At 34.0% G+C, this 72089-nt stretch overlaps 1 protein-coding gene and 3 long non-coding RNA genes across 4 annotated transcripts; all 4 read right to left on the reverse strand.

The window, feature by feature from the left end:
* Positions 1-21153: 21153 nt before the first annotated feature.
* On the reverse strand, positions 21154-29603 carry LOC143045175 (uncharacterized). Its single transcript, XR_012968896.1, has 4 exons — positions 29471-29603; positions 27069-27344; positions 26477-26537; positions 21154-22710 (listed from the first exon to the last, which is right to left on the reverse strand). It is a non-coding gene; the product is annotated as an uncharacterized LOC143045175 (long non-coding RNA).
* Positions 29604-31978: 2375 nt separating this feature from the next.
* LOC143046931 (uncharacterized) lies at positions 31979-38269 on the reverse strand. The gene is made up of 6 exons (XM_076219975.1): positions 38136-38269; positions 36425-36538; positions 35080-35316; positions 34214-34705; positions 33211-33283; positions 31979-32396 (listed from the first exon to the last, which is right to left on the reverse strand). The coding sequence occupies exons 1-6, from the start codon at positions 38206-38208 to the stop codon at positions 32012-32014; spliced, it is 1374 nt and encodes a 457-aa protein (XP_076076090.1). The 5' UTR covers positions 38209-38269; the 3' UTR covers positions 31979-32011.
* Positions 38270-42912: 4643 nt separating this feature from the next.
* LOC143046932 (uncharacterized) lies at positions 42913-52457 on the reverse strand. The gene is made up of 3 exons (XR_012969314.1): positions 52190-52457; positions 47613-47673; positions 42913-43887 (listed from the first exon to the last, which is right to left on the reverse strand). It is a non-coding gene; the product is annotated as an uncharacterized LOC143046932 (long non-coding RNA).
* A 15279-nt stretch (positions 52458-67736) lies between these two features.
* LOC143046933 (uncharacterized) lies at positions 67737-70237 on the reverse strand. The gene is made up of 3 exons (XR_012969316.1): positions 69802-70237; positions 68912-68984; positions 67737-68095 (listed from the first exon to the last, which is right to left on the reverse strand). It is a non-coding gene; the product is annotated as an uncharacterized LOC143046933 (long non-coding RNA).
* Between the last annotated feature and the right edge of the window lie 1852 nt (positions 70238-72089).

Genomic DNA, 72089 nt, shown 5'->3' on the forward strand with positions numbered 1-72089 from the left:
GTTTTCTTAAATTTTTCGGAGAAATCACGCTTGGTGACAAATGACCTAACGACAGCATATTCAGCTGCATTTGTAGGTGAGAAATATAAAATTGAGCCTGCGTTACAAGACGCGATAACCCTTCAGTTATCGAATTTATCATTACATGTCTCTCAATTTGAAAAATTCTTTCTTTCACAGCTCTAGTGAAATTTTTAAAATCAACATATAAGTCGTTAAACGCAATAAACAAGTCCTTTATTGAATTTCTATTTTCCGCGATATCCGAACGAGATATATTTAGAATAGTTAAACTTTCTCGTAAAACATGTACCATCTTCTGTTGGTTCTTAGCCAACATATTCACATTACTGCGTATAGAATCCAAATCTTGTTCGGATACGGTTCCGAAGAGAAAACCTAAAATTTTTCCTACTACTGGAATGATTGATCGTTTCGACTTTCTCAATAACGATCGGCATTCTTGAAACATATCGGTAATTATATTATGCGTAACATTTAACTTAACCAACTCTTGTTTGAGGTTGGTCAACGACTTGACCCAACGTTTAGGTGCATTTACACGTACAATTTGCGCCAGACTTATTGCCGATCGAATATCACACGAAAGAACCGTTAAAAATGTCTGATATATGTCCAGATCGATAACAAAAGTGACGAGCCATTTTGAACGCGTCGTTGTAATTTCCCCTATTTTATCAAATATCACGTTATGTTGACCATAAACAATACTGGTTAAGCACAAAACTAACAATAGTCGACAATTCATCTTTGTTACGTTTTATATCTACAAAACAAAATATCCTAATATTATTTATATACAATTTATAATCCCGTGCAATCAATATCAACATATTGTGAAGCCTTACAACATGTTAGAAATTGACGCCAACAATTCTTTTACTTTAACATTTTTATCTTTACATATATTTGACGGCAACGTTCGCCTAACTTTTTTCGTTTTCAGATTTGTCTCGATAATCTCGTTGACAGACATTGATTCCTCTGAATCACTGTCATAATTTTCCTCTCTTTCTTTTTCTTTTAAGAGTTTACTTAACTCCATAAGAGGAATTGATTCTTCATCAGAACTATTCGTTCGTTCTTTTCGATATTTCTTTGCAAGAGTAGCAAGAGGTTTATTAAAATCAGAATCCGAGTCAGTGTCAACCTCCATGTCTGAACTACTTACATCCGGAGATGCAACATACGCAGCTTTTCTTAACTGTTTACCCTTATTTTTAGGAATATCCCATTCATCGATTTTAGCTATTCGCAGATGTTCGGCATGTGCTTTCCGTACCACTCCAGTCAACTGATCCTTGATCATGAATGACACTGGCGAGGTTTGATCAACAATACGGAAAAACGGTGTCCATCGATTATCTAATTTATTTTTCTTCAAATGATTTTTACAATAAACAGGATCCCCTATCTTAAAACCTTCATCTACACAGTTTTTATTTTTATATTTTAACTGTCGTTTTTGAGCTTGTTTCATGGACCTGTGTACCAGCACGAATGCTTTATGTTGTTGATTTAGCATTATTTGATGCAGGTCTTCGCCCATATATTTCCTATGAGGTTTCATTATATTATCAACGGGAAGAACGGCATCTCGAGTGTATAACAAATAGAACGGTGAAAATTTAGAAGACTCACTGATGTTAAACCTAATAGCGGCCAAAGCTTGATTTAAAAACAAATCCCACGTTGATGTGTCGTCTTTCATTAGTTTAGATAAAACATCATGAAGAGTACGATGGAATCTTTCAATTCGTCCGTTACTTTGCGGATGGTAAAATGAAGTTGTAATATGATTTATATTCAGCGTTTCGCATGTTTCCTTCATAATTTTATTTACATTTTCAGATCCGTTGTCACTTAAAATTTGTAATGGGACTGAATGTCTTGGAATTATTTCCTCAATAAGCAAATGTGCAATTGTTTCAGCTTTTTTATCTTTTACTGCAAAAGCTTCAGGAAATCCCGAATAAAGATCAATGAACCCAATTATGTATTTGTTCCCCGACAATGTTTCTGGATAGGGTCCCGATAAATCTAATGCTATTTTAGCAAACGGATAAGGTGGTATATCCACTTCTTGAACAGGAGGATTTACTTTTCTTAAATTTCTAGTTTGACACGTAACACACATGGTAACATAAGCATATATTTTCTTGTATAACCCTGGCCAATAATACCGTAACTTAATACTGTCATACGTTTTATCAATACCTAAATGACCATTATCATCATGATATTGAACGACAATATCTTCCCTTAAATGTTCTGGGACGTATAATCGGATTAGAGGATCAATATCAGGCTGTGACAGAAAATAAACAACATCTTCAATAATCATGAATTGACTTTGTGTAGAGCTACTCGCTGTACCTGTTTCAATTTCCTTCTTAACCTTAACAATGTTCAAATCTTTTGCCTGTTCTAATTTCATATCTAAATCTTCATTTTGAAAAGTCTCCTTACTAGGTAAATCTGGTTGTTCTACAGTGCAAGTAGCAAAATTTCTTGTGTTTAATTTATTTGAATTAATTGTATTAATTTCATAGGTATTATCATTTATGTCGGGATCGACAGTTTCATTACTTATTCCCTTATCTTCATCACTTTGTGGGGTTCTTGATAAAAGATCTGCACAATAGTTTGTTTCTCCTGCTATGTACTCAATCTTACAATTGTACCCAGATATCCCTAAAGACCACATTTGTAGCTTTTTGTTTTTCATCGGAGAATCTAATAAATATTTCAGAGGTTTATGATCCGTCTTGATGATAAAGTTTGCTCCGTGCAAATAAAAATCTAATTTCTGTAGTGCATAATGAATCGCAAACGCTTCTTTTTCAACAGTTGACCACCGAGTTTGAGTGTCGCTTAATTTATGCGATAGAAAGTAAATAGGTTTCTCAACTGCATTTTGTTCTTCAGTTATCTGTGTCAAGCATGCACCAACACATGTATCACTTGCATCAGTGTACAAGACATAAGGCAAATTAGGGTTTGGATATGCAAGTAGAGGTACTACTGTTAAACTATCCTTTAAGTAATTAAAGCCGACGTCACAACCCTCTGACCAATGATATTTCGCATATTTTCTCGTTAAATTGACGAGAGGTTCCGCTATTTTAGAAAAATTCGGAATGAATCTTCTGTAGTAACTACACATACCAATAAATCCTCTAACTTCTTTCACAGTTTTTGGTATCGGAATTGTTTGAATAGCTTTTACTTTATCTTGATCTGGTCTAACACCTTCACGCGTTATAACAAAACCCAAATACTTAGTTTCTTCTTTAATAAAACTACATTTTTTTAATTTTAACTTCAAATTATGTTGTCTCAACCTATCAAACACTGTCTGAATGTGACGTAAATGGTCTTCAAATGTTTCAGAAAAGATTAAAATATCATCCAAATAGGCGACCGAAAATTTGTCCAATCCTTGCATTGCAATAGATATGAGTTGGCTAAAAATACTAGGCGCGTTAACAAGTCCAAAAGGCATAACATTGAATTCAAAAAGACCCCTATGACAAGTGAATGCAGTCTTTTCCTTGTCACTTTCTTTCATGTTTATTTGCCAGTACCCACTTTTTAAGTCCAAGCTTGTAAAATACCTTGCTTTATCTAATTGTGCCAAAATATCGTCTATCAAGGGTAAAGGATAAGAGATAACTTTCGTTATACGGTTCAATAAACGAAAATCGATACAAAATCTTTTAGATCCATCTTTTTTATCAACAACAACAATTGGAAATGACCATGGTGATCTAGACCTTCTTATAATATTTGCGTCCAGCATTTCATCAATTGCTTTATCAACTATTGGCCTTTTATGTATAGGAGTTCTATATGGTTTTAATTTAATAGGGTGATGATTTCCCGTGTCAATAAACATTTTAACGGTGTCAGTTCCCCCTAAATCTTTGTCACTATCAGCGAATATGTCCTCATTTGCGTTTACAAGAGATCGTACTACTTCTAGATAATCTTGAGGAACATCAATTTTCTGCTTTGATATATCTATTGACTCAATTGTTTGACCATCTTTTGTTACACATGAAACGTCATTGGTTTTGATGTCACGGACTGTACCTACTACACATCCCCTATTTAAACAAATAGTTTTATTGGTGTTGTTTAACATTAAAACAGGAATCTTGTTCACTTTATGTATTTTAGTAACTGAGTTACTTACTAATAATCCTGCTTCCGAATTTATATAGCCCGAATCCACGGCAGATACTTGTAACAATTCAGAGTTTAAAAAACATGAATGTTTCTTGATCTTTCCTATACAAATGTTTACACTTTGAGGTTTTAACAGTGTCCTCTTAGCAACTCTGACTATCGAGGAAATATGGATGTCATTTTCAAGAGGCACGTAAACTTTTCCAATTCTTATACAGTTTAAGTCAAAATAGACACGTACACCTTGCTGTTGTAGAAAATCTCTTCCTATAATTATATTTCTATTCATATCCGACACTACATGAAAAACATGATTTATTTTTGATCCCCCAATATCAAATGTGAAACTCGCGCTACCTTCAACTAATAAGGACTCACCGTTTACCGCTTGAAGAGAGACTTTACTTTTAATTAATTTAGGTGGACTTTTCATAGCTTGATAAACTCTTTTATGTAATAAAGAGCAACTTGCCCCGGAATCAATTAGAGCTCTATATTTATTTTTTTCAATTTTGATTAAACATGAATTTGGAGAATTTATTGAATTTATTTCGAATGCTTTATTTAAATAAATTGTTTTAGTTTTGTTACCATAATTTTTACTTTTATGTTTAAATATTTTATTTTTACTATTTCTCCCTTCATTGGCTTCGTTATGAAGAGAGCGTTTTAGTTTCCCTGTCGATTTCGTTGTGGACAATATCTTTGGAAGTGTCCCTTCCCGCGACAGAAGTAGCATTCCACCTCTGCCATACTTCGCTGTTGTACCAAATTAACTCGGTGCGTCTCGTATTTACGTGGAGGATTACTCCTACAATCTTTTGCAAAGTGGCCTATCTTACCGCATTTATGGCCTCGTCTAGCCGCACGATAGTGGTCAACCTCCATAGGTTGATGATTCGCGCCTACTTGATCATCCCTATTTAAACGAACGTTGGACCCTTTCGTTCTTAGCCCAAAACGCGTGATCAAATTTTGCTCTGTCATTGCCAAAGTAATTGCGGCCTCGAGAGTAGCCGGATTATCCCGCATAATCTTCATTTTCAATTTGTCAAGTAACAAACCATCTACGAAAAAACCAATGATTTGTCTTTCCACGGGTTCGACGTCCCGTGGCTGGCCTATATATGCTTCTGCAACTAAAGCCATCAGGCGTTCGGCGAATACCTGAACCGTTTCATTCGTCTTTTGTTTAACCTGACGCAGCAGAGAGAAAGCATGTTGCGGGTCAGTTACCTCTGAAAATCTTGCCGTTAATTGAGTTTTGCATTCTTCCCAGGTTGCTTGATCATTTGCGGTCAAGTACCTCTTAAGATAATCGCTCACAGCCCCTTTACTGGACTGGTACGCAATTAATTTAACGCGATCCGCGTTTCCTATCGCGTGCGTTAAAACAGCATATTTTTCGACGGCCTTCATCCATTCCTGAAACTCTTTTGGATTCCCCCCAAAAGATGGAATTACCTGTGAAACACTTTGCGTGCCCACGGTATTTGATAAAAGCTCGACTTGAGCAGAGAGAGCCTGCTGGTTACGCCCTTGACTCCCAATAGAATCTGACAACTGCCCCAAGGTGTGTGCCAAAGCCTGAAAAATTTCCCCTACTTGCTGGTCAGCCATTTTTTTCACCAAAACAATTCAAAATAAAAACATACCTTGAAAATCAGTGGCAGACGTCGTTGACGAATCCTGGTCACGCGGCACCAAAAATTACTAGTGTAACACTAACACTAGATAATTTGACAAACAAACTTTTATTACATTATTTTACAATGTATGTGAGAGACACCGTGCGTATAGTGGCATCGGAGAAGTCGCTCCTCGTTAGAGAAACGACACAGTTTATATATCTTAACATTCGGCTGACCTCAGCAACATGTGTTGCGCTTTATTGTTTCTCAACACAAATCCTCGATGTAAGTTCATAAGTATAAGTCCATATTAACGGACATCAATCACTGGACGTGCGTTCTACTGTTTCTTAATGTAAATCCTAGATGTAAGTCTATATGAGTAGATATTAATTACTGGTCGTATTATAATTTGATGACTCATAATGTTGACCCAAGTAACTTTGTTACATGGACAAGTACAATAAATCGGACGTTATGCTCCCGCGATAGGTTAACCAATAATGGCTAACGTGGAGAATCTCTTAGTATGGCCAGTCAACAATAGTTAATTTCCATTTTTAACCCTCTTCTGAAAAATCTTACGGGTCTAAGGCATCAGTGCTTTTATCCATTTTAAAGGTAATAACTACCTTTGTCCCTGTTATCGTGGCCCTAGTGGAGAATCTTTTAGTTTTGCTAGTCGGCAACAGTTCAATAAACCACTTTCCCTTTGCTGACTGACTCGTACGGGTCTCTGGCATAAGTGTTATGGGTCATTTTAGAGTCAATATCAACTTCTACCTCTGGTATAATTGTCGATGTGGAGAATCTCTTAGCTTGGCCAGCCGGCAATAGTTCAGTTCGAATTTGTTGTAAACCGGTATCCCATATCCCCACTTTTAACCCTCTACTTACTTACTCATACGGGTCTAGGGTATAAGTGCTATGGGTCATTTTAAAGTCAATAAGTACCTCTTCCTCTGGTATCATTGCCTACGGGGACAATCTCTTCGTTTGGCCTGCCGGCAATAATTCATTTCGAATTTGTGATATACTTGGGTACCCCCTCCTTATCCTTTCCTGACTAACTCGTACGGGTCTAGGGCATAAGTGCTATCGGCCATTTTAGAGGCAGTACCAACCTCTACCTCTGGTATAATGGTCGATGTGGAGAATCTCTTAGTTTGGCCAGCCGGCAATTTTTATTTAACCGGCAGTGAGACATTTTTTTCAAATGCCTTCTTATCTAAAATAAAAGAGTAATATTTCAGGAAGGTCTATGCCAATGTTCATGCTTATATCAGGATTTTCACAACTCGTCTGAAATATACTTGTGGCCGCCGGACTAAATGTGATATTCCAATACTAGACATTGTAACAAAAAGTGAGATTTTGAAAATTCTTCGAAAAAATACGATCCACTTAGAATACTTAGCCCGGTCACAAATACGAACAAAGAAGCTCATACAGGATCTATGGAAAAGTGGATTGAATTGGGATAAACACGTTTCGGAAAACTCTAAGGATTACTGTAGCAAGCGACTTTGAGAAAGCGACACACAACGTATTTCCGAGATATTATTTCTCCGGTAATTCTATTTCGGAATAGTCTGATAACAGCGCTTCTGTCTTCTGTTCTCCGTTCTGACTGATTTCATTTTTTCGAGATCCGGGTCACGGTATCATAAATAAAGATGATAGTTAAGGCAATATGTACTACAACAACTGTTCAGCCAGTACATTAAATATACATATTCGTATTCCAAGGCGAAGTCACTTGAGAGTACGACGTCGACAATGGACAAGTACAATAAATCGGACGTTATGCTCCCGCGATAGGTTAACCAATAATGGCTAACGTGGAGAATCTCTTAGTATGGCCAGTCAACAATAGTTAATTTCCATTTTTAACCCTCTTCTGAAAAATCTTACGGGTCTAAGGCATCAGTGCTTTTATCCATTTTAAAGGTAATAACTACCTTTGTCCCTGTTATCGTGGCCCTAGTGGAGAATCTTTTAGTTTTGCTAGTCGGCAACAGTTCAATAAACCACTTTCCCTTTGCTGACTGACTCGTACGGGTCTCTGGCATAAGTGTTATGGGTCATTTTAGAGTCAATATCAACTTCTACCTCTGGTATAATTGTCGATGTGGAGAATCTCTTAGCTTGGCCAGCCGGCAATAGTTCAGTTCGAATTTGTTGTAAACCGGTATCCCATATCCCCACTTTTAACCCTCTACTTACTTACTCATACGGGTCTAGGGTATAAGTGCTATGGGTCATTTTAAAGTCAATAAGTACCTCTTCCTCTGGTATCATTGCCTACGGGGACAATCTCTTCGTTTGGCCTGCCGGCAATAATTCATTTCGAATTTGTGATATACTTGGGTACCCCCTCCTTATCCTTTCCTGACTAACTCGTACGGGTCTAGGGCATAAGTGCTATCGGCCATTTTAGAGGCAGTACCAACCTCTACCTCTGGTATAATGGTCGATGTGGAGAATCTTATAGTTTGGCCAGCCGTCAATAGTTCAGTTCGAATTCGTTGTTAACCGGAATACCATATCCCCCCTTTTAACCTTCTACTAACAAACTCGTACGGGTCTAAGGTACAAGTGCTATGGGCCATTTTAAAGGCAATAAGTACCTCTTCATCTGGTATCATTGCCCACGTGGAGAATCTCTTCGTTTGGCCAACCGGCAATAGTTCATTTTCGAATTTGTGATATACCAGGGTACCCCCCTTATCCTTTCAAGACTAACTCGTACGGGTCTAGGGCATAAGTGCTATGGGCCATTTTATAGGCCATACCAACCTCTACTTCTGGTATGATGGTCGATGTGGAGAATCTCTTAGTTTGGCCAGCCGGAAATAGTTCAGTTCGAATTCGTTGTAAACCGGAATACCATATCCCCCCTTTTAACCCTCTACTACCAAACTCGTACGGGTCTAGGGTACAAGTGCTATAGGCCGTTTTAAAGGCAATAAGTACCTCTTCCTCTGGTATCATTGCCCACGAAGAGAATCTCTTCGTTTGGCCAGCCGGCAATAGTTCATTTTAGAATTTGTGATATACCAGGGTACCCCCCTTATCCTTTCCAGACTAACTCGTACGGGTCTAGGGCATAAGTGTTCTGGGCCATTTTATAGGCAATACCAACCTCTACCTCTAGTATGATGGTTGATGTGGAGAATCTCTTAGTTTGGCCAGCCGGCAATAGTTCAGTTCGTATTCGTTGTAAACCGGAATACCATATACCTCCTTTTAACCCTCTACTGACAAACTCGTACGGGTCTAGGGTACAAGTGCTATGGGCCATTTTAAAGGCAATAAGTACCTCTTCCTCTGGTATCATTGCCCACGTGGATAATCTCTTCGTTTGGCCAGCCAGCAATAGTTCATTTTAGCATTTGTGATATACCAGGGTACCCCCTTATCCTTTCCAGACTAACTCATACGGGTCTAGGGCATAAGTGCTCTGGGCGATTTTATAGGCAATACCAACCTCTACCTCTGGTATGATGGTCGATGTGGAGAATCTCTTAGTTTGGCCAGCCGGCAATAGTTAAGTTCGAATTCGTTGTAAACCGGAATACCATATCCCCCCTTTTAACCCTTTACTGACAAACTCGTACGGGTCTAGGGTACAAGTGCTATGGGCCATTTTAAAGGCAATAACTACCTCTTCCTCTGGTATCATTGCCCACGTGGAGAATCTCTTCGTTTGGCCAACCGGCAATAGTTCATTTTCGAATTTGTGATATACCAGGGTACCCCCCTTATCCTTTCCTGACTAACTCGTACGGGTCTAGGGCATAAGTGCTATGAGCCATTTTATAGGCCATACCAACCTCTACCTCTGGTATGTTGGTCGATGTGGTGAATCTCTTATTTTGGCCAGCCGACAATAGTTCAGTTCGAATTCGTTGTAAACCGGAATACTATATCCCCCTTTTTAACCCTCTACTGACAAACTCGTACGGGTCTAGGGTACCAGTGCTATGGGCAATAAAGGCAATAAGTACCTCTTCCTCTGCTATCATTGCCCACGTGGAGATTCTCTTCGTTTGGCCAGCCGGCAATAGTTCATTTTCGAATTTGTGATAAACCAGGGTATCCCCTTATCCTTTCCTGACTAACTCGTACGGGTCTAGGGCATAAGTGCTATGAGACATTTTATAGGCAATACCAACCTCTACCTCTGGTATGATTGTTGATGTGGAGAATCTCTTAGTTTGGCCAGCCGGCAATAGTTCAGTTCGAATTCGTTGTAAACCGGAATACCATATACCCCCTTTTAACCCTCTACTGACAAACTCGTACGGGTCTAGGGTACAAGTGCTATGGGCCATTTTAAAGGCAATAAGTACCTCTTCCTCTGGTATCATTGCCCACGTGGAGAATCTCTTCGTTTGGCCATCCGGCAATAGTTCATTTTAGAATTTGTGATATACCAGGGTACCCCTCATTATTTTTTCAAAACTAACTCGTAAGGGTCTAGGGCATAAGTGTTCTGGGCCATTTTATAGGCAATACTAACCTCTACCTCTGGTATGATGGTCGATGTGGAGAATCTCTTCGTTTGGCCAGCCGGCAATAGTTCATTTTAGAATTTGTGATATACCAGGGTACCCCCCTTATCCTTTCCAGACTAACTCGTACGGGTCTAGGGCATAAGTGCTCTGGGCCATTTTATAGGCAATACCAACCTCTACCTCTAGTATGATGGTTGATGTGGAGAATCTCTTAGTTTGGCCAGCCGGCAATAGTTCAGTTCGTATTCGTTGTAAACCTGAATACCATATACCCCCTTTTAACCCTCTACTGACAAACTCGTACGGGTCTAGGGTACAAGTGCTATGGGCCATTTTAAAGGCAATAAGTACCTCTTCCTCTGGTATCATTGCCCACGTGGAGAATCTCTTCGTTTGGCCAGCCGGCAGTAATTCATTTCGAATTTGTGATATACTTGGGTACCCCCTCCTTATCCTTTCCTGACTAACTCGTACGGGTCTAGGGCATAAGTGCTATCGGCCATTTTAGAGGCAGTACCAACCTCTACCTCTGGTATAATGGTCGATGTGGAGAATCTTATAGTTTGGCCAGCCGTCAATAGTTCAGTTCGAATTCGTTGTTAACCGGAATACCATATCCCCCCTTTTAACCTTCTACTAACAAACTCGTACGGGTCTAAGGTACAAGTGCTATGGGCCATTTTAAAGGCAATAAGTACCTCTTCATCTGGTATCATTGCCCACGTGGAGAATCTCTTCGTTTGGCCAACCGGCAATAGTTCATTTTCGAATTTGTGATATACCAGGGTACCCCCCTTATCCTTTCAAGACTAACTCGTACGGGTCTAGGGCATAAGTGCTATGGGCCATTTTATAGGCCATACCAACCTCTACCTCTGGTATGATGGTCGATGTGGAGAATCTCTTAGTTTGGCCAGCCGGAAATAGTTCAGTTCGAATTCGTTGTAAACCGGAATACCATATCCCCCCTTTTAACCCTCTACTACCAAACTCGTACGGGTCTAGGGTACAAGTGCTATAGGCCGTTTTAAAGGCAATAAGTACCTCTTCCTCTGGTATCATTGCCCACGAAGAGAATCTCTTCGTTTGGCCAGCCGGCAATAGTTCATTTTAGAATTTGTGATATACCAGGGTACCCCCCTTATCCTTTCCAGACTAACTCGTACGGGTCTAGGGCATAAGTGTTCTGGGCCATTTTATAGGCAATACCAACCTCTACCTCTAGTATGATGGTTGATGTGGAGAATCTCTTAGTTTGGCCAGCCGGCAATAGTTCAGTTCGTATTCGTTGTAAACCGGAATACCATATACCTCCTTTTAACCCTCTACTGACAAACTCGTACGGGTCTAGGGTACAAGTGCTATGGGCCATTTTAAAGGCAATAAGTACCTCTTCCTCTGGTATCATTGCCCACGTGGATAATCTCTTCGTTTGGCCAGCCAGCAATAGTTCATTTTAGCATTTGTGATATACCAGGGTACCCCCTTATCCTTTCCAGACTAACTCATACGGGTCTAGGGCATAAGTGCTCTGGGCGATTTTATAGGCAATACCAACCTCTACCTCTGGTATGATGGTCGATGTGGAGAATCTCTTAGTTTGGCCAGCCGGCAATAGTTCAGTTCGAATTCGTTGTAAACCGGAATACCATATCCCCCCTTTTAACCCTTTACTGACAAACTCGTACGGGTCTAGGGTACAAGTGCTATGGGCCATTTTAAAGGCAATAACTACCTCTTCCTCTGGTATCATTGCCCACGTGGAGAATCTCTTCGTTTGGCCAACCGGCAATAGTTCATTTTCGAATTTGTGATATACCAGGGTACCCCCCTTATCCTTTCCTGACTAACTCGTACGGGTCTAGGGCATAAGTGCTATGAGCCATTTTATAGGCCATACCAACCTCTACCTCTGGTATGTTGGTCGATGTGGTGAATCTCTTATTTTGGCCAGCCGACAATAGTTCAGTTCGAATTCGTTGTAAACCGGAATACTATATCCCCCTTTTTAACCCTCTACTGACAAACTCGTACGGGTCTAGGGTACCAGTGCTATGGGCAATAAAGGCAATAAGTACCTCTTCCTCTGCTATCATTGCCCACGTGGAGATTCTCTTCGTTTGGCCAGCCGGCAATAGTTCATTTTCGAATTTGTGATAAACCAGGGTATCCCCTTATCCTTTCCTGACTAACTCGTACGGGTCTAGGGCATAAGTGCTATGAGACATTTTATAGGCAATACCAACCTCTACCTCTGGTATGATTGTTGATGTGGAGAATCTCTTAGTTTGGCCAGCCGGCAATAGTTCAGTTCGAATTCGTTGTAAACCGGAATACCATATACCCCCTTTTAACCCTCTACTGACAAACTCGTACGGGTCTAGGGTACAAGTGCTATGGGCCATTTTAAAGGCAATAAGTACCTCTTCCTCTGGTATCATTGCCCACGTGGAGAATCTCTTCGTTTGGCCATCCGGCAATAGTTCATTTTAGAATTTGTGATATACCAGGGTACCCCTCATTATTTTTTCAAAACTAACTCGTAAGGGTCTAGGGCATAAGTGTTCTGGGCCATTTTATAGGCAATACTAACCTCTACCTCTGGTATGATGGTCGATGTGGAGAATCTCTTCGTTTGGCCAGCCGGCAATAGTTCATTTTAGAATTTGTGATATACCAGGGTACCCCCCTTATCCTTTCCAGACTAACTCGTACGGGTCTAGGGCATAAGTGCTCTGGGCCATTTTATAGGCAATACCAACCTCTACCTCTAGTATGATGGTTGATGTGGAGAATCTCTTAGTTTGGCCAGCCGGCAATAGTTCAGTTCGTATTCGTTGTAAACCTGAATACCATATACCCCCTTTTAACCCTCTACTGACAAACTCGTACGGGTCTAGGGTACAAGTGCTATGGGCCATTTTAAAGGCAATAAGTACCTCTTCCTCTGGTATCATTGCCCACGTGGAGAATCTCTTCGTTTGGCCAGCCGGCAATAGTTCATTTTAGCATTTGTGATATACCAGGGTACCCCCTTATCCTTTCCAGACTAACTCATACAGGTCTAGGGCATAAGTGCTCTGGGCGATTTTATAGGCAATGCCAACCTCTTCCTCTGGTATGATGGTCGATGTGGAGAATCTCTTAGTTTGGCCAGCCGGCAATAGTTCAGTTCGAATTCGTTGTAAACCGGAATACCATATCCCCCTTTTAACCCTTTACTGACAAACTCGTACGGGTCTAGGGTACAAGTGCTATGGGCCATTTTAAAAGCAATAAGTACCTCTTCCTCTGGTATCATTGCCCACGTGGAGAATCTCTTCGTTTGGCCAACCGGCAATAGTTCATTTTCGAATTTGTGATATACCAGGGTACCCACCTTATCCTTTCAAGACTAACTCGTACGGGTCTAGAGCATAAGTGCTATGGGCCATTTTATAGGCCATACCAACCTCTACCTCTGGTATGATGGTCGATGTGGAGAATCTCTTAGTTTGGCCAGCCGGAAATAGTTCAGTTCGAATTCGTTGTAAACCGGAATACCATATCCCCCCTTTTAACCCTCTACTGACAAACTCGTACGGGTCTAGGGTACAAGTGCTAAGAGCCATTTTTAAGGCAATAAGTACCTCTTCCTCTGGTATCATTGCCCACGTGGAGAATCTCTTCGTTTGGCCAGCCGGCAATAGTTCATTTTAGAATTTGTGATATACCAGGGTACCCCCTTATCCTTTCCTGACTAACTCGAACGGGTCTAGGGCATAAGTGCTATGAGCCATTTTATAGGCAATACCAACTTCTACCTCTGGTATGATGGTTGATGTGGAGAATCTCTTAGTTTGACCAGCCGGCAATAGTTCAGTTCGAATTCGTTGTAAACCGGAATACCATATCCCCCCTTCTAACCCTCTACTGACAAACTCGTACGGGTCTAGGGTACAAGTGCTATGGGCCATTTTAAAAGCAATAAGTACCTCTTCCTCTGGTATCATTGCCCACGTGGAGAATCTCTTTATTTGGCCAGCCGGCAATAGTTTATTTTAGAATTTGTGATATACCAGGGTACCCCCCTTATCCTTTCCAGACTAACTCGTACGGGTCTAGGGCATAAGTGCTCTGGGCCATTTTATAGGCAATACCAACCTCTACCTCTGGTATGATGGTCGATGTGGAGAATCTCTTAGTTTGGCCAGCCGGCAATAGTTCAGTTCGAATTCGTTGTAAACCGAAATACCATATATTCCTTTTAGCCTTCTACTGACAAACTCGTACGGGTCTAGGGTACAAGTGCTATGAGCCATTTTAAAGGCAATAAGTACCTCTTCCTCTGGTATCATTGCCCACGTGGAGAATCTCTTCTTTTGGCCAGTCGACAATAGTTCATTTTAGAATTTGTGATATACCAGGGTACCCCCCTTATCCTTTCCTGACTAACTCGTACGGGTCTAGGGCATAAGTGCTATGAGCAATTTTATAGGCAATACCAACCTCTACCTCTGGTATGATGGTTGATGTGGAGAATCTCTTAGTTTGGCCAGCCGGCAATAGTTCAGTTCGAATTCGTTGTAAACCGGAATACCATATCCCCCCTTCTAACCCTCTACTGACAAACTCGTACGGGTCTAGGGTACAAGTGCTAAGAGCCATTTTTAAGGCAATAAGTACCTCTTCCTCTGGTATCATTGCCCACGTGGAGAATATCTTCATTTGGCCAGCCGGCAATAGTTCATTTTCGAATTTGTGATATACCAGGGTACCCCCCTTATTCTTTCCAGACTAACTCGTACGGGTCTAGGGCATAAGTGTTCTGGGCCATTTTATAGGCAATACCAACCTCTACCTTTGGTATGATGGTCGATGTGGAGAATCTCTTAGTTTGGCCAGCCGGCAATAGTTCAGTTCGAATTCGTTGTAAACCGGAATACTATATCCCCCCTTTTAACCTTCTACTTACAAACTCGTACGGGTCTAGGGTACAAGTGCTATGGGCCATTTTAAAGGCAATAAGTACATCTTCCTCTGGTATCATTGCCCACGTGGAGAATCTCTTCGTTTGGCCAGCCGGCAATAGTTCATTTTAGAATTTGTGATATACCAGGGTACCCCCCTTATCCTTTCCTGACTAACTCGTACGGGTCTAGGGCATAAGTGCTATGAGCCATTTTATAGGCAATACCAACTTCTACCTCTGGTATGATGGTTGATGTGGAGAATCTCTTAGTTTGACCAGCCGGCAATAGTTCAGTTCGAATTCGTTGTAAACCGGAATACCATACCCCCCCTTCTAACCCTCTACTGACAAACTCGTACGGGTCTAGGGTACAAGTGCTATGGGCCATTTTAAAAGCAATAAGTACCTCTTCCTCTGGTATCATTGCCCACGTGGAGAATCTCTTTATTTGGCCAGCCGGCAATAGTTTATTTTAGAATTTGTGATATACCAGGGTACCCCCCTTATCCTTTCCAGACTAACTCGTACGGGTCTAGGGCATAAGTGCTCTGGGCCATTTTATAGGCAATACCAACCTCTACCTCTGGTATGATGGTCGATGTGGAGAATCTCTTAGTTTGGCCAGCCGGAAATAGTTCAGTTTGAATTCGTTGTAAACCGGAATACCATATCCCCCCTTTTAACCCTCTACTGACAAACTCGTACGGGTCTAGGGTACAAGTGCTAAGAGCCATTTTAAAGGCAATAAGTACCTCTTCCTCTGGTATTATTGCCCACGTGGAGAATCTCTTCGTTTGGCCAGCCGGCAATAGTTCATTTTCGAATTTGTGATATACCAGGGTACACCCCCCCCCCCCTTATCCTTTCCTGACTAACTCGTACGGGTTTAGGGCATAAGTGCTAATGGCCATTTTAAAGGCAATGATATAAATTGTTAATGTTAAGATTAATGACTGAGATTGGTCTCCGTAATTTTGAAGAATTATATGTCATTGAAATAGTACTTGACAGTTTTTATTTTTCTGTTGTTTTTATTTCTGCAATTAACTATGTTTCTATTTTTTCTGATCTGTTTAAATAGAAAATACTGTCTGTATTGTATGTTTTAGTTTCATGATTGGACTTTATTTGTAGACAACGAACAACGAACAAATTATGCCCATATGACCATCAATTCTCTGTAATTCCTAAATTTCTATACTAGTATTCAATCATTTTTTTTTTATTTATTGTAGCTTACATTTATTTAATTCAATAATCACAAAATTTTAATAAAAACTGTTCTTTACTTTATTTGTTTGTTGTAATGTCCCATTAAATTTCTATATTTAATTATATTTATTTCAATTTGTTATTGCTTCAGTTTACATTATTTCTCTTATCACAGAATGTTAAAAGACCATTACTTTGTTTTATATTTATGGAAGCATTTGCATTGTTTTTATTACATTTACAATGTTATTTAAAGACGCAGACCTAGAAGTCCTTGAAGAAGACCAAAAGTTAATTTAGTAAACGCGGACCTCGAAGAAGACACCCATTGACATGCCTGTTTGAAGTAATATCACATAGAAATAGGAACGTTATTTAATCATAGTTATCGTTCATAGTTTCTAACAACACTTCTTCGAACGCAAGTCATCTCATGAATATTATTGCCGGCTCATGAATATTATTGAAGGCTGGCCTCATGAATATTAACGCCGGCTGCTATCGACGGCTAGATCCACACTAGTCTTTTCACGGGTTAGATTTTAGCAATAAGAAAAAAATATGTATGAAAGACCATCTTGTTGAACTGATGTACAATGTAACTGTAAAAATAATTACCTATAATTATATGCTTTTGCGAATCGATTACGAGGACGAATAAACAAAAAAATAGAGGAAAGGGGGGTTTGTGTAAAACAGCTATTACCATGTCTTTAACCGATTTCTTAATCTCGTGACCTCGAATGTTTGGCCTTAAAAAAATATAAAAAATAACCTTTTCTGCCTGTTTATACGATCTGATCTTAGGGCAGTATTTCAGGAACATGTACGTAGGTCTATCTTATAAACTCAAACAAAGGGAGGGTGTTGCAGGAGGATTTCAGGTGACCAGGTTATTCATTTCCACCTGCTGTTAGTCTTACTAATTGGTTTTGCATGGAAAAGACACAGAATCATGTATTTCAATTTTGAAACCAGTTATATCCTGCATATAGTTCATCAAAATATTATTTTCTTAGGCAAGAAGGCGAAATGTTATAATACATATATAATACATATCTCAGATAAAATTGAAATAGAAACGGGGAATGTGGTGTCAAAGAGACAACAACCCGACTAAAGTGCAGAGAACAGCCGACGATACATGATATAGTATTGCAATGCTATTAAATCAATTTTAAAACCTTAGTCAATTAATCGTTTATAAACTTCATCAACACTATTGATCACTATTGTGACTTTTACTGACATGATTTCTATAATTGTCTGTTGCGAAATTTTGAAATTACCAAGAAAGTAAGGTTTCAACTCTCCCTCAGGCAAAGTTGACCTTAGATCGATTTGGCATTTTTCAGGTATTTTTTGTATAATAGCTTTTTAACTGTTTCGGTACTTGTACATCCTCGGTTTTCACATATTTGGTTTTGAACGTTCCTGATGAATTAAGGTAAATCCAGAAAAGCGTTTCGGCCGCAATAATTTATTAAACGTGCAGTTTTCATTTTTTACAGCACTGGGTCGATACCTCTGCTGGTGGACTTTAAGCCCCACAGGTATCATAAGCTCAGTACGTAGTCAGTACCGAGATACTGAGTACATACTGAGCTGCTGATACCTTCCGGTACTGACATGATTTCTAACAAAAAGATATTGGAAGATGTGGTGTGACCATATGAGTGCCAATGAGACAACTCTCCATCCAAGTAACAATTTATAAAAAGTAAACTATTCAACTTTCTACTTGTTTGGCTTTATAATTATTTAGATCTGAGCGTCACTAATGAGTCATGTGTAGACGAAACGTGCGTCTGGCGTATTAGATTATAAGCATTGTACCTTTGATAACTATTTACACCACTGGGTCGATGTTATTGCTGGTCGACGTTTCGTCCCCGAGGGTATCACCAGCCCAGTAGTCAGCACTTCGGTGTTGACATGAATATAAGTTATATGGTAATTTGTAAAAAATTATCTGTTTATTAAAATATGATTTTTTTCGAAAATATTAAGAATTTTCTTTTCCCATACATAGATTACTTCAGCTGTATTTTGCTCAACCTTTTGGAATTTTGGATCCTCAATGCTTTTCAACTTTGTACTTGTTTGGCTTTATAACTTTTGATCTGGGCGTCACTGATGAGTCTTATGTGGACGAAATGTGCGTCTGGCGTATTAAATTATAAGCATGGTACCTTTGATAACTATCAGCATACACTAGACAGTCTTGATGCCGTTACATACATTTTTGTCTGATTTTTAAAATCTTTGTTTGTTATCTTAAACTTTAATTTAATTTCATTATTTTTAATTATTTTTTCTTAAAGACGAAGGGAAAAGGGCAGATGACACACTGATATGTTTTCAACAACTGCAATGAATACCCTCTTAATATGAACTTGTATGAAAATACGTGATTTCCACTTCAAATTACACGAAAACATGATTACAGCAATATCGAATCCCATCCTTAAATGTACGAACACACACCTAATTTTTAATTCTAAATCGTGAAGCGCACAACAATAAAGGATGTCTACCTTCTAAAATCAAGAAGAGAGCATCATATCATAAATGTCACTTACTTTCTATGACAAAAAGGGGAGTTGTTCTAACCGCTGATTCCGTTGATGTATTTATTAAAGTAAGCACATCATTGGATGCCTCATGCAAGATTCACTAATGAAAGGGGTGTTTTATATGCATACAAAATACATGTTTTATATTGAATTTCAAAGGACATGTCAAATGTGTATTGATTTCGGATATACATGCAGATAACACTGAAAAATTAAAACTTGAAATGTCTATCTTCCTGTAAACAGGAACTCCCTCCTCCAAGTTTAATTTGTGAATTAGTTATAACAGTTAAGTACTTTTTAATAAGCATGACATAGTTCTAATTCGTCACCTTTTAAAAAGTCTTCCGGAAACAATCAAGTCAATCCATGTAATTTATTTATGATGAACTCGGTAATACGTACAACATAGTGTTTTATTTGATGGTTAAAACACATATAATTTTTTGTATGTAAAAACATTATATCAAATGTCCAAAACTTTGTTTTGACCAAGGAGGAAGCTCCATTTTAAAAAATGTTTTGTTTAAGTCACCCCCTTCAATTTCTTGACGTAAAAAAGTATGATAAAAAAAACCTTAGTTCAAAGTAGAAAAAAACAGCGGAAAACCAAACAAACTAACAAACTAACAAAACCAAACGTGAGACTTGATTAATCTACAACTGTCACATTCATGACTTGGGTACAGTCATTTTTCAGAATAAAATGGTGGGCTACACCATTAACAATAAGCCCTATAAAATATGAGAGGTGTTAATTAAGAAATCATTAGCTCTGGACACATTTAAAACTACATGTGTCAAAGCGACACGAATGGCCCCGTCCTAAAAAGTTAAAAAATCTGCAATTTTAATTACACATGTGGACACAAACACGATGGTCATTTCACATATCAAAAATCAGCTCAAAATCTGGAGGTGTATAGTAAAAAAATCCGTATAACTGTGATTTTCAATAATTTATCAAAGTCCAAAGCCCGTAATTTCGGCAAAAATTAGTGGAGCGGAACGAAACTTAAACTTGATCTGTAACTCATCATGGTGAACTCACATACCAAAAATCAGCCAAATATCTGAAGGTGTTTTGAAAAAAAGTCTGTATAATTGTGATTTTCAACAATTTCTCAAAGTCCAAAGCCCGTTATTTCGGCAAAAATTAGTGGAGCGGAACGAAACTTAAACTTGATCTCTAACTCATCATGGTTATCTCACATACCAAAAATCAGCCAAATATCTGAAGGCGTATAGAAAAAAAATCTGTATAACTGTGATTTTCAATAATTTATCAAAGTCCAAAGCCCGTAATTTTGGCAAAAATTAGTGGACCGGAACGAAACTTAAACTTGATCTGTAACTCATCATGGTTATCTTACATACCAATAATCAGCCCAATATCTGAAGGCGTTAAAAAAACCTCCGTATAATGGTTTGTTGCGAATTGACGGAATTTCGGAATTACGAAATTACGGAATTACGGAATTTCGGACAAGGGTAAAACTATGTGGCACCGACAACTTCGTTGCGGGGCCATAAACAAATAATTGTGCTGTTGTCACATTAATTTAGACAATAGGCAATACTTTATTATTAAACCGTGTACAAGAGGACATCATATATACACGTATACACATTTATATACTTAATACATTCACACGAGACATAATAATGCTACATGCATGGTAAAATACAGCAAAATGTCAATTTACAAACTACAATAACATTTAACTCTAATTAAGACTAGTAACATAAATCATAAGTATCGTGTAAGAATTTTAAAGAATATATTGCTAAGTTTTTGTAAAGTTTTACATGACAAAATGTTAAAAGCTGTTTTAATTTGTAATTTAAGGAAAAAAAAAGAGTTAGCATCCAAGCTTTGTTCAATCTCGCATGGAAATTGGTTCACAGTTTGTGTTAATGAAAAATAAACCAGTCCTGCATGCTACCTTATTTTTACACATCAGCATGCAGTATTTTCATATCTATAAAGACTGGAAACACAAAAATATTTGATTGTCTATTTTGTGCATGTATATTACGTAAGCAACATGTTTTAGTTGTTTTAGAAATTAGATGACAACTCCCTTTTAATTTCTTTGTTCAATTTTTTTTTTATAACATTCAGAGTTGAATACATAATTGAAGCACAACATATTACAATGTATTATAACGAAATGTCATATGTATGATGAAAATCAATTGCATCAATTTCTTTATGTTCTTTAGTTTGTTTAAATTTTGATTTTTCATGTGTTAGGTGATGGACTAATTTCGGCAATAAAAAGACAGTAAAATGAACAGTCACATTTCCTATGCCATAGGGATAATGGTACATTGACTTAATAGAATTTTCACCACTTTCTCAGGCCCAGATCCTACACGAACATTCACCTGAAGTAATTGTATTATACTATTTGACCATAGATATGAATAAGTATGATGACATTTTACCTTTTCTGCTATCTTTTAAACATGCAGTGAATACACAAGTAAAAAAACCTGCAGCTTGGGAAAATATGTTGGAGTAAATACTGATTTTGTTCAATTACAGTGTTCAGATACACAGACTTATGAAGGGTAAAAAACGGGCAACATCGTTCGAGAAGTTATTATCATCCTGCGACTATTAAATAACAGTTACTAGTATGGAAAATGAAATACATTGATTTAAAAATTCAAGGTTCAAAGTGTTAGTTTTCATTCTTTAAACCTAATTGTTAGAATTCCCAAATTAAGTCGTAAAAATATTAATTTAAGGAAATTTCTTTCTTAATTATGGTTAATTCCGTTATTTCCATGATGGTAACTTTTCGATTTTTTTTTATTAGTCTAAAAATTGTATTATTCCTAGGGTTTCGTTATATATTTCCCTAAATTATGGACATAACATGCATAAAGTCATAATCTGGTGAAAAAGATAACATTATAAATGTGTGAATAACCGATTAAAGTAAAAGCGAAAGTTTATTTTGGTTAATATAGTCACTAAGTAAATTGACCTTTATTATCGGGCTAGATAACTCTGCTTGACGCAAATACTGTGCCGGTTGTATTCATGTATTAACATACATTATACGAAGTAAAAAAAACCCGAATCAAACAAATCGAATTTTCCTTTTTCACCTTGACGATTTCGTTTCCAATTTGAAAGTTTTCATTCAATATATGCATAAGGCGTTGACTCCGTCAAAGAATCTGAATTGCAATTGTCAATCGACTCGTATAACTTTGATGCAATACTTTCTCCAAGATTGCTTTGTGATTTAAAGTCTTTCGTTGCATTTGTTTCTGCATTTTCATATTTTAAGCTTTCCTGTAATTGGTTAGCCAGATCTGTATTCAATTTATGTTCCTTAGCCGAATTTTCGTATTTTTGTGATGTACTTTCTTGCAATTTGTCATAGTTATTAGTATCTTGGTCTGGTCTTCTTAATTTGTCATAGTTTTTATCTTTGTTCTGTTCAATGACAAACGACGGATTTTCATGTTGTGGGGCATCTATGTCATACACTGTCATATAGTCATGTTCGTCTTTCTGTTGAGTCCTGTCTTGAATAGACATTGCTGAATTTGTATCAGCCTTTGAACACCATGTCGGATTATATTTCCTGAAATTATTACAATAACATTTCAAAATTACGTCAAGTTAATGCTAAATCTGTATCAGGAAGTTTCCTATGTCCAACATTCCGTTTCTGTTTGATAAGGAGCTAGAGATTCAATAATCAATATGCCACATTTATTCAACACCATCGACTACTGTAAAAAAACTATTTTTCACGAATCTTTAATTCGTGTTACGGCCCTTCTAGCCCATTTCGCGTTTTTCAAATTTACTTGAAATAGTAAAATAATCAAATTTACTTGAAATTGTAAAATAAACAAATTTACTTGAAATTGTAAATAAGGAACTAAATAAGTTTTATATGGTCAACGAAATATATTCGCGTTTTTTGCTACTCGCGAAAGCAGTGAAAATAAATTACTCGCGAAAATATTACGGTAATAATACGTCATGATTTATTTAGAAATAGTTTTCCCTCTATACGCATTCACTGGGGTAAAGCTGATGACCGTAACTGCATTCACGGTCATCCCAAGATGTCGGATGAAAAATTAGGTCAGTTTCTGTATTGTCTGTTAAAGTGTTTCTATATCATTTTCTTTACAAATCATACATTGAAACGATGTAAATTTATAAAAGAATCACTCGGAAATCACTAATTACTTCTGAGAAATGTGCATGAAACGGGAAATTCGATTTGAAAAAATCGCCAAGATGACCGTAAATCACAATCGAGATGACCGTAACAGAATCAGCGATTCATAACAAGGCTGACCGTAACTGCTTTTAAGATGACCGTAATTTGTAAATGATGACCGTAACTTTTAAAGGATGACCCTCAATTCTAAGAAATATCCGTATTTATATAACTATCTTTTTGTATCAAATGATTAATCGTGTTGGTATACACATATTAATATGAGAGTTTTATCCTATAGGTAGAAGAAAATAAGACGTGCTTCAAATGCAAAGATTACCATATGTATCTTTTTTACAGTAGAGGGTTTAATTTTTAAAATGAATTTGCCAAAAGACATGCAAATGAACAGGAAGGGAAAACATGCTACAAAAGCGCGATAAAATGACACCTTACAAGCATAATGAAAAAAATGCGGTGCACAGCCTTCAACTGCTCGACAAAAGATTTTTTGTTTTGTTTCTGGGATTCCTTTTAATGACATATAATAAATACACTTTTTTAAAAATGCCAAAAAATTGCATGTACACCCATTGATATTATATCGTTTTTCATTTTGTCGTGCAAATAAAATAACAGAAATATTTTGAAAATATCATTCGAATAAACTAGTGAAGGTGAGCTCCAGCAAAGTAGATCCTTAAAATAGTATTGTACGAAAAGCGTATCACAAGGCGGAACGTTGTCAATTTGTAAATATACAGAAATGTAATTCATACAGTCAGGATTCTACTTCTTCAAAATTATCTCCCCATTACGCCAGTTCATGCTCACAATCGTAGAAATGGAAGCCATTGTAGGGATGACGATCTGCCAATTTTGCTCTTGAAAACTGATAAATTTATCCACATAGCACCATTACGATCGATCGTTATATGTCAGTTATATTTTAAAAGACAAATGTATCTACTAGCTAATGAGCATTAGTTTATGATCTTGTCTGCATTGATTCAACTTAAAAATATTGTCTGATCGGATGTCAGATGGAAATTTTAAAAATTCTTAAGCATTTAAAAAAAATCTAATTAAATATTTCGTGGAAGGGCAGACTAAACATTTTCAGTGGTTGAAGATTATAAACCCTAGTTATCACACACATATTTTTTTCGAAGATATCCATTTTCATCATCCAAATTAAAAGACTGTCGTCAAGTACTTTTAGAAAAAATAGCTATTCGAACACACCTACTCTGTTTTTGTGATTCATTAGATAGGTATCTCACTTGACCCATATGTTTCATCTTTTCGTACTGTAATTTTTTTACGTTATAAAGTCAACTTGTAGCTTTGATATATAATAATGATAGAATCTGAAGCGAGATGCTATATAAAATACTCCTGCTTTGTACGTTTTAAAGACAAATATACACCCCAAACATGCCCCAACATAAATAGGTGCACTCGATTGTTCTCTTTTCGATACAATCGTTACCTGTTTTGGGGAATTTTTTCTTGATTCACATAATGGAAGGGCAGACACGAAACTTTCTGAACTAAAAGATTGATATGTTCTCCGTCCGTGATAAAAAAAAACCCCGGAGGTTATGCATTTTCTACATCCAACTTATAGATACTATATATAAAAAAGAAGATGTGGTATTATTGCCAATGAGACAACTATCCAGAAAAGACCAAAATGACACAAACATTAACAACTATAGGTAACCGTAAGGCCTTCAACAATGAGCAAAGCCCATACCGCATAGTCAGCTATAAAAGGCCCCGATAAGAACCATGTCGTCGACTTGATATCTTATTGTTTTGCATTACTATGTAATAGATACATTGAAAACTTATGCGAAAGGTGTTTTTTAAATAAGAAAATCGTCGTTTTATTTGTTTCTATTAACTTTTTAAAATTTTGTTACTATATCAAACATTACAGTTAACATTTATCGCTTTCTCGATAAACACAGAGCTTTTATTCTTTTGTTCTATTTCAAAAGTGTTTCCGCCTGCATATATCAAGACAAATTAAGATTTTAATCAGCTTCCTCTGGAACCATACACATGGGCTCGATTACCAAATATTCGTATGTATTATTAATGTTTTTAATGCTCCATTTATTGGCATTATGTTTTTCTGGTCTGTGCGTACGTTCGTCCGTTCGTCTGTTTGTTTGTCCGTTTGTCCAGCTTCAAGTTAAATAAAATTGAAACTTAGTACACATTTTCCCTATGGTATGATCTTTTTAATTCTAATGCCAAATTACAGTTTTATCCCATTTTCAAAGTCCACAAAACATAGAAAATGATAGTGTAGATGAGGCATCCGTGTACTGGGGACACATTCATGTTTCTTCAAATTTTCGTCGTATCGCTATCCATTTGTGTTAAAATTTTAACGTCGATATCAATAAATATTTCATTGTTTACGAGAAATATGCAATTTACTATCATTGTTATAAATCTTAAATATGGCCAATTATATTATAGTTTAAAAAAAGAAATTGATGAAACATATTTATATCCGCTAACCGAGCCCCTATTGAGATCGACAAACTCAACAAAAAAGCTTTGAATACAATACGGATATTTCTTAGAATTGATGGTCATCCTATAAAAGTTACGGTCGTCCTATATAAATTACAGTCAGTGTTTACAAATTACGGTAATCCTTTACAAGTTACGGTCATCTTTTTACCAATCACGGTCAGCCTTGTTTTATGTTACGGTCATCTTGAAAATATTCTGATTATAATTTACGGTCATCTTAACGATTTTTTCAAATCGAATTTCCCGTTTCATGCACATTTCTCGGAAGTAATTAGTGATTTTCGAGTGATTCTTTTATAAATTTACATCGTTTCAATGTATGATTTGTAAAAAAAATGATATAGAAACACTTTAACAGACAATACAGAAACTGACCTAATTTTTCATCCGACATCTTGGGATGACCGTGAATGCAGTTACGGTCATCAGCTTTACCCCAGTGGCATTGAAAGTCCTTAATAATACAGATTCTTGATTTTGACTCTTTTATATTTCTTGATAAAGTTGCTCTCTTTATAGCAGTATACTACCGTTGCCTTTATTTAATACTTTGTTAGCTCTCTATTTTAATAACATCTGTTTTTACAGAACCAAATAGATGTACAAATGTACATACCTCTTGTATAAATATACCAATCCAACTATACAAAGGATGGCGATAATACTCACTATGATTGCTACAATTCAAAAAATATTTACACTAGCTATGACATGGAAGTTAGTTTAGGAAATGTTTATGTAACGAAGAATATAGGTTACTTAACACGCTATTTTTTTTAAAAGAAATTAAAAACAAAATCATTTTGAGCAAAATAAATTGTACTGAGTTAAGTGCATCTTGATCGGTTTCCAAAATTGCTTTCGAAAATCTTCTTCCTTAGAAGAACTTCATTATATTTAGTTGATATTTTTAGATCATCACATATTTAACTGTCCTTTTTAGATATCAAATAACAATTCTTTATTTTCTTGTAATACAACTGTTATAATTAGTTATTAAAGGTACCAGGATTACAATTTGATACGACAGACGCGCGTTTCGTCTACAAACGATTCATTAGTGACGCTAAGATAAAAAAAGTAATAAAGTTTCACAAAAACATTGAACATTTTAAGAAATATCTTGCATGTATAAATCGTGTGTGCTTTTATTTTTTAATAGTTCAATATATAAAAAATATGATATGATGCACCTATTGTAGACATACCAGTTATCAACGTTGAATGTCTTTTATTAGTGGAACCAGTAGTTTCATTATGATGTGCGAAAGTTATGTTTGAAACATGAACGGAAGAATTATTAATGCTGGACTCAGATTGGTTTTGATAAATTGGTACAGATACAACACTGGCAGGTTCGTAACTGGATGTTGAAATATGCAAAATACTCGTGTTCTTGGCGTGTACTGTAAAAGGAAAGGTCAATGCGTTGTTTGTCCTTGAGCCAATTGTTGATACTTGATGTGTGGACGTTACTTCATATTCTGTAAAACAAAAACGTTGCATATCATATTGCGTTATAAATACTACACGAGGTGGCGGCTTAAGTAATCTTAACTCCGTTCCTCTTAAAAGTACTTCTTTGCTCATGTAAAGTATACACATACTTTGATTCCTCGTCACATTACATTGAGTGTACCTTAATGAATCAAACGATAATCAATACCATCGCCACGAAACTCAGTGACCCCCAAACAGCGAAACTGGTGCATTTTATCTTAAACGTTTATCTGGTGTTTTTTTCACGCAGGACAATTGGATCCACGGCCCCCCTACAACCCCCCCACCCCAACAGAACAGAACCATGTATCTTTGCAATTTCCAATGCTTATTCAGGTACACGTTGTAATAATGTTTCCTTTAGTTATTTGCTATTTTAAAATAAAATATGACTGTTTATTTTACGAACAGACAATGTTTTGCAGTGATATGATTACCAATGAGACAACTTTCCAGTTGTTGTACATTCGCGTGATGTGTTTCATCATTTGATTAACGACTTTCCGTTTTGAACTGTCTAGTATTTTTGTGATTTTACTTTTTTCTATAAGAACCAAATGACAGAGATTTCGGCAATTCTTAATAACCATACGGCCTTCAAAAATATGTAAAACCCACACCATACAGTGGTCTATAAAAAGTCTTAGTATGACAAACCATGAAGGAGATGATAAAAACAACCAACGCTTTAAGAAAACAGAAAATATTTTTTTTGTTATAAACTAGTTTATTGTTTTTTTTAAATAATGGTTTAAAATAATAAGTTATAGGATATCTTTGATTTTTCAGATTAACTTATTCTCAACATTTTTAGACTTTAAACTATCAAGTTTTAGTACTTGCTGTCATATTGTATAAACACCAGTCCTGTATGTGGCGTTAGGTTCCCGTATTTCTAATCATGAAATATATCTCATCTCCGTTTAGACTTATACCCATTCGTTTGATGTGTTTGAGCTTTTGATTTTGCCATTTAATTAGGAACATTCCGTTTTGAATTTTCCCCGGAGTTCAGTAATTTTGTGATTTTACTTTATAAGTCTGTCATTTAAAGTAATCATATACCGACAAGGAAATGAAAAAGACACGTTGAAAATACAAAAACGGTAATAATAAGTTGTCAAAGGTACAATGATTTTGATTTAATACGCCAGACGCGCGTTTCGTTTACATAAGACTCATTAGTGAAGCTCATATTAAAATAGTTATAGAGCCAAAACAGTACAAATTTTAAGAGCATTGAGGATCCAAAATTCCCAACAATTGTGCCAAATACGGTTAAGGCAATCAATGCGTGGGATGAGAAAATCCTTAGTTTTTCGAAAAAAATCAAAGTTTTGTAAACAGGAAATTTATAAAAATGACCAAATAATTGATAATTATGTCTACACCGAAATGCTGACTACTGGGCTGGTGATACCCCCGGGGACGATATAAATGATACATATATGCACACTGTGGCAAACAAAACAAATCAAGGGATATCGACACTTGTGTTCGAAATTTATCTTGAACACATCATCGTCATGTGCAAAAGTAAAGCTTATAACTGGCTTGATGATCCGAACCTTTGTCAACTCATTTTTGTAGTTTGCTCTTATTATGTTGTTCTGTTTCACTTTTCGGAATTTTGAGTCCTAAATGCTTTTCAACTTTGTATTTGTTTGGCTTTATAACTATTCATATCTGAGCGTCACTGATGAGTCTTGTAAATCGAAACGCGCGTCTGCCGTATTAAATTATAATCCTCGTACCTTCGATAACAACTCACCACTAGCATACTAATGTGCCTTTTCTAAAATGAGAAGAATGTAATTCAGTGATTGTTGGTGTTTGCCGTACGTCATATATGTGTTTTTTTGGTGTTAAATCCATAAAATTTTTCTGTTGTCGGGGAAATAATTTCATAAGGAACTATATTTCGGTAAGTCAAAATTGAATCCCAATAGTTTATGTTTGTTCAATAGTGGAAACCGAAGATAATTTTGATATGAAGCTATTTGTTTTAAGAGATTTCGAATGGTGTCGGAAATTTATCAAAATTAATATAAGAAATACAGGGAGGTCTTCCTTAATCCAAGGACGATTAAAGTAAATGACATGAACATACCGTATATCGAAGCAGAATTAATGCTAATCAAAATATATGATGCAGCGAATCTAAAATACGTCCTTGTATCCATGGTTGTAATGCTATTTATGAGGAATGTAGTCGGTTGCAATTGCGTTTGTTTATAATAATAATATTTACAATTGTAGTAATCTAATCATATTCTTCCTCCTAGATAAAATGTATGATTGATAAGTTGTGGATAAAATGTAATAACAAACTCGGTCTATTGGAATTCAGTCCAAATCGATAATCGAGATTTACTATATCAGGATGATGAAAAGAATTTTGTACCTCGTGATCAACAGTGTGTTTTGTTTGACTTCCAAACATATGAATTATTGTGGCTCAACACAAAAAAATATTTAACTCGATAAAGATCAGTTTAGGTATCATTTATGGGAAGAAAGATGTAACAATTATCGTCTAGATTAATATAAAAAAAGAAGATGTGGTATGGTTGCCAATGAGACAACTGTCCACAATAGACCAAAATTACACAGACATTAACAACTATAGGTCACCGTACGGCCTTCAACAATGAGCAAAGCCAATACCGCATAGTCAGCTATAAAAGGCCCCTATATGACAATGTGAAACAATTCAAACGAGAAAACTAACGGCCTTATTTGTATAAAAATGAACGAAAAACATATATGTAACACATAAACAACCTCTGAATTATAGGCTCCTGACTTGGGACAGGCACAGACATAAATAATGTGGCGGGGTTAAACATGTTAGCGGGATCCCAACCCTCCCCCTACCTGGGACAGTGGCATAACAGTACAACATAAGAACGAACTCTAAAAATCAGTTGAAAAAGGCTTAACTCATCAGATGGACAAAAATACAAGTGGACGTGGCCGAGTACTTGTACATCCTGACAACAAAAAGATACTAGGAACAGATCTGAGAGTATTCGCAGTTATCTGACAGCTAGTTCAAAGCCCCTAACAACTAATAAAAAAATCATGCACCTAAGACTAAACTATCAATCCGTACACATCCAGCATCCAATGGATTTAGTGTAAAGACATCATAATCAGTCAGAGAAAAAAAACATGACCTTGTGCAATGCCAAGTTACAGGTATCGACAAATTGTAGATCCATGAATGTGTATATGTATATAACAAACTAGCAATATTTAGTTTGCTTTTAAATTATTGATAAAAAAATCAATATTTATACCAATAAAAACAATATTCAATGATCTTATTACAGTGTTGAGTTGGTAACCTTTTAGAATAAGTTTATTTAAAGGAGCGATAAGTTTACAAGGATCATTTCTAAATTTCAAGGCACGGTTCACAACATTTCCGTAAAAATGAGGATGTGCTATCCCGTTTGAAATAAGTTTGAAATAAATCTACAGGTACAACCAAACTTCAAAACCAAATCTTTATATCTATGGAAAAATTTAGTAAAGGTTTTTAGTAATTTATGGTAACGATATCCCTGATTTAATAATTTACCAGTAATACATAGATTGCGTTTGTTAAAATCAAAAACGTCACAACAGACACGGGCATGCATAGCGAACGAGCTGTGAAATAAAAACACCGTAAGATGGTGCCAAAGACACATCACCATCTAAAAATGGAAAATTAACAATAGGGAACGAAAAATCGTCCCTTTTGTTGTAAATATTATTGTGGAGTTTCCCTTTTAAAGCCGAAATATCTAAATCCAGACAAGGACAGTTATTACCGTATAAATTTGATTTATTCAAAGTAAGTTCCTTGGTGTAAATCTCAGCAGTATATTGAGAAAATTCTTGATTATTTAACGAAAAAATATCATCAAGATAACGGTAAATGTTGTTGAATTTATCAATTAAATGCAATTTCGACGGGTTTTTACCGAGTTTAGTCATAAACTGTGATTCGTAACATTATAAAAACAAGTCTGATATTTAAGGGGCACAATTAGTGCCCATGGGGATTCCTATAACCTGTCGATAAACTTTGTTGCCGAAACGTAAACAAATATTATCAAGGAGAAAATTAACATTAAATAAAATATGTTTCATTTTTTAAAACCACCTTCACCTAATAATTTCAATATCATGGCAATATTGTAACTTCAATAGCCAGTTTCTTCAAAGATAATCATAACATAAATGCCCCCAAAAGTGACAAATGAATACAGACATTACTTGTTGTACAAATATATGTTCGTTGAAACATCATGAAAGTAGATGAATTGTCATCTACTATTCTGCCATCATAGACAGTCATTAACCAAGAAGATAAAGGATAGAATAAAACCCAAATTACTAGTTGGCCATTCTTTTAGCGGTTTTTTTTTCAGATTTTTGTGTGGGGTTGCTTGATTTTTATAATCAGTTATGCTGTATGTCTGAAATAGTTACCAGAGGTACAAGCCTTATAATTCAATACGCCAGACGCGCGTTTCGTCTACATAAGACTCATCAGTGAAAGAGAGGTGAAAGCTATCAAAGGAATATTCTTACATTCTGATTCGTATGAGAAAAGAAGAAAATATTAAAATAAATCTGCTTTTTATTGTTTATAAGATTAATCATAAATGGAGTTTTCTTGATAACTGCGCAGAGATTCATTGAAGTTACCAGAAATATCGTAATCGTCTTCTGTTTTCTGATACGTTGTCAGAGAATACACCATATCGACATCTGCTCTACGTCCAACCCGTTCGATGTGATCATAATCTTCATTCTGGACATTGAAATCACAGACCTCATCATATCCAATGTTTGAAATAGATATAGACTGAGGCATCGTTTTACCAAGTTCACTTTTTGTTAGTTTGTTAACAGAGCTGTACAATGGAATATTATTCTGGCCTTCAAAAGAGTTTGAACCTTCTCGACACTTGTTTTTTGAAGTTGACTTTGTTGTCCTATCTTTGCCTGTACTGATGTTCCTTCTTACCATGTGCCGTCTGGAAAGTTAATAACAAATAAACACTTGATTAGTTTTGATCGTCCGAGGCGCTTTTCCGGATTGATCTTCACCAGAAAAGCTCAAGGCTTAACATTTGAATACTAAAGATGTATAAATACGTAGAAATATTTGGAGCTATCCGATAATTGAGAAACATAATCCTTTTCTTACATATTTTTACTTAATTATTGATATATTCAAATAAAAAAAATAGGTCTTTATAAACACAATGAGATATGGTATCATTTCCTATGAGACAACTGTTCACCAGAGAGCTATTATGTACGATAGGCGGCATTGAAGTAATCTATATTGAAAGTCTATTTTAAATATGCATTTCTTTTCAAGAGTGCCTGCATCTATGTTTTACGTTCGTCATACGACCTTCGGATAGTTTCCAAACTTACATATTCATGTTACTTAACGAGGTCTGTTTATAATTTATTACAGTCACGATGGCAGTGCAAATGAGAAAGGATGAGGAGTAATACGATCCCTTATTCTACCTTTGAAATTGTAATACTAAATGAACAAAGAATATCGTAATCTGGATTCTTCAGTTCAGAAAACAAATAATTTTTAAATTCATTTTGAGTCATAAACGTGTGGAATTTGACATTTTTTACCTACATTGGTCATTTGACACATACTTGTAAGTCACAGCAATATTATTATGTGGCAAGCACAACAAATATTTTGACCAATTTAACATTTGTACCATAATTTCTTCTTACATTTAAAAAAAAAAATTCTATTCTTTTATTTGATATACATTTATGTAAAAAAATAATTAATATATAGAAATTTCATACCTAACAGCAACCATTAAAAGAACAATGCAAATAACAAAAATTACTGCACTTACACTCCCTGCAATAGGGGCTACTGAAATGGAAATATATATTCCGTGAACAAGACTATTATGAATCGATTTCGTCGTATTGATATGTTCAAGATCGTTTTTTAACGATCTTTCTTTTTACTTCCAATCTACATTTGCATACACCACTGCGAGAAAAAAATGCAAATAACAGTTTTGGAAGTTTTTGAATAACTATGACTATCTTAAGTTTTCTTTCTATGTACAAAAATGTATTTTACACTAAACATGATAAACGGTGTTCAATTTCGGTCCATATTTTCGGTTGTTTTCTGAATTAATCATTTGAATTTTAGAATACGAAAAATAATCCCAGAATAATGAAGACTGCATGAAATTTGTAGAATACTCCCGTAAAATGATGATTCAAGTTATGTACAAAATTATTGTATGGGGGTTCCATCTCAAGTGTAGAAGAACTGACTCAGATCTTCAAATAATTCAGTTAAATAAAACGATTATGACATTTTCAAAGTATAAATGTTGTTTACTAACAATCATAATAAAAGGAATAAAAGTATAAATCTACAAGTTTTAGCTTATGAATACAAAAAAATCCACTGAAATCACCATTTCTGTATTCCAGTTGTCGTCGTTTGTTGACATAAACGTCTATTCGATTTTTGTTGTGATTTAAACCTGGGTGACGGTTTTCCCTTTTGAAATATTTCCAATGATTGTATCAATTTTAGTTTCTCTATTACTTGCTGTGTGGTATAAGTTTTTTAGGGGGACCTAGGGTTGCCCGTAAGGCTCCATATAGTGTTGCCTTTATCTTACAAATATATTATATATTATTAATAATATTGAAAATGATATAACATCTCCATAACTTCATATCAATATCTATATCTAGTTAAGTGGAAGTTGCAAATGAAACGCATTTGAACTTAACAAAATACTAGTATTCAATAAGTCACAGTAAATTTACAAACCTTGAGATTTCTGTTTTCGCTTATCAGTTTTTGATTCATGTTTTATAAATGTCTTGTTGATATGTGCCACATATGTAGGTCTCCGATTGTTGTTAATAGTTGGAATGGTATCCTCAGTCACGGTTTTTGAAACTCCAAAACGATTATTAAAAGCCCAATAATTGCATACACCTGTTGTCTTATGTATGTGATTGTGATTGGTACTCAATATATGTTCCAAAAAGTTTGTATTGTTTATCTTGAAATTATACTTTGGTGTTGTGTTTACATTTGTCTTTATTGAAGTTGCATGTTCAATTGGAAAACCTGATGTAGCGGGAAATTTTAATACATTTTCATTTGTTATTTTCCCATGAATGTGTGATGGTGACGAAACTATTATCGGTGCTTTTGGTAATCGATCTGTTTTATTGGTCAATTTGGGAACCATTGGACTGGACCAGGTTTTCCTAGATAACACTGACGTTTGTCTTGTTCTCTCGATATTTGTATCTGTAAGATAATTTATTCCATAAATAAAACTTGAATGATTCACAAGTGTACATTTATTTCTAATACAATATAAACCCAATTTTAATCTGGCCGCGAAAATAGATATCTTCAAATATAAGCAGTGAAATATTAAATTATGTTTCTATAAAAATGATGTTTTAAAAAAATGAGGTTTTAAAATTAGACAAAATTTTAGTGTTACAGATGGAAAGATTTTCCATAGCATGCACGCAAAATGGATATGTTAAAATGTCTGATAATGTAACTCATCTCAAACTACCTTACTGTTAATTATTTTTTGAATTGACGCAAAAGTTGTTTGTATCTTTGAATAATATTCATTGGCTAAATATTCATGATTAAACATTACTTACCCTTGCAGTGATACATTATTTTTGCACTTATTTGTCCTGTAACTTTTATTCGACACCGATGTTGGTTGTTACAATAGCGAAATGAATCCGAATGTTCTGATTGTCTTTCATTGTTTCTTGAACAATATCTATAATGATCAAACCAGGCATCGTCAATTTGAATAAATCTCGGGTATTGACATGTTATTCGGAGTGAATCATGTGCAGGTATCACTTTACAATATTTACTATTACGTCCTAAAACATACAAAAAAAATATAACGGATGTCGATTCCATATCAATGTATACTACCATAGGCGTTTGCTTTTTTTTTTTAAAACATACCAAATTAGAAAATCAACCAACAAAATAACCCATACAGATATCAATTTTCTCTTTGTCAATCATTCTTGAATAGTAAAATTATGGAAAAGAAAAGTATTAAACCTATAACCTAGGAATATCATACTTAAAAAATGATGATACAAGATTTCAGATTTCTTGAAGGCAACATTTCCTGTTTGGATTACCCGAATAAACACAAAAATTTCACTAAACTTCAAAATGTATGAAAAATCGAAGCTCAATATAAACTCAAGATATTCCACTTTGCAACGTTTAATGATAGACTGTTATATTTTCCCTTTTCATGGATTCACTTTGACAATTAAAGTAATGAATATTGATGATTTACAAAGTAAAATGTATGTTTTTAAAATTTCAAGAAAACCTTAACAAGTATATTTGTATTCATGTTAATATAAAATGTAGATTTTACAAATTACAAATACCTGCATTATTCAGGCATATTTCAAATATGTACGTGTTGTTTTTGGTCATAAACATTTTGATCGGATAATATGAAATGAGTTCAAACATAAAATCATAACAGGTTCTCCGATCACACAGAAGGAGTAAACACACAGAGAGGTAAAAAATACCAAAGGGAGAATTAAACTCATAGGTAGAAAATAAACTGCCAGCGCCATAGCATAAAGCAATTTTTTTTATATAAGAATCTTAAATCTTAGCACAAGGGATAGTTTAGCATGTCTTGTAAACAAAACGAGCGTATGGTGTACAATTTTGGTATCTATGATGAGTTTATTCGATTACGGCCTTTTTGGCTTGTGGACATGTCTATAGAATAAAACACGTAAACTGATATGATTTGCCAGTTCAATAAGAGTAAATAAATATCTAGCGTGTTCATCAATACTTCAACAAATATACCAATAAGCACAAAACAACAGTTATTGACAATAGGCGAAACATATGTCAGAATCTAATTCCTTAATACTACAAGCCACCTTAGTAGCCGTCTGTATTACAAAAAATATTAAAATAAGACCGACACCTACTTACCGCACTGTTTTTCGTCAGCACCACTTCGACAATCTTTGTATCCATCACACATTCGTTCTTGTGAGATACAAGCGCTTAATATTCCCGACACGTGGCAAGTTGTACAACCTCTCCCTGCAAAAATGTGACACAACAGAAGAAAAATGAAGAAAAAATCCGCATGGTAGGATAAAAAATTTGATTATATAAATAAACTGAATTAGTAAACTGTTACATTAAAAACCAGTATAACTAAAAAAATCAAAGATCGAACAAAAGATCTAAGTTTGAACATTAGTTGTTCAGACCATTGATTATTGCATGCACATAACATTTTTACTAAGCAAGTTTTAAATGATTTAACGCGTCTGTTCATGTTTATAAATTAAAAGAATCAAAAGGACATGACTTTTAAACTAAACGAAACAGCAACCAGCGTACAATCTAAAAATAACACATGTCATCGAAACTGGACAATATACATCTAAAATGACCTACTTTAATTCAAATGCGGCAATATAATAATATTTACATACACACTAAATACATTTTATAGAAAATAGACACATAATAGGGTTCATAAAATGACAGATACAACACAGTACAATATTTTGTAAAGTCAAATAACGCTCAGTTGATGTTTATATGTTTGTATTGTTTCTTTGTTGGTTCAGTCTGATTGTCGGGCCAAATAACGACAGTAAAAGTTTGAATTGTATGCCAGATTTCTTCACAAGATTTAATTTTATGGCTTTGTCCTTCAATTCACAATTAAGATTTATCTTAACTCCTCTGAAACCGATACAAGGGGCCGGATAAAGAACAGTAATAAAAACATTGTTCCTTAAAGTTTGTTGTTTTCGTTTATTGCTGTGTATGTACTGATGTTGGATGGATATGCCATATTCTTTTCCATAAACAAAACATGACGGAGTTTTTCTGCGTTTTTTAAATTCCTCCTTTTGCTCCGATATTTGAAGGAAAAACTCCAGCGTTCCAAATGTGAAGTCTAGCACAGCAGATATATTCACAGTTTAACAAGCGCTGTAGGTAGCGGTTTATAAAGACAAACTCTGTAGCAATATGAAATCAATCGCCGTTTATTTAAAGTAAAGCCCTGGACTATTTATCTCCAGCGCTGAACATTGTATGTACAGTAACGGAGTTTATATTTACAGCTCTGCCATTTACATCTCATTCGATCGACTTGAAAATCAGGTTCTTTGGAAGAGGTCAGTCACTACGATCTTCGAATGAATTAAAACATCAAAGAGACAGGGAAATGCAATTATAAGAAACACAGGAATAGAATAAAAACATCAATTCGTTTGACAAAAAAGGTTTCTATGGGAAAATATATTATATGGTCAATAAAGAAGAGTAGAAACTTGAAAGAAAAAAAAGAAAAAAGAGTAATTTTAAGATTATTTTTGTCTGCTTATATATTAGAATTCGAAGTAGTAAATAAAAAACATAGTCATCGAATTATCTGTCGATAATGATTAAAATTAAAACCAATTGTTATATCGTTTAGAATTTAAGTACATGCACGATGAAGAAATTTTTCGAATTCTAAAAAAGGATAATTAAGACTGTTATCTTCTTCTAAAAAAAAACGGTTTTTTTTCAACCGTTAATTTAGACAATATTAAATCAAAGCTGACCAAATGCTTATTTCACAGTTGTTTAAATATTCAAATCTAGAAAAAAATGAACATTATAAGATACAAACCAGAGAAACTACCACCAGCAAGACTTAAAATATTTAGCAATCCAAAAAAATGGAGATATAATCCACAATTCATCCTGTCCAAGCTGTTTTATAAGGTAAAAGCTTTATAGTCAATGATGGTTTTTTTTCAAATGATATACCAAATCAGACCGATACTTCAGTTATTTTTATCCTTTATCAAACAATGTTTAAAAGGTCAATACTGTTTTCCGCGTATCATATAATGACAGAAAAAATGTTGTCTTAAATAGGGTTCATATTTAAGTGGCAACATGATTGATTAGTATGAAAAAAGAAGAAGATTCCAGGGTGACAATCATAAATCTATGGCAAGCTGTTTTTGTCAAATCTTGTAAATGTCCAATATTATAACAATTTCCTACAAAACATTAGAATAAAAATGATCTGAGAATAAATTGTTTAAAAAAGACACATTGAGAACTAGATTTACTCATGGCGAATTAAAATCAATCACTGGGTGATAAAATCCTTAGATTTGCGTGCAAATTTAATGCGCACTTATTTCATACATACTTGAGTTTAACTTAAATAGGGATCATATTTAAGTGGCCACATGATTGATTGGTATGAAAAAAGAAGAAGATTCCAAGGTGACAATCATAAATCTATGGCAAGCTGTTTTTGTCAAATCTTGTACATGTCCAATATTAAAACCATTTTCTACAAAACATCAGAATAACAATGATCTGAGATTAAATTGGTTAAAAAAGACACATTGAGAATTAGATTTACTCATGGCGAATTAAAATCACTCACTGGGTAATAAAACCTAAGATTTGCGTGCAAATTTAATGCGTACTTATTTCATATATACTTGAGTTTTACTATGATGGCGTCCTAAGATTCCTATGGATGAAAATTGTGAGCATTACATCTATCATTATTTAACCTTAGGTACCCAGAGTTCACCAATATTTTAAGTTAACTTGCTGTTCATAGGTTATCAACCCTACCACATTTAAAAGTAAGGGTAAATAAATGAAAATGGACAGTAAGGCAAGTGTGATTGGTTTTTGACGGGCGTAAAAGCGGGAAAAATTTGGAAAAATATATAATCTAGACAAAGCTTAGAAAAAGCTATCTAGTATTTAATTGTACATGCAAAGTAAAATTACTCGTATTTGTACTTTTGGAAACGGCATTTATCTTATTAAAAAGAATAGATAAATATATACCTTTTAAACTTTTTTCTGGTGGAGGTAAGGTTGAAAATTAAAGAAATAGGGCTGTACGGAAGTTGGCACGTAATGTAAAAAGTAACTTGGAATAAGAAAGTGCGGGATAAGGATAGGATTCGTTAGATAACGATTTGTTAATTGATTGAATGTTGTTTGCTCAACACGAGTAGAGTGTGGATTTCTCCACAAACGAAAAGGATTATATGTCGACATTATGACTGATTTTAAAACAAAATTTTGTTAGAATGAACGTCTTACATAAAAAATCATTTTATTTTTTAAATACGTAATAGGACATTTATAGGAAAAGTCATGTGTGTAAAAATATCAATCAATCAAATTGAATAATTGGGACGTATTCATTGTAATCTTATAAATCTAGACTGCTGTCAATAGTTATTAATCCACAGAAGATAAATTCATAACTAGGAACAAGTATTCTTTTGTGACATTATGGTTCTACATCAATCAGATACGTTAACACGAATAGAGTATAAATAGAGTATAAAGTTTTCCCAAAACGAGTCATCGGATAACATACACAATATTACTGATTGCTCTGTCTTAATAGAACCACGAAAATGACCTACCGAATTAGACTATTTACCGGGTTTGTAATAACATGAGCAACACGACGGGTGCCACATGTGGAGCAGGATCTGCTTATCCTTCCGGAGCACCTAATATCACCCCAGGTTTTGGTTGGGTTCGTGTTTCTTAGTCTTTATTTTTTTATGTTGTGTCTTTTGTACTATTATTTGTCTGTTGTCAGTTTATTTTCAATGTATGAGTTAGACTGTCCCACTGATATATGGAATTTTTAAACGAACTTGACTGGCTATACAGCCCTTGCACAGTCGGGTATCTTTCGCCCCTCTTTTATACGTCCAATCTTAACATTTTGACAATTTCTACATAAAAATGCATTTTTTGTAAACAAGTAATATGACATTCCTGGTAAAATACGAGTAATGTATGGAAAAGTTACCAATGCATTGAAATAAAATTTCTCTTGTCCACAATTTTTTGAAGAACAATCCATTTAATATTTATCTCCAGGTGGACACCACTACTCTTTGACATTTAACTCCTAGAGATATCCTCAACTAAGAAGCTGCTGCTTAAGTAATTTGAAAAAAAAGAGAGTAAATAATATAGAAAGAAAATCATATTATAACTTACTGATGCAATTCGACCTATGTGCTAGATGATTTTGTTTTATGGAATATTTACTCGATCGTTTCGATGTATTTACACATTCCTGGTTTTCAGATGATAATGTTTGAACTTTTCAGTGTTATTATTTCAATTGCTTGTCCTTCAAAATACTTATCTCTTACTTATTTACCGGGTTTGTAATAACATGAGCAACAAATGTCGGGTGCCTGTGATCATCCCAGTTTTTAGTAGGGTCTTCAGTTTTCTATGTTGTGTCTTGTGTACTATTATTTGTCTGTTTGTCTTTTTTTCTTTTTTTATCCATGGCGTTGTCAGTCTATTTTCGATCAATGAAATTGAAAGGCACTCAGGTATCTTTTGCCCCTCTTTTATCAACTATGTAACCTGTGATTAATATTACATGAAAACGTTCATATTTAAAGATCTCATTTGCAAGCGTAATTTAAACAAATATCCCCTTGTTGTGCGTAAAATATTTTTATTATATACGCATGTGCATTTCATTTTTTTGAATTTTTCACGTTCCTGATTTTGATTTTTTATGAAGAAGGGGATAATAAAAATTAAATTCAATGGACAAAACAATTGAAATAGGTGCGTAAGACACCCATACCACCTTAGTAATGAGTTTATATAGTCAATTTGATGACATGAATATAAGTATTCATCTAAATTGTTGCAGAAAAGTCAATTTTCAAATATATAGTTTTTCAGTCTATGGAAGAAGCGAATCGATATAAACGTTTCTTATATCGAGCGATATTGCCTTATATTAACGAGTTGCATTGTGGGAAATTTCAGACGAATGTTAGCATTTGTACGAAGAAATGCAGATTTCTCGGTATAAAGTAATGACTCTTTTCTTAAAACGGGGTGACATTTAACACGACATACGTCTGCTGTATAATTTCCATAAATTAATTTATATAATAACAAGCAAGGTGTATTTAAACGAGAAAATTGAATTGTTGAATAAATGAAACATAAATGCACGATTTATCATTTGTAGATGTACATATTCTATAAATATCATGCAGCAAATCCAGTGGAATGCATTTGAGATTAATTTAATTGTTTGCTTAGCCAAAATCCCCTATATAAAGTCAAAGATACTGCTATAGTTTATTATATCAATGCGATGTTTGTCTAATGTAATAGTGATATGTTTTTAATATCAAAAAATTATTAATGCGATACTTTTCTAATATAACTGCTATAGTTTTCTAATATAAAATGAATGCGATAAAACGTCACAATGCATGTCAAAAAAACTGCCAACATAATTCACAAACTTAGTACACGACCGGTTTAATGTTTGAGGATCAATATGACTAAAATTTCGTAACAAAATTAACGCTTACATGAACTTATCATTTCGAAAATGTTGCTTGACCTTATTTATATTTGACAGTGTTAACAACCTGTTCAGTCAATTGTATTCAACCACATGGTTTAACCGACTTATTCTGTTTGAAGTGATGATGCAATGGCGTAATTTAAATGCGGTTATATATAGTCTACCGACCTATTAGATTCTAATATAGGTCACATTGCTATAGCCTATTCACATGGGTAATATCGAAATAGACAAAAAAAATCGTTACTTAAAAGGATAAAAAATCATTCAACAATCCAATCCAATACAGTTTCCAATTACACTTGACAATGAATATTCAAATGGTAAAATAAATATTCCATACAAATAAGATGTACAAATATTGATGTCCCAAACTTTGAAGATACCAACTGAGTAGCCTCAAACTATAAATAGAACAACTTCAGATACTTTCAGGTAATATATGTTAATTTGTTAAGTCAAGTGCTTGTGACCATCCACAAGAACTTACGGTCATCCGGTTTTCAGTACTCTATAACTTTTATTGCATTCTCAATTTTTATCAAATTTTCAGAAGCCTTGCAAATAAACTTGTTCCAAAAATACTGAACTCCGAAGAAAATTCAAAACAGAAAGTTCCATATCAAATGGCAAAATCAAATGATAAAACACACCAAACGAATGGACAACAATTGTTATATTTCTGACTCGGTTCAGGCATTTTCAAATTTTGAAAACGGTGGATCGAACCTGGTTTTCTAGCGCCAAATCCCTCATGTGTACGACATTCTAATCAAATTCTGTCATATTTACAATGATGCGTGAACAAAACAGACATAATAGGTAAAATTGTCAAAACATTGGTACAGCAGTGTAATATTAATACTTATAAGTACTAATATTGATATAAAAAAAACACTGCTATGATATTTTAAAAGTATTGCATTAATATTAGAATTAATAGCATTTGTTTATTTATGTATATAAGAAAAACACAGCACTTCAAATTTTACACGGACTTAAACCTTTGCTTCTTACTAACTCCTGAATGTATATTTAGACTCAATTGATGTTTATATTTGAACAATAAGTTTTAAAGTTAGTATTTTCTTCATTTTTCGTTGCCGAAAACAACATTTTCCGCATGGAATGTCTGCATATTTACAATTGATATTTGACAATATCGCTATGTGATATAAGAAACGTTTTTATCGATTCGCTTCTTCCATAGACTGGTAATCATATTACGGTCATATCCTATTAACAATGTTATAACTAAAATAACATTACAAATGTGATAACGTTTACTTAGTGACAATTAACATTTTATTTCGAGTAGTATAGTCACTGTGTAAATTTAACTACATTATCGGGTATGATAACTCTGTTTCAAACAAATACTGTGCAGGTTATACAACTGTAATTGCATATATATTTTACGTGCACACATGTAACCAATAAAAACACAGAGGGATATTACACTCAAAAGTCTATATTTTTCAGATTGATGATTTTATTCCTAATTTGAGAAATTTTGCTAAGGAAAAAAAAACCACTTTTAGCTTTAACACGAACAACGATTCATTCGATTTCTATATAAGTCGTAGACTCTGTCTGAGATGAAGAATCAATATTGTAATCATCGATGGACTCGTATAACTTTGACCTAAGACTGTCTCCGGAATTTCTTTTTGATTCAGAGTCTATCATCGGATCTATTTCTGAATTTTCATACTTTGAACTTTCCTGTAATTGGTTGGCCAAATTTGATTTCAAGTTCCCTTCTTTATCGGAATCTTTGTATTTTAGTGATGAACTTTTTAGCAATTTTTTAAAAGCATTACAATCGCGGTCAGGTCTTGACTTTTCAACGTCCTTTTGTTTGCTCATTTCAATATTGACAATCGTAGGGTTTTCATGGCGTGTGACAAGTACATCATTTACTGATTCATAAATTTCGTCTTCCTGTTCAGGCCTATCTTGTATAGACATTGGCGTTAAATATTCAGAATTTGCATTCAATGTTGTTTTATATTTCCTGAAATTGTAATAATATAATTTTAAAATAACCTCAACGTTTTGCCAAACTGGAATCATATAGTAATACAGTCATAATTTGTTAATTAGAGATTCAAAGAGCAGTATGCTATATTTATTCATCAATATCGATTACATTATTTAGAAGTTTATAATGATGAATACGATCCGAAATCCTTCTATTAACGGTTCCTTGTGATGCCTTAAAAATGAAGGCAACACTAGATAACCGCTGTTAAATAGTCCAATTTGAATTGTCAAATTCAGATCCGTGTAACAAAACTTCTTGACTATTAATGTCGTCTTTACACTGAATCAATTTGATGTTTGATATGAACATATTAACTACTTTTGTCTTATATACATGATTTTTTTATCAGTTGAATTTGACTTTAAAACATATCTGCATGTAACTGCATTTCTCTCGTGTCTGTACTCAGTCTCGTTTTGTTGTGAGGATGTATAAGTACCCTTCCGCATCAACTTTTTGTTTTTGTTAGATGGACGTATTTCTAGTTGTACCCATCCGATGACATCAGCCTTTTTCATCTGATGTATTTGTATCATGGTGTTTTTGTTTGTATACATTGATCATCATGTCAGATGTTCCTCTGATTCAAAACGTCTATATTAACAAATTATCCCTCTACATATAGTTGCTTTTAACTTAATATCATAAACATGCAGTAGCTCATATTTATATCAACTTTCACCTACATATAGAAATTCAAAATAAAATATCTCTTATACAAAATCATGTAACATCAAACAGTATCACACATGGAAACAAACAACATTAAACAAAAAGTAAAATCACAAAAATACTGAACTTAGAGGAAAATCATTTCGGAAAGTCCATAATCACATGGCAAAATCAAATAACAAAACGCATCAAAAACGAATGGACAAGAACTGACATATTCCTGACTTGGTACAGGCATTTTCAAATGTAGAAAATGGTGGATTTAACCTGGTTTTATAGCGCTAATCCTCTCACTTTGATGACAGATTCATCAAATTCCGTTATATTTACATTGATGCGTTAACTAAACAGACAAAATAAATAAAATAGTCATAATATGGGTACATCAGTCATTATCGTATAACAATTTTAAAAAGAACAATTTAACAGAACACAAAAACATCTATCTACAAACACACATAAACCGTAGACGTCTACGAGTAACTCAACTATAATGGCATATAAAGATATATGTTTGTGTTTAAATATTTTTTTTATCGAGTTAAGCCATTTCAATTGATATTTTATAGTGTAGATTTCCATGTTGTGAAGTTACATTATTGTTTCAGGTATGGGTGAAGGTCGGTACCTATTAAAACGTTTAAGCCCGCTGCATTTGTTTGCACTTGTCCTAAGTCAGGAACCTGATGGTCCGCGGTTGTCGTTTGTTGATGTGGGTCATATGTATTTCTGTTTTTTTTTTATATAAGTTTTTCTCGTTTCTTATTTTATATATAGATTAGATATCGTTTGCCAGTTTGAATGGTTTCACACTACTCATTTTATGGCCCTTTATATCTTGCTGTTCGTTCTGAGCCAAGGCTCCGTGTTGAAGATCGTACTTTGACCTATAAAGGTTAAATTCCCCCGAGGGTATCATCAGCCCAGTAGTCAGCACTTCTGTGCTGACATGAATTATCATTGATATGGTCATATTTATAATTATCTGTTTACAAAATTTTTAAACATTTGAAATACTAAGGCTTTTCTACCTCAGGAATAGATAACCTTAGCTGTATTTAGCAATATTTTAGGAATTTTTGTCCTCGATGCTTCTTAACTATGTACTTTTTTTGGCCTTTTAAACTTTGTTAGGATTCGAGCGTCACTGATGAGTCTTTTGTAGACGAAACGCGCGTCTGGCGTAAATACAAAAGGAGTAGGTCCAGACACCTTTTTGGCTCCAAAATATAGCTGTTTTACAAAATTGTCAAAATATAAGTTTTTAGTTATTTATTGGAAAGTAGAATGCTTCTGCTACATACATATGGACTGTTTTTGACAATATAATACACATTTATCGGGTACTGTCATCATTAAGTCATGCTAAATTACTGAAATCGTCACAATTTTAGCATTTTAGTTAAATTTTAGACGTTTACATCTTAAATGAAAGTGGCCGCATTTGTGTTCATTCTTAATACTTAAATGTAAGTTGTATTTGATGATAATACACAACATATATACAGGTTGGGGATGAACCCGTTTGCCACTTTCATGTTGACAAACACCATTTGAAAAGTGATATTTTTGACGTATTTGATAAGATCATTCCGATGGCCGGAGCCAGAGGGTGATCTAACACTAACACACCAAGTCTAAGTGGGATAACTATTGTTCTTCCCAGCTGTTTAAGATAAGACGATAAAACATTTACAATTCATAAAATCTAGTTCAGAACGCCACACAACCTTTACAATATACTTTATATATTACTATATGATGTATACCCTTTATGACCCCAAACATGATGAGTAGATATCAACCAATGTCAACTCGGCCTACACTATATCGCCACTTTATAAAAAATCGTCCCACTCTTGTTTACCGACTCGCCCCACTTTTGAAAAAGTGTAAAATCAAATTGAACAATCAGTCTGAAAACTCATTTTTTAACGGAAAAGGTTTAAACCCCTCTGAATAAAGGTCTGACAACTCGCCCCACTTATAATGAGATCTTGCTTCCTTTAAGTATGTGAAATTACTATTAGTTTGTATCCAGTCGTTATGGTGAAGTAGTATGTGTCGTGGCTTGATATGCTAAAGGTCATGAGTTCGAATCCCAGCCTAATAGATATAGGAAGATGTGGTGTGAGTGCCAATGAGACAACCCTCCATCCAAATAACAATTTAAAAAAAGTAAACCATTATAGGTCAATGTGCCTTCAGCACGGAGCCTTGGCTCACACCGAGCAACAAGCTATAAAGGGCCCCAAAATTACTAGTGTAAAACCATTCAAACGGGAAAACTAACGGTCTAATCTATATAAAAAATGAAAAACAAGAAACACGTATAAATTACATAAACAAACGACAACTACTGTACATCAGATTCCTGACTTAGAACAGCTGCAAACATTTGCAGCGGGATTAAACGTTTTAATGGTACCCTACCTGCTTCTTTTTTCTGAAACAATAGCATAACATCACAACATAGAAAAACATACGATAAAATATCAATTGGCAGGCTTAACTCAATCAAAAAACGTAAATAAACACAATATGAACGAATAAATTTGATACACTGGATTTTTTCTAGAATAGAATGAATAGAGTCTTTTCCGTATAATTAATTATAAGTTTTATAGTGGATTTGACATTCCCGCCAAAATGTTACAGAACAAAGGAAAGCATGCATAACAAAGAAACTCAAACTGGGGTGATCTGGTAAGGGTAATCCGGCTCAGATTACACCTGTTAGAACAAAGGAGCTGGGATGTAACGTCTTATGAAGTCCGTCCTGTGGGAACATGCACGATCATATTAATGTATCGATTGGGATATGTAAACACCATACGACAGGCCACATGTTATGTTACTGTATATCAATTGGAAAGTTGAAATCATCCCGTTTGTCGTCCATCTATGTCAATGTTGAGGAAAATATTCTTTAAAGACATGCTCTCTTTAAAAATTTCGTTTAAGCTCTTTATTTTCATAACAAGATTTCATACATAATCATATCGATGTTAAAATGTACATACCTTTTGTAATAATATACCGACCCACATATACAAAGGATGACGATAATACTCACTACGATTGCTACAATTGAAAATAATGAATACTCAGGATTTTCTTCTAAAGGAAAATATCACCTTAGCCGTGTTTTTTGGAAACAAAATTCGGAATGAAGGGTCTTTAATGATCTCCAACTATTTACTTTATTTGATCTTTCTATTATTTTTTAAATTATAGTGTAAACTGATATCTCTTGTGTAGGCAAAAAAACGCGTGTTGTTTACAAAATTTTCAGCCTATTATCTATAATAATTTGATATACGGTCCATTAATAATGAAAAAAATATTCCATGTTGTGAGTAGTGCTGACCACTGATAAAAATCGTTTTAGTTGGACAAATAAAATATATCACATTGAGCAGTATAAACGTTCTTTTCTTTACGCTGCTTTAAGTGTATCTGTGTGACAGTATAACTTTCGAAACGTCACTTTCTTGGAAACGTTTTATATTTAGTGGAGTTATACGTATATGTAAGAGAATGATAATGATTATCTTTTTCTTCATGATTAAGTACGAGCCTTATTTCTTATTGCTCATTCTCTTACAAACTAAGAATTATATTGTAAAGTGCTCAAATCTCAAATGATCTCTTGATTGGTTTTATTCAAAAATTAGTTCCATTTCAGTGTAAATTAAATATGACAAGATGTTATAGTACGGTGACCAGACCCAATATTTTTAAAATTTAATCGTCAAACATACTATATGGCTATATTATATATCATTGGATTCGGAAAAATGAGTACTTTTGGAATATCGATGTCGTCAAAAAGAAATGTGGTAACAGTTTTGCACAAATTAAGGTCAAATATCAACATACTGTTTTCTTTTTTTTTCTTTCTACATTTTCAAAATTTAAAGATATAAGCAGCATTTTGTGTTAAATTTCTAATCAATTGACAATGAATGATCTCGAAAATGTGAAAAAAGGAACTTATTACTTAGTAATTGATTAATTCTGAAAATTGGCGTTTTTCAAACACTTGTTCTATTATACAAGTTCAATACAAATTCCGTTAAAGTTACAGTAGTTACCTTGATGGGTGCCGGGTGACATTCAACCTCAGCAATAAATGATAAATGTTGATTTCAATTAAAACCTTCTATCCCGAACGTTTATTTTGCAAAAGCTCACGCGTGTAATTCATTACAACAAAAAAACACTTATTACCTCGAAAACAGTTTAAAAATCCAATCAAAATGATCCACAAAACAGATTTCATTCAGGAGTATCTTCTGATTCATCTGTCAAGGAATTTCTACATAATTCTGACCCTTGACAGGAGCAAAGCTCCGTACATGTAAGGTTTTGTTATGAACAAACACTTTTTACATGGAGATTTTCCCTTACATGAACACATAAGATCCTGCAAGAATTCTGCTGACATGTGCCCTTCAAAATAAACGGGGTGTAATGAATTAGTTAATTTTCGTCAACCGTACTCTAAGGGTGACGGAACAGGGTTTTTAGCAATGTGCGATGCGGTCAAAATTGCTGATTCACAGAGAGGTAACCTGACTAAACCTACATCTTCACTGGTGGCACGCTTGACACGCATTTTATTCATATCATGATTTATAGAGATTCTTCAGATCATGCATCTACGAAACTAAATTCTTGCACAAACAAGGGCTTCATCTTCGTCAGTACTCCCAAAGCTCTGTAACTTCAATAGTGTCCTTCAAAGTCTTGTAGACTATTTTCTCACAGAGACGAAGTTGTGTCGCATCCGGTAAGAGTATGTACAGCAGGAGGTAGTTTATAAAATGTCTGGGGAAAGCAAGCACAAAGTTGGTGAACGGGTGAAAATCTTCAACTATTCTTTACACTGCTAATGTTCCCCATCTGCACCTACAACTCGCATGCATGTGTCATCTGTTTGTAGTAGTGAACACACAGAACACCACACCCGTATCAAAGGTCCGTATTATTATTCTGTCGCTCTTTCTCATTTCTGTTAACTTCATGTCAAAGTATAAGGCATTAATTAGCATACGAGTATTGGCCCTGGTTGAGTGCTAACCAAGTTACAACAGCCATTAACATTATTGTTTGAAATGACTTCGACAATTTCGGATTTGCAAACGTTCCGGCTAATTAAAGTTCACTATAAGGTGGAATCATAGAGGATATGTCATAGTTTTGAAGAAGAAAAACCACAAATTAAATTAGGGAGAGCCTGTTGGTTTTCTTTAACAGTCAGGAATCATTTTTCCTTCAATAATCTGATACACTTTGGTGGAAGCTGTAGTCTTTGTGCGGCTTTCCTTTTCCAGCAGAAAACTTTTTTGAGTTTTTCATGTCGTAGCGGTAAAAAAATGTTTGCTACTGTGTGGGCTAGAGAAAAGCATTGGATAATATTTTATAATAGTCAGCTGCAAGGTCGCCAATTGTTTTCCTTTTTTTTTTTATCATCAATACATTTAAGCAATGCCATACCACCTCAACAAACGACTCATACTCTTCACCACATTGCTGGCAGATACCATCATTAAGTCTTTCAACAACTTAAGAGGCAACGTTTACTCTTTACAGTAAAGGAAGTGATTCAGTACTTCTTCTCTGGAACACGATACATTTTTCAAATTAAAACACATGTGTTACCTTTTTACTACCAGGACCTAATCGCACAGGACTTCCTAATTCAAACATTTTCCAGATAACTACATGTTCAAATTCAGACTTGGTTGTTAATTTTTGAAATATATAAAAAGAAAAAAATCCATATCAAATAAACATATGAAAATAAGAAATCTTTTAAAAATACATAAAAAAAACCCCACGATAACGAACACGAAATGGTACCATGAACAAACAAAAAAGATCGTATTGAACAAATTTTAGCAATGAAAAATCGTTGTGATACGAAATAGCATTTATAGATTAAAATAATAGTATCGGTCCAGTTCAATATTTTTGTACAAGTAGAATTTCAAGAGGAAAATCTGTATCATCATTTTGTAGTGTATATTTTGTTTCAATGCACAAGTCGAAATAATGCTTCTGAGAGAAATGATTTTGAAATTGTTGTTTTATACAGGTTTGAAATATCATATAAATGTTGATTATTTTACATTTTACGTAAAAATAAATGAAACAAAATGAATTGAAACGTACTCTATTTTAAAAATTCAAAATATTCGTAGTGTTCAATTTTAACAAAAAAACTCTTCAATAACGGATTAATTTTGCTAAACTTTGTTTGAAATTGATAAAATAAGGTGTTACAACAATGTATATAATAACAAAAAGCTTATCACGAATGTTCTTTTAGAATGTTGGCCTTAAATCTTTTGAAAGTAAATTTTTCTTTAAAGTAAGGGAACGAACTTCGAAGCCCATTTTACAAAAATTGCACCGTACGATTTTTTAACGACAAGTCAAAATGTGAAATGTAACCTTTGAACTACTGATACTGTGATTTATAGCCGTATAGTCCGAATGACGACTAAACTCCTTAAATAAGCGACTTTTTCTTACTTGTCACCGTACTATTAGGTGACACATCAATGCAAAGAAAAGGTAGAAATTGTATACGTTTCCTGGTTGTGAGTATGAACGTAAACAGTGTAACATTTTAGCGAGGAATTATTCTTTTTTTATTTACAGTTTCAACCAATAAACACATTTGAGTTAACAAAGATTTTATTTCTCAGAGCCAATATTTCGGTCTGAAATTTGAAATCAAATGCTATTTTACTATGTCAGGGAAATGTTCTGATAAAAGACTTTTAAATGTTTAAACTTTTGATAAATCAAATTCCTTGTTTTTATTTATTTTATGGGAATACTGGTAATAATTATCTGTATTGTTTATTTTTTTAATTTTCGTTATAACATTACAGGTACAGTAAACTTCAACAAATTTTAATTTTTTGTTTGTTTCACACTTCAATTTTTATTCAGATCCTATCACTGCGATTGATCCTTTCAGTCTGGTAAATGTGCTGCATGGCAGTTGTAACTCATTTATAGAAACTCTTTGTAAATAGACACAAAGAGTAGAATAGTCCCTTACTAAAAACATGATATACATTTATTCTCCACAATTTAGAGACATCAAACCGTACATTATCAATGGTCGAGAGTACTTTGCTATATTCTAATGGTATAATTAAAATGTTAACATCTATTTCTAAAGGTTTTTTTAAGAAAAATGCTTGAGGTATGCTGTATTTTATGATTGTTCACAAAAATACTGAACTCCGAGGAAATTCAAAACGGAAAGTCCCTAATCAAATAGCAAAATCAAAATGATAAAACACATCAAACGAATGAAAAAATTAAATTCAAGGCATTTTATTGTAAAACAGTTGATTTATATAGTTGCTAATAATTTGGAGCTTTTATAAGCATAAGCATAAATTACACCACTTCAACCTTAAAAAATGTTTTTTTCTGCTGTTCTTAGAAAGATTTAAGTAGCAATTTAAGTTTTGCAAATACATGTTGCATTTACTTAGCGCTTGAATTATTCGTTCAATTAAAAATACCATGCATTTATTGAGAACCACTGTGCAATGTATTGTATACATACCTATTGTCGCCGTTAAATGTCTTTTATTTGTTGAACTAGTGGTTTCATGATGATGTGCTAAAGAATTGTTTGAGACTTGATCGGAAGAATTATTGATGACAGTTTTAGATTGGTACTGATATGCTGTAACATAAGAATCAATGGAAGATTTAGTAATGAAAGTCAAAATATTGAAAACATCTGAGTTCGTGGTGCTTTCGAAAGGGAAGGTCAATGTCTTTTCTGTTCTTTGAACAATTGTTGATCTTAGGTATGTGGACGATTCTTGAGGTTCTGAAAAGAAATAATATTTATCATAAATGTATTGCGTTATACTGGATAAGATAATATTTAAAAATATAAAATTTTCATTAAGAATACCAAGTCCAACTTTCTTTATTACTCTAGCTTTTATGTCAAAGCATAACAAATTCATAGCTTGATGACAAAAGCAATTTGATAATCAACAATAGCTTTTGGAAGACTGCTATTGATAAAGGCATGGTCATAGCAGATGGAATTGAGAGTTGAATTGGATTCAAATGCTTATTCCTAAATACTATGTTTTGAGGCATATTTCAAACGACACTAAATTGCCATGAAATATGGAAAAAAATAGAATTAACAAAACTCGACCAAAACACTGTTCCCTTTTGAACAAGAAACAAACAAATTAAAATAAGTCTCCCTGGCCTTAATCTTTTACCTTTTAACTTTGCAAAGACCTTATGTCTCAACGACACGCAGTTGTCCAGTTTTGATGATTAATGAAGTTGATAAATATTGTGGAGTTACCTCTACCCCCATAAAGACTAGTCGAACTGTTTCTGTAAAAATGTAATGACGTACTTGACCATTGTCTACGTAAGAGAATGCTTGTTCCAAGTCAGGAATATGACAGTTGTTATTCATTAGTTTGGTGTATTTGTGATTCTGATGTTGCCGTTTGATAAGTTCAGTAATTTTGTTATTCTATCTTGTCTATTAATCAAACATGTAACAATAAATCATAACAAATGCACTAAAATTCAAAGTCTCAGTGGCGGATCCAGAACTTTTCCTAAGGGGGGGCCCGCTCCAGTCATGCTTCAATGATTCCCTATATAATCAACCAAATTTTTCCCACCAAAAGGGGGGGGGGGCGGGCCCTCCAGGGCCCCCTGGATCTGCATATGAGTCTAAATACTCGAAGCATCACAAACCTTAACAAGATTCATTAAAAGTTTCTTAAACGATCAATGTTGTATTTGTTAAAACTTAAAGAAAAATTTTGGTCCTCAATGTTCTTCACCTTCGTACTTTATTTGGCCTTTATATCTCTTTTGGATTCGAGTGTCACTGTTGAGTCTTTTGTAGACAAAACGCGCGTCTGGTGCAAACACAAAATTTCAATCCTGGTATAATTGATCAGTTCAGTAAATGAAACAATTCATAATTGACTGCTATACTATTTAAATTGCTGAGGTCACTTTGCAAGAGAAATGTATAAGATGAACCTGGTTTTTAAGCGCTCGGAACCACCAATTTGCTTGACAATTGTTTGCAGGTGAAACCATCTTAATCTCTGATAAGATTGAAAGACATATTGGGGTGTATATGATACATAAGCCTCTACCAAATTTTACGATATATCATAATATATAAGATATGTTAGCATTAATGGACATATTAAGGCGTTAGTTTAACTTTTAAAAAACTTTTGAACTGGGACAATGTCAAAGGCGGACTAAAAGGATTTCATAAAAAATACCCAAATCACGAAATAACTTCTTGTTTTAGTGGCTTAGCGTATCGGATCTCTGATTAAGTTAACTAAGACAACTTTCTGTGTCTTGAATCATGGCTTGTATGAATGGTCCTCATCTTACATGAACTTATAGTCCGGCGGCTACAAGCATATTTCAGACGAATTGTGCACATCCTGCTACAAGAATGAAATTTGGCATAGACCTTCCTCAATTATTACTCTTTTTTTCAGATAGGGAGGCATTTTAAAAAAAAGTATCACTTCCGGTAAAATCCAAAATGGCGGAAATCATACTTAAATCAGCCCTATATCGAAGGCTAGTATGTGAAAAAGTGTTATTAACATGCTACTAACATAATATTTGGTACCAACCTTTTTCATATACTACTTTTGGATATATGATATAGATAAGATGTCTTCAAAAACCCTACTTCCGGTAAAATCCAACATGGCGGATATAGTACTAGAATAAGCTTATTTTTAGAGAGGGTAATTGAAATGTGTTTTAATGTATTGCTACTATCATTACATTGTGCAGCAACCTTTCTTTTGTGCTCCTCATGGATACAATGTACAAGACATATCTCTTTAAAAACCTTACTTCCGGTTTAACCAAAATGGCTGATATAGAAATAGCAATTTTGTATTTTAATATTCAACTTTTTTCAAAATGTAAAGAAAATGTTTTTTGGTGTTGCTTTTTTTGCTTGTCATTATACTATTGTCTTCTAGTTATCATCAAAACCATTAATTTTATTCTGTTGTAAATTTTTAAATAACACTTCCGGTAAAAAAAAATCCAATATGTTGTAAATTTCAAAAATGAGTCCTCAATCCATATTTTTGATTTAGAGTTTTAGATAGATAGGTTAAAACAAAATAAAATTACTGAAGTACTAAAACATTTTTCAAAGTACTACTATTTGGCAAAAAATACATGTTTATTCACAGTCACCACCACATGCAAACAAAGCAGTGCACGGGAGACCCCATTTTCCACATTAACAACGACCGCGACAACCTCTGTATCTGTATCTGTATCTGTATCTGTATCTGTATGAATACATTGTCGATACCAATTCTGGCTTTAATATAACGGTTTGAGAGAGCACCACCGATTTATTGACGAGACGTAAGAGCAGATTTGACGTTTTTTACGCTTGATGCGTGCACTACAGTGTCGTCTAGCTGATTCGACGCGATCACTGTCTTTACAAAGAATGAGTTTGAGTATTGTGGTGTTTTGCTTAGTGGAATGTCAAAACACTTAGAGTGATTCTTTACTTGCTTTTCCACATTATTTGTCGAGTGGTATTCTTCGAACTTATTGGCAGTTATGTTTCTCTTAGGACGTGCTTTTTGAGAAAATGGTCTGATTCAATAGCGGGAATCAGCCCCTAAACCACTTTGTACATAAATATCAACTTCTAGCTTGTTCGTCTTGCAATTGTCTGGAGGTCTTGTAGTTCCAGTTGGGCAAGCATATTGGAGACACATCCTTCCTTTCTTGACTTGTTATCTATGGTGATAAATTATTATTTTGCAATCTTGTGGGCAGTATTTCAAGTTTCTTCTTTGAAAGCCTAGTGTTGAATTTGCTTTCTTTGCCACGTTTAATAAGTGGGTGGGTCATTTGAGGTTTTCCGAAATTTGTAGGCCTAGGTACGGGTTATGCTTGACTTGTTGTAGTATGTGTCTATTTGAACTGATTTTATGGCTTGGCTTCTGATGATTAGGATGTAGCTTTTTTTGGGCATTGAACTGCATTCCCCAGTACATCCACAATGTACAAGCTTCCGAAATGATGAGGCCTTAGAAAGAGTTATTTAAAAGTGATCCTCTTTGTCCCTTCGCCATCCATTAGCGCCTGAACTGGGTAGCATAAGAGCCAATTCCAAGCTCGTCCTCCTAAACACCTGCCTTAGTATATTGCACGTTTTACATGCTGGAAAAGACTAGACCAGGTTGAGGGAATACCCTCAATTAGTCTTCCCTTTTGCGCAAATAGTTATTTTCTTGATTCGTTAACCATGTTTACCCCATCTGAAAAGTTTGTGTGATCTTACGGTTAAACCTCGGTGATATAGGCTGATCAATCATCTTTTTTTATGTTAAAGTCACATCTTCAAATGCCATCAATGTCTCCTACGCAGTCTTTTTTTCCTTTTCAAGAAATCAGAGAACCATATCACAACTGGTAAAGACATGCATCACAATAACTGTGTATAATCACTCATTGCCAGGTGCATTTGAAAGGTCATTGATATATATTTATCCAAAGCTTTTTGCCCTCCCAAAACACAATCCATCGTTCGTCTACCCCTGTCACGGAATAGCGAAACAGTAATGACATCATCATTATGACTCGTGCAAGTTCGAGTTTCATTGCATCAGACACATGCACCATGATTCTATTAATGTCAGCCTCTTAATGTGAACATGGTGCTAAACTTGAAATGCATCTCGAGGTAGATAAAATAGAATATCCTGATCATTTGTTATAAGAAGCAAGTGCTACATTTAGGGGAAAGGGAATACACAGACGAATCAAGAGTCAAAACAAGATGACGACAATAAGAAAGAACTTTTAAGTTTTCATTCGCAACAGCTTGCTCAATAGATTTTGAGGAAAAGGTAGTTGTAGCAACAATTGCTCAGGATGTTCTGTGTTATCCACCACATGATGATGTTTCAAGCTTAGCATCATGTTCACGTGAAGAGGCTGACACTTGAATCAAGATGTATGTGTCTGATGCAGTGAACCACATACTTAACTAAGTCATGACTCGAACAGTCGATACTGATTTTGCTGTCATTGCTGTTTCACTTTTCAGTGACATAGGGGCAGGCAAACTTTGGCTTGCATTTGAAAGTGGGAAAAGCCTCAGATATATATCTATGCATGACCATTCAAATACACTAGGCATTGAGAGATTACACGTTTGCTGGAAAAGGAACTGCGTTGGTGACATGGATAGTGTTTAAAGATGTGACTCTATCATTTAGAATGATGATTGATCAGCCAACATCACCAGCTATGGATTTAACAATGTCATTGATAGAACGATACGTGGTTTTGTTGTAAGATCGAACAAACTTATCAGATGGGGTTAACGAAGCAAGAAAAAATGTGTTTTTTGAGGAAATACTTATTGAGGCTATTCCCACGACAAGATTGGTATTGGTTCATATGCTAACTAGTCCATCGCTTATGAATGGCGAAGGGGGAAATATGATCCATGGGAACCCTTTGGACAACTCTTTGTGAGGCCTCTTCATCTTATCAGGAGCTTGTACATTATAGATGTAAGAAACAATACCACGATTTTTGTAAATTTGGAAAATAATCTCTCCGATTGTGAATAAACATGTATTTGCGGCCATAAATAAGTCATTCTAAAGATGTTTAAGAACTTTAGTGATTTTATTTTGTTTTAATCTACCTATCCAAAACTCTACATCAAAGGTATGGATTGAGGACTCATCTTTGTAATTTACGCCATATTGGTTTTTTTTTTACCGGAAGTGTTAACTTTGTATTTAAACATATAAAGCTGAATGAGTGGTTTTGAGGGTGACTTAAAGCCAAAAGTTGAATGACCAACTAAAGAGACCCTTTTCTTTACATTTTGAAAAAAGTTGAATATTAGAATGAGAAATTATCAATATTTCTATGTCCGCCATATTGGATATCACCGGAAGTAAGGGTTTTAAAGACATATGTATCCATGAGAAGCACCAAAGAAAGGTTCCTGCACAATATAATCATAGTAGCAATACTTTAAACCACATTTCAACTACCCTCCCTAAAAATAAGCTTACCGGTTAATAAGTTAAATAAAATTTTGGAGGACTGCAACACAATTTCATATAGCAGTCCTAAGTATGAAATTGTTCAAATTATTATGGCATATTGTTATTCGAAATTATTTCCCAAAATTGATCGCCCTGAAGATCATAAAAACATTTTATTAAAATTAAGTATGTCAATAAAGGCTTTGATTTTGTAAATATTGCCGGTATATTTAACGACCATTCTGTTAAAGAACAAATTCCTGGATATTTTGACAATACTGAGCTACCTCTTATTTGTTATATTTACAAGAAATCTACCCGGAAATTTGTGTTTAATTATAGTCAATTGTGTAAAGATGGTAATATCAGTGAAAATACACCTACTTCATGTAATTGCAGTAATTCCGAATATATTTATGGACCCATTTCCCATGTTATAACAGGAGATCTTAACATCGTTCAAGACCGAGAGTTAAAATCATTCCTCAGTAAAGGACCTAAATATCGTCCCCCGTCTATTATTAATTGGAATGAGTGTCGTAATATCATCCACGACTCACTCCATATTTACTGTATGAAATGGATAAAACGGGAAAAAGCTGACAACAAATTTTTGGACTCTTTTTTTTAATTCAGTAATGAAGATAGTTGATATACGTATTCAACATTTTAAAGAACATTTTACTATTAACAATAACCACAATAAACCTATTTCTCGTATCAAACATAAACTAAAAGAAGTAGCCAAGGAATTTGTTTTTGTCCCGGCCGATAAAGCTGCTAATAATATTATTATTGTTTGACGTAAATTTTACATTGAGGTTCTGAAAAAGGAAATCACCAATTCACCAACATTCCAACTGACTCCATTTTCAGAAAACGAAATCTGTAACAAACATAACCTTTTAGCCACCGCTTTACAAGCAGAGCCAAATACAATGAAAGTCCCAACTATGTATTGGCTTCCGAAGCTACACAAAAACCCTTACAAATATAGATTTATTTCGTCTTCAAGCCATTGTTCAACTACTAAATTGTCTATTCTTCTTACCAGCACACTTGGTACAATTAAAAACCTGATAATAAATTGTTCAAATAAGGCCTTCGAAAATAGTGGAATAAATTACTTTTGGAGTGTCAAGAACTCGTTGGAAGTACTTGATAAATTGCATGCTTATATTGGTGATTTTGAATCTGTTCAAAGTTTTGATTTTTCTACCCTGTATACCACATTGCCTCACATTCTCATTAAGAAAAAAATTCACACACCTAATTTAGTGGGCATTCAAAAAATCAGAATGTGAATATATATGTTCAAACTCTTTTAGGTCATTTTTTAGTAGCAATAAACAAAAAAACTATGTTAATTGGACATGCTTTGATACTATATATGCCCTTGAATTTTTACCAGATAACATTTTTGTTCGCTTTGGGGATTCCGTATATCGTCAGATTATCGGAATTCCAATGGAGACTAACTGTGCACCACTTATTGCGGACCTGTTTTTGTATTGCTATGAGTTACAATTTATGACAAAAATAAGCAAAGACCCATCAAAACAACATCTGATAAACAAATTTAATAATACTTTTAGATATTTGGATGATATTTTGGCTCTCAATAATGACGACTTCAGTATGTATATTAATGAAATTTATCCTGTTGAACTTACTTTAAATAAAGCTAATGTTAACAATGACCACTGCCCTTTTCTCGATCTTGATATCTATATCACTAATGGAAAGCTGAATACTAAAATTTATGATAAAAGGGATGATTTTTCATTTCCTATCGTTAATTATCCGTTTTTAGATGGTGACGTTCCCTTGTCACCATATTACGGTGTTTATATATCTCAACTTGTACGACTCGCTCGTGTATGTAACAATGTTTTAGATTTTAACGAGAGAAATTTATGTATTACTGAAAATTTATACACCAGGGTTTTCGATATCACAAACTAGTCAAAACATTTACTAAATTTTATCATCGGTATAAAGACATCATTCGTAAATATAGCTCAACATGCAGACTTCTAATACGTTCAGGTATTTCACATCCATTTTTTATGTAAATATTCTTTATAAAGCACAAAGGTGTCAGTATTCACCTCAGAAACTTACAAAACCTTTGAATAGACTTATTAAGAAGGGATATAATTACGATACTGTTGTCAAGTCATTAAAGATTGCATATTTTGGCGTTAATATTGAGTCACTGATAAGGTCTTTGCATCGGAACTAAACACATTTATTCTAAAAACAGTTGTTAGCATGACACGGGTTATGTTCTTCTCATATATGTTATGATGGTATGATACTAAACCCCTAACGGGAAGGATTGTGCCTGATGTTCATATGATGAAATCATAATCTTTCAGTCAGTTTAATTGAAGTCTGGAGCTGGCATGTCAGTTAACTGCTAGTAGTCTGTTGTTATTTATGTATTATTGTCATTTTTTTTATTTTCTTTGGTTACATCTTCTGACATCAGACTCGGACTTCTCTTGAACTGAATTTTAATGTGCGTATTGTTATGCGTTTACTTTTCTACATTGGTTAGAGGTATAGGGGGAGGGTTGAGATCTCACAAACATGTTTAACCACGCCGCATTTTTGCGCCTGTCCCAAGTCAGGAGCCTCTGGCCTTTGTTAGTCTTGTATTATTTTAATTTTAGTTTCTTGTGTACAATTTGGAAATTAGTATGGCGTTCATTATCACTGGACTAGTATATATTTGTTTAGGGGCCAGCTGAAGGACGCCTCCGGGTGCGGGAATTTCTCGCTACATTGAAGACCTGTTGGTGACCCTCAGCTGTTGTTTTTTATTTGGTCGGGTACGTTGTTGTCTCTTTGACACATTCCCCATTTCCATTCTCAATTTTATTTGAGTACAATGTCAGCCATGTTGGATTTTACCGGAAGTAGGGTTTTTGAAGACATTTAATCTATATCATATATCCAAAAGTAGTACATAACAAAGGTTTGTACCAAATATTATGATAGTAGCATGTTAATAACACCGTTTCACATACTAGCCTTCGATATTGGGCTAATTTAAGTATGATGTCCGCCATTTTGGATATTACCGGAAGTTAGACACTTTTTTTCAAATGCCTCCCTATCTGAAATAAAAGATAAATAGTTGAGGAAGGTATATGCCAAATGTCATGCTTGTAGCAGGATGTGCACAATTTTTCACAAAGCCGCCGTACTATTAGGATAAAATTAAGAATGGAACCGAACCATCTTGGATACATGATCTTTGTTTTTCTTGTAATATGCGTAAAATGACATAGATCGTATTCGTTAGTACCACAGCTTTCCTTCAACACAAAAGATATTAATTTAGAATTGTACAGATTATCAAAAATAGTTGTTAGGTAAATATATGTAGTTTCCTTGTGATACTTAAACCCGTTGATTCAAAGGGATGGGGTGCCAGGGGTTGACGCTCCTTCTTTAACAATAAATGCAAATTTAAAATAAGATTGGTTGGACCCCCCTTTTTATCCTGGACTAGGAACCCCGTTTTTAAAAATAGCTGAATCCGTGCCTGAAATCCAGTTTTTTATAATAAAATAATAGTGTGATATTTTAGAAGAATTAACAAAAAGTAGAATGACACCCACTTACCACAGCGTTTTTCGTCTAGGCCAAGAAAGCAATCCTTGTGTCCATCGCACATAAATTCTTGTGGTATGCACGTTGGATCGCGAAATCCGAATTTGTACATGTAGCAAGTTTTACAATCTATTCCTACAAAGAAACACAAACAAAAGAAAAATAACAGCATATTATTGAAAAAATCATGACATTTTTTCGAATAAGTAGACTTTGACAAAAACATGACAATAAACACAAATAACCTTCACAGACACAATGCGAACATTTAGCAAGATTAACACCATCTCCCTGCAAATTTGAGACAAAACAAAATAAGAGCAAACGCATGAGTAATTCAATAAATCGACTATTATGCCAAAACAATTATGTTAAAGCAAACAACTACAATGTATAAAAGATACCGTCACACTAGAAATCAAAGATCGAAACAAAAACAAAATAATCTAACATTTGATTGAGCATTAAAGGCTTTAAAAGCTTTATTCCTATCGTAGCTGCTCATTCAAAGGCGCAAGTTCCATACCAGGAAAGTCGCCTCCCAAAACATCAATATAATAACAGTAATAATAATAGCTGCTCATTCAATGTTGAGTATGACATGCCAATATCATACTAGATAAGTGTATACTGGACAAGATTGGTATGATTTAATTCTCATCTGTTCATGTGCGTTGAATAGGATATATATGTATATTTGAACGAATTAAAGGCACATGAAGACATAAACATCAACAAGACATCAACCCAACAAAACAAGCTAGTAAAATAAATTGAGATCGTCGTAATGTCATTGAAAGTGGATTAATTTTTAACCTTTATGACAATCTTTATATTGGACGGGGCAGGATGTAAGCGATTAATTTTAAAGAAACAGAAACACCAAACTAGTAATAGACAGTAAAAAGGACCATAAGGGAACATTTATTACCACTGACGAGATTTTGAACATACATTTTAAAGTGGCGGATTTTTATTGATGTACTTGGTGTTCTCCTTTTCCTTGGACTTGTTAAAAAATACATATATATATACTATAAAAAAAAAGATGTGTTATGCTTGTCAATGAGACAACTCTCCACAAGAGACCATATGACACAGAAATTAAAAACTATAGGTCATCGTACGGCCTTCAACAATGATAAAAGCCCATACTGCATAGTTAGCTATAAAAGTCCCCGAAATGACAAAAGTTAAACAATCCAAACGAGAAAACTAACCGCCTTATTTATGTACAAAAATGAACGAAAAACAAATATATTACACATCAACAAAGTTTAACGGCAACCACTGAATTACAGGCTGGTAGAGACTAAAACTATGAAATATTAGTTCACTCCCTGTCACAGTATTAGAAAACTTAAGTGTTCAAATTCAGAACACTCAAGTGTTTAAACTAAGATAGCTGCTCTTGAACATGCGTGTTAAAAGATTGAAAATAGCTTGATAGATTAATTTAATTTAATCATAAGAAAAGACATTTCATTTATAAAATTGAATTAAAAACATTTCTCTCTTCGACAAATATAACTAAGCACTAATAAGATAACAACAATGAATATTGATGTACCTTTGCAAAACTAACTGGTACAAAATGAACGATGAAGACATATTTTAAAAATCATTACGATTGAAAAATGTTGTTCCAAAAAAGTGTAAAACAGTTTGTTTAAGCGTTGATATAATTCGTATTACATTCGTTTTAAATTTTACCAGACCAAAAGCCCATAGCAGAACAACTAAAATATATTGATTTATATAATGATATGAATTATAAATATACGAACCAAATAAAAGACAACCGACTGAACTAAAAATATTTAGCAATCCAAAAAAATGAAGATACAATCCACAATCCATCCTGTTCAAGCAATGATGACAGGAAAAAAACATACCTTTATCTAATCAAAGATATTTTAAAACGGGTTACCAAACAGGACCGATACTAGAGTTATATATATCCCTTATCAAACCATGTTAGTTTAGTAATGTTTCCACGTTCCAGTTTAAACAGAAAAATTATTCCTTAAATAACAATAATATTCTTAAGGGCCACGTGATTCATATAAACTAGAGGCTCTTAAGAGCCTGTGTCGCTCACCTCGGTCTATGTGCATATTAAACAGAGGACACATATGGATTCATGACAAAATTGTGTTTTGGTGATGGTGATGTATTTGAAGTTCTTACTTTACTGAATATTCTTGCTACTAACAATTACCTCTATCTATAATGAACTTGACCCATTAGTAACAGAGGAAAATATTTTTTTAAGAATTTACAAAAATTTACAAAATTTATGAAAATGGTTAAAAATTGACTATAAAAGGCAATAACTCCTTAAGGGGTCAACTTACAATTTTGGTCAGGTTAACTTATTTGTAGATCTTACTTTGTTGAACATTATTGCTGTTTACAGTTTATCTCTATCTATAATAATATTCAAGATAATAACCAAAAACGGCAAAATTTCCTTAAAATTACCAATAAAGGGGTAGCAACCCAACAACGGGTTGTCAGATTCATCTGAAAATTTCAGGGCAGCTAGATCTTAACTTGATAAACAATTTTAATCCAATGTCAGATTTGCTCTAAATGCTTTGGTTTCAGAGTTATAAGCCAAAATCTATATTTTACCCCTATGTTCTATTTTTTGCCATGGCGGCCATCTTGGTTGGCTGGCCGGGTCAACGGACACATTTTTAAAACTACCTACCCTAATAATGATTGTGGACAAGTTTTGTTAAATTTGACTAAGAAGTTTCAGAGGAGAAGATTTTTGTAAAAGATTTCGACGACGGACGACGGACGCAAAGTGATGAGAAAAGCTCACTTGGCCCTTCGGGCCAGGTGAGCTTAAAAGGGGGATTTTATTCTAAAGTGTCAATCATAAGTCTATGGCAACTGGTTCTCGTCAAATCTGCGATTAAGCAAATTAAAAAAAAATGCATTGAGAATTACTCTCATACTTAATTTTGTTCTGTCATTGATTGTATCGTTTAAATTTTTAAATTACGTTAAACACATATACTTTGCTTAAGGTTGATATGATATTTGTACCTTAAATTATGAACATATACATAAAAAAATAAAAAAGGTAGATGTAGAAATCGTTTGAATAGCGACAGTGGTAGTGAAAGTTTATTTTGAGTAGTCTAGTCACTAAGTAAATTCAATTTCATTATCGTGTTCGATAATTCTGTTTCACGCAAATACTGTGTGTTAAATATACATGTTATAACTTATATTGTACTTTAAACCATTGACGTATGAATATAACACTAACTTTCAAATTCATTTGTTGAAGAAAAAAATTCTTTGATAACATGATCAACCATCCATTCAATTTCTACAAAGGTCATTGACTCCGTCGGAGATACGGAAGTGCCATTGTCAATGGACTCGTACAACCTCGACGCAATACTGTCTCAAAAATTCCTTTGCGATTTAAAGTCATCCGTTGTATCATTCCTTACAAAATTATCAAAAAAATGAGTATCCTCTACTTGCACGAGATGTCTGAACCGACTCCGTAAATCACCATCACTGGAAAACTGTATGCAAATGAAATGTAAAATCTTCATCCAGTTCAAAGGTAATAGAATACCGTTTTCTGAAACCTTTTCCACCTTATAATAAACCTTATCAAGGAATTAAGTATTTAAAAAATAATAAAAGCATCATGTATGCGTTGGTCAAGTTGCAATCATGATGTACCTGTGTACAAAAGTACTTTCAAAAATACTGAACTCCAAAGTAAATTAAAAAGGAGGGAATTCCATAAAAGTTTACATGAACAAACGTTATTCTATATCAACCAATGGAACGAATTAAGATCAACTATCATATACCTGACTTAGATCAGAATCATGTACATACGGGCCAGCTGAAGGACGCCTCCGGGTGCGGGAATTTCTCGCTACATTGAAGACCTGTTGGTGACCTTCTGCTGTTGTTTTTTTCTATGGTCGGGTTGTTGTCCCTTTGACACATTCCCCATTTGCATTCTCAATTTTATACGAGTACAAAAGATGAAATATGTCAGCAAGATTGCTATGAAAATCAAACAGACTGCTCTTCATACAATAAACATTTAGGTACACGACAACCGCGGGCGATTTTAATTCTAATACATGTTTAAGGGACATTTTTCATATGTTTTTTTATGTTTACGTCGTTACCAATACACACTAATATTAGTTGTATGTACATTTTATCTACTAGTTTGTCTTATTAAATCGAATATTTCAAAACTTAAAAGCCGGATTAAAATGGGGTGCCCTATTATATTATCGGGTTCATATTGCTATGTCGAGATGTTGGTGCTGATAGAGAATCATTGTTTTTTCTGTCTGATGTTTTACAGTTTTTTGGACTTAGAACTTTTAAGAGCTTGTCATAATGTATATACAGTAGTCTGTTTAATTTAATGGCAATCATTTTCCAGTGATGATGAATGACTGAGTCGGTTCAGACATTGCGTGCAAATAGAGGTTAGTCAATTTTGTTCTGTCAAAATAACATATCGCAAAGTAGAAAAAAATCCCATCCGTTGGTTTTCTACAATCTTTTACGTGTGTGACCTATACACTTGTTTCTGTAATTGTGTAATGAATGATAGTGCGGTGTGTCAGGGGCGAATCCGAATAGTTCATGTGTGCCATATAGATGATACCGAATTTAGTTTGATATGACACAATTTGAAGAGTTTTGATGTGTCGGAAAATTATAAAAATAAATAGTGACGATAAATGAGAGATAAATGACATAAACAAATCGTTAATAGAAGCAGAATTAAGAATTATCAAAATATATAATGCAGCGAATCTGAAATACGTCCTTGTATCCATGGTCATGATGGTAGTAATGCTATTTATGTGGAATGTAGCCGGTTGCAATTTCAGTTGTTTATAAAAATAATATATACAATTGTAGTTATCTCATCATATTCTTCCTATTAGATAACTCATATGATTGATAAGTGGTGGATAAAATGTAACAACACAGTAGGTGTTTTCGAAATTTACTGTATATTTCGGTAACTCGTGACCAACAGGGGAAACACCATCCACCATAGAAAAATACCTTATACATAATACATACATTATCAAAGATATTATAATCAAAGAAAGCTTCAGTACAAGAGATTCAATAGAGACTACTCACATCATTATTTTGACCATGAAGTAACACATAGAAAAACAGAACAAAAAGGAGACATCCCTTGATTTCATATTTCCGAATAGTGATGCAACAAATAAACAAATGAAAAGCAAATGAAATATGATTCACGTATCAGAGTGGTATTAAGAAAAAACAACCCTTTGTACAATAGCAGCAGCCATGAATAGTTGTCAAACTGCGGGTTCTAAATGGTACGAAAAATGTATTTAAAATGTTAAGTGAATTTAGTTATGAAGTTCATGATTTTGTTAGACTACCTAACATATGAATTATTGAATTATTAATCCATAAAGATCATTTTCATATCATGTATTGGAAGAATAAAGTACCGTTTATCGTATAGATTAATTTTATTTTATTTTTAATTACCACCTACTCAATAATTTCAATAACAATGATAATCATAAAATAATTGCCCCACAAAAAGGGCCAATGTATACAGAAATTGCTTGTTGTACAAATCTATATTCGTAGAAATATCATAAAAGTAGATAATTATACCCCCGCTTTACAAAAAGTGAGGGTATAATGTTTTACCTCAGTTAGTCCATCTTTCCGTCAATCCGTCAGTCCAACAGTCCGTCCCATTGATATTTTCGTCACATTTTTCTCAGGAACTACAAAGTATTCTGAAATTTGGTTTCAGGGTTTATATAAGTTAGCTGTACAATGTGATGCGTTTTCAGATTCATCACTCAAAAACCTCCTGTTAACTGAACACTTGTATCATTTTACACATGATAGTCAAGTTTAAAATTTTTCGTCACATTTTTCTCAGGAACGACAATACAAGGATTTCTGAAATTTGGTTTCAGGGTTTATATAAGTTAGCTATACCGTGTGATGCATTTTCAGATTCACCACTCAACAACTTCCTGTTTACTGATCGGCGGTGTATCATAAATCAGTACTAGCTCGCAGTTTCACTTGTTTTTCATCCATTACTCTGCCTTTACAGACAGTCATTTACAAGGAAGATATAGGATAGAATAAAACAAAAACCATTAGTTGGCCGTTATTTTAGCGTTTTTTTTTGGTCAGATTTCTGTGTAGGTTTGCTTGATTTTTTTAAATCAGTTATGCTGTATGTCTGTGAAAGAGAGACAAAAGCTATCAAAGGATTTTTTTACATTCTGATTCGTATAGAAAAAGAAGAAAATATTAAAATAAATCGTTTTTATTGTTTATAAGATCAATCGTAAATGGAGGTTTCCTGGTAACTGCGCAGTGTTTCATTGAAGTGACCAGAGATATCGTAATCATCTTCTGTTTTCTGGTACGTTGTCAGAGAATGCACCATATCGATATCTGCTCTACGTCCGATCCGTTCGATATGATCATAATCTGCATTCTGGACACTGAAATCATTGACCTCATCATATCCAATGTTTGAAAAAGATTTAGACTGAGGCACTGTTTGACCAAATTCGCTTTGTCGTAGATTGTCAACACAGCTGTACAATGGAATATTATTCTGGCCTTCAAGCGAGTTTGAAAACTTTCTAGATTGTGTGTCCGAAGTTGATTCTGTTGTTAGTTCTCTGCCTTTACTGGTACCCCGTTTTATTAGTTGTTGTCTGGAATATCAACACATAAACACTTGATTATTTTGTGCAGCCGATGTGATTTTCTTTTTAAAATTGATATTTCCAAGGAATTGCCCTACCTGAATTTTGGAATTGCAGGGATGTATAAATACATAGATAAATTAGGAGTTATCTTATAATTGAGAAAGATATTTTTTTTTTATTATTAATTTATCAGATCTCATTTTCTAAGTCCAGTGACAAGAATGAGTCGTTTATACGTTATAATATTGAATAACACTACGAGTTTTATAAGCACAAGGATACGTATGTAGTAGCATTGCCTAAGAGGCAACTAAACATCTGAGACGTGAATTAAATCAACGGAAGGCATTATAGTAAACTATTTTGATACTCTAATTTAGATATGCATTTTGTTTTCAGTAGACGTTGTTGCTTTCTTCACACGACCTTCGGATAGTTTTCATGCTTATACGGTCAAAATTATTAATGAGGTTTGTTAAAAAATAATAACAGTCTCGATGACAGTGCAGAGGAGGAATGATGAGGTGAAATAATTAAAATTTGGCTTCAATCATGTCAAGAAAGCAAGTTTTACTAATAAATGAACAAATGGGTTGGGATTGACTTTGTAATCTGCAATACTTCAGTGCAGAAAAAATGTCATTTTTTTTTAATTCACTATGACGTTATAAACATGTTAAGGTTAGAATGATATATTGTGGCATGTATTCCTAGTTTTTTTTTATTAACATCTGTAACATACCGCCTACTGAAAGGTTGTAATTTCTATTGTTTTTTTTTAATATGTATATTTAAAGCAATTTATATTTAGAAAGTCCGTACCTTACTAAAACAAATAAAAGAACAACACAAATAACAAACATCACTCCAGTTACGCTTCCTGCAATATTTGCCACTGAAATAAAAATGTATACTGCATTTAAAATACTATTATCAATTGAACTATTATGTTCAGCAATCCTTTTCGTGGTTTTCGTTAATTTTGTATCATTGTGCGAAAAGATACAAAATAAATATAAATATACATATTCAATTTTAATTTATTTTTAACAACATTTATTTCCAGGTATCTCGTATTCAATTTAGAAAATGTGATCCAAGTTTTCGATTGTTTTCCGAATTCGTGGTTTGAATTTTAGAAAACGGAAAATAACCCCAGAATATAAAAGACTAACATTTGTGTAATTTTTCTTAAAAAAAATGCCACAAATCATGTTTCAAGGTTCAATCTAAGTTTTGGAAAACCCGACTCAGATATACCATAATAAAAATACAACATGTACAAATTAAGTAGACGAAGTCAATCGATAAATGTTAGGAATAACAGTATGAATTTAGCCGTTTTAAGTAAGACAACAGTACAGGGCAATGCAATTCCAATCAAAATGTTGGTAATCGTGTTGTCGTCGTTCGTTACTGTTCAACACATTTTTTTTCGTTTATTGATGTTGTATAAAATATCCGATTTGTCGTCCAAGTCAGTTTGAATATTCACAGGTTGATTTTTGCTCAACTTTCGTGGACATACAGTTACCACATCAATGTTTACATCTTTGAAATTTTACCTTTTCTATGGATAATTCTGTTTTTGAAATAAATCGTTCTCCATAACCGTATATTAGTATCCATATTAAGTTCAGTCAGTGACTGTTGCAAAAACGATCTGTACATGATAATGGTATTCAATTAGTCATAGTAAACTTTATACTAACCTCGAGATTTCTGTTTTTGGTAATCAGTTTTTGAATTATGTTTTATGAATGTCTTGTTGATAAGAAACAAATCTGTAGATATCTGATTGATGTTAACAGTCGAAATTGTATCTTCCATAACTGACATTGTTGATCGTAAAATATTATTGTTAGCAGTGTTAGAATTGCGGTTGTCTGCCACCGTATGCATAGTATTATTTGTAGTATGCGTCGAAAATAAAGTACTCTTTATCTTGACTGTATGCTTAGATGATGTTTGTATGTGCCTCTCTACTGCAGTGGGACTTTTTGGTGTTGCTGTTGATGTTGCATTGTGGGTTGATACGGTTTCTTTGGGCTTATTTCCACCTGTATGTGATGACATTGAAACTGTTGATAACAATTTTGACGATCGATCTTTATGATTTATTATCCTGGACGTATATTTTGGAAACAGTGGAGTAGTATTTAGAAATAACTCTGAAGGTTGTCTCGTTGTTTCGACATTTTTATCTATAAAGAAATAAAGTCAACTTGATAAAATACATTTGTAAGATTCATTTTTACATTTATTTTCTGCTTTGAACAGCTGAATGATGTAAGACACGGGACATTTGATTAATATTAGACAGCTTTTAATATTCCACATCTGTATGCTCTACCTTTGACAAAAAAATATAGAGTTATTATTACATTTGAGAGATAGCATGGGCTCCGAACTGCGTGTTGATTTTATCGCTAACTCTATGCCCAGTAGCTCTTTTCACAAAAAAAAACCGATAAATTTTACACTTAAGATTCTTTGTCTCTTATTTATGGACTAAAGAATCCTTTAAGCAATGTTTTTGGGCTCCAGAGTCAGTTAATAAGGATCCATGTGTCAACAGTATTTTCCCAAGATCCACAAATAAAAATTATGTTTGAAACCAAAACTTACTATTTAACTTTTTTATATTCTTGATAATTTTATGATTTGGAAATAAACTGTTGCAGGTAAAGTTTTCTTTATAATTCTAGATTATAACCAATGAACAAGTCCATATATCAAATCATGTAAGTAAAAGGAGAATTCACAGGATGAAGGCCACAAGAAATTAATTTAAATTGTATCGCGATATCACAATTTTTCTCAACCAAGCTGTTCTGTGATTTTCTCGAAATTATTAGTGCTGTGTGTGACTTGCGTTTGGTTCTGTGTGTAAAAATATAGATAGACAGAACCGTTGACTTATAACATACAAATTTCCGTACAAAAGGTATAGTACAACCACTTCATCATTGACAAAGACCTTTTCAGTCATATTATTGGAAGTTTTCTCTGTCATATAGTTTTTGGTAAAATGTGTTTTTACGGTTTAGTATATCAACATTAACAAGGATTTATGTGTTTTAAAAAATAATTGTTCTGTTATATTTTTATTCTTACCAATGCAATGGTACAAGATTTTTACACTCCATCTTCCTTTATTTGAAATCGAACAAGTTTGTCGATTGTTGCAATGGAGAGATGCATCAGAATAGACAGAGTGTCTATAACTTCTCCTCACACAGTACTGTTCGTAGTCAACCCAAGCATCATCAACTTCAATAACTCGTGGCAATGAACATTTTAATTGACCACTTGTTTGTATCTCTGTACAGTGTTTGCTCATTCCCCCTAAAAAATATTCAACAGTTTCTTCTAAAACTATTTACAAACTTCGAATAAACACTAACAATTAAATACTTGCACACGATCACTTAGATTTTAATCTTTACTCAATATAAAATATCTGATAATCTACCATAGATGAATAAAATATGTTGTAAAAAAATATAAACATAACAAGATATCTACCTATACCTACCACAGGCACTTTCGTCTGCATCATCGTAACAATCACTGTATCCGTCACACATATATTTTGGTTGTACACACCAAAAATAATGATTTCCTTGCCGGTACATATAGCAAGTTTTACAACTTTGTCCTGTAATGAAGAAAACAGAAAAATATCAATGAAACAAAAAGTAGTGTTTCAATTACCATGATAACTAAAAATTTAAAGTTGATATTGTACCTTTCATAGTGGGTTTATAAGAACATCAACTTAGATTGTGTTATGTATACAAGAGGCATTTGCTGTTTTCTTTATGTCAGTCCTTTTTTGCATATTCATACCAGACATGTATGACACAAACAGTCTTAATGTATGAGAAAGCAAAGAATAGAAGATAACCTAACATTTTGTGATTCAATTTTAATTTTTTACCGTGGAGTGCAACAAATGCCCATTTCACATACAAGGATATTTTTTACACTTCTTTTT

The sequence above is a fragment of the Mytilus galloprovincialis genome, chromosome 9 (genome assembly GCF_965363235.1).
Source record: "Mytilus galloprovincialis chromosome 9, xbMytGall1.hap1.1, whole genome shotgun sequence".
Lineage (NCBI taxonomy): Eukaryota > Metazoa > Mollusca > Bivalvia > Mytilida > Mytilidae > Mytilus > Mytilus galloprovincialis.

Excerpts from the sequence above, each read along its gene's own strand:
- LOC143046931 (XM_076219975.1), bottom strand. The coding sequence starts at position 38,208 with ATGAATTGTGGATTATATCTCCATTTTTTTGGATTGCTAAATATTTTA. Across the intron at positions 33,284-34,213 it reads GCGAAAACAGAAATCTCAAG|TAGCCCCTATTGCAGGGAGT; the intron begins GTTTGTAAATTT and ends TTTCCATTTCAG. Across the intron at positions 32,397-33,210 it reads CTTTTAATGGTTGCTGTTAG|ACGGCACATGGTAAGAAGGA; the intron begins GTATGAAATTTC and ends TTAACTTTCCAG.